At 42.5% G+C, this 72089-nt stretch overlaps 2 protein-coding genes across 4 annotated transcripts in view; one reads left to right on the top strand and one right to left on the bottom strand.

Annotated features, from left to right (window-relative positions):
* Positions 1 to 43019: 43019 nt before the first annotated feature.
* On the bottom strand, positions 43020 to 67411 carry lifra (LIF receptor subunit alpha a). Of its 3 annotated transcripts, none has more exons than XM_035525879.1 (19): positions 67230 to 67411; positions 62517 to 62670; positions 59611 to 59702; positions 59143 to 59276; positions 58345 to 58498; positions 57580 to 57858; positions 55456 to 55585; positions 55227 to 55357; positions 54363 to 54505; positions 54002 to 54155; positions 53761 to 53825; positions 53284 to 53506; positions 51562 to 51744; positions 49606 to 49707; positions 49177 to 49323; positions 48706 to 48843; positions 47594 to 47687; positions 47387 to 47453; positions 43020 to 46343 (listed from the first exon to the last, which is right to left on the bottom strand). In XM_035525879.1, exons 2-19 carry the CDS (start codon positions 62591 to 62593, stop codon positions 45756 to 45758), a joined length of 2901 nt encoding a protein of 966 aa, XP_035381772.1. In that variant the 5' UTR covers positions 62594 to 62670; positions 67230 to 67411; the 3' UTR covers positions 43020 to 45755. The 3 variants fall into 3 exon arrangements, with proteins under 3 accessions (XP_035381772.1, XP_035381773.1, XP_035381774.1); XM_035525880.1 differs by having other exon boundaries at positions 62517 to 62617; XM_035525881.1 differs by lacking the exon at positions 62517 to 62670.
* A 2546-nt stretch (positions 67412 to 69957) lies between these two features.
* The window catches only part of osmr (oncostatin M receptor), a 12240-nt gene continuing 10108 nt past the window's right edge, over positions 69958 to 72089 (top strand). The window contains exons 1-6 of the mRNA XM_035525903.1: positions 69958 to 70121; positions 70192 to 70346; positions 70429 to 70588; positions 70788 to 71057; positions 71310 to 71439; positions 71928 to 72085. Coding sequence (XP_035381796.1) covers positions 70076 to 70121; positions 70192 to 70346; positions 70429 to 70588; positions 70788 to 71057; positions 71310 to 71439; positions 71928 to 72085 — 919 coding nt within the window. The 5' untranslated portion in view covers positions 69958 to 70075. The remainder of the gene's footprint in view (positions 70122 to 70191; positions 70347 to 70428; positions 70589 to 70787; positions 71058 to 71309; positions 71440 to 71927; positions 72086 to 72089) is intronic.

Here is a 72089-nt window from a genome sequence, read left to right as displayed (position 1 = left end):
TATGTGTGTGTTTGTGTGTGTGTGTGTGCAGATGCTTCAAAGAAACATGCAGGATCTGCAAGTAAGAGGGTTTTTTTCTCTTCCTTTATCTCAGCTCACTCTTTAAACCACTTATTGCGTGCATATTTAGAACTTTTTGTATTTTGTCTCCCCCAGTATTAACTCACAGCACCAGCGTCAGATCTTCCGTCTGAGATCCAGTCTCCAGATAGCTTCGGAACGGTTAAAGGCATCACCTCCGCCCCTTGTCACAGAGCTGGCAGGCGACTACCCACAGAGTGTGTGTGTGAGTGCGTGTGTATGTGTGTGTGTGTGTGTGTGTGTATGTGTGTGTTGTGTGTGTGCATGTGTGTGTCATTCTGACTGTGTAACCACATTGTCTTCCTGCTTCTTCACGTCTGTGTCTGAGCTGCTGCAGTGTAAGCGCCTGTTCAACCACCACTTATTTCTCTTTTAGGAGTCCAAGAATAGTAAGGGCCTGTATGATATACACGACTGTGAGGCAAAATATATAGAGACAATATGTTAGTATAGGAGATATGGAATAGGGAATATGGAATATGTTAGTGTAGGAGGTAGGGTATAGGGGATATGTTGGTGTAGGAGGTAGGGTATAGGGGATATGTTGGTGTAGGAGGTAGAGTATAGGGGATATATTAGTTTAGGAGGTAGGGTATAGGGGATATGTTAGTGTAGGAGGTAGGGTATAGGGGATATGTTGGTGTAGGAGGTAGGGTATAGGTAATATGTTAGTGTAGGAGGTAGGGTATAGGGGATATGTTAGTGTAGGAGGTAGGGTATAGGGAGTATAGACAGTTAGACAGACAGTTAGACATATCAGCATATTAAACAGACTTTCTCATCATCATTATCACCTGTTTGAATGATGTATTGTTTGTTTGTTTGTTTATCTCATGCCTTTACAGTGCTCTACTTGTTGCTGTAAGGTTGAGGAGTAAGGAGGTGAATGCATGTGCGGAGAAGAGCAAGACTTATTAGGGGGAAATCCAGATTCAGGGTCATCAGAGCAGTCCAGGGTCATTGAGCCAATAAGGAGATAATGGGGATAGATTACAAACAAACACTCTAAGGCAAACAAGGGAAGCAGGCTATAACATAGGCTAGGAAACACGAAGGCTAGGACAACAAAGCAGGCTAACATAAATGCAAGCTTTGAAACACAGACACACTTTCATACATCCACCAAACACAAGGAACAGCACAAACACAGGGCATCAGACAGCGTTTCAATACATGAACTTAACAAGGTATAATGAGGGACAGGCGTGGGCAATCAAAAGAGGGGCGAAGAAAGCAAAACTACGGCATGGAACTAAAATACACAAGACAGGGAAAACGTGGAACATGGAAGCTGGGAGGGACTAACCGTGACAGTTTCTGGGAACAGCATGGTACAGTCTGACCTCTGCAATCTCTCTGCTTGATGTTTTTCTGCTCAGCAGGTAAATTTGTGTGTGGACATGCTTGTGTGTGCATGTGAACTTGTATATGTGTATATGTGTCTCTCCACATACTACTACTACTGTACTAGGATATATTCTGAGGAAATGACAAAGCACTTTTGTAAGTCACTCTAGATAAGAGTGTCTGCTAAATGCCAGAAATGTAAATGTAAATTTAAATGTAATTCTGTCAATATACACTCACCAGCCACTACATTAGGCACACCTGATCAACTGCTCATTAATGCAAATATCTAATTAGCCAATCAGATGACAGCAAATCAATGCATTTGGGCATGTACACATGACATGAAGTTCAAAACTGAGCATCAGGATGGGGAAGAAAAGTGATTTAAGTGTATTTGAACATGGCATGTTTATTTGTGTTAGACAGGCTGGTCTGTATATTTCAGAAACTGCTGATCTACTGGGATTTTCAACCATCTCCAGGCTTTACAGAGAATGGTCAGAAGAAGAGAAATTATCCAGTGAGCAACAGTTGAAACATAAAAGCATGGATCCTTCCTGCCCTATCAACAGTTCAGGCTGATAGTGGTGGTGTAATGGTGTGGGGGATATTTTCTTGGCACACTTTGGGCCCCTTAATACCAATTAAACATCCTTTAAACACCACAGCCTACCTGAGTATTGCTGCTGACCATGTCCATCCCTTTATGACCACAGTGTACCATCCACTCATGGATACTTCCAGTAGGATAAAGCACCGTGTCATAAAGCGCAAATCATCTCAGACTGCTTCTTGAACATTAGAGTGAGTTCCCTGTACTCAAATGTCCTCCTCAGATCTCAGTCCAACAGACACCATTAGGATGTAGTGAAACAGCAGACTCACATCATGGATGTCCAGCTGATACATTGGAATTAGAGGGTTTGGATGACCAAGGCGTCCATTTAACCCTCAGTTGCTTGAATTGTATTAGTCATAATTGTAAGCTGCTTAAAAGTACGGCATTTAGCAGACGCTCTTATCCAGATCGGACTTACAAAAGTGCTTTGTCATTTACTCATAGAATATATCCAAGTACAGTATAGTAGGTTAGAATTAAACATACCAATGAACTAGAATAGTGTACAATACAGGGATGAATGCTGATACCTAGAAGTGCAAAATACATAAGGTCTATCTTAAACAATGATAAGTGCTATAAACAATAAGTGCTAGAGTTTGTTAAAAAGCATAAATAATGCCCTACAATAAGTATTAAATTAGTCAGTCAATAAGGGAGCAGTGTCAGTTGTGCTTTAAATATTCTGCAAATAGATGGGTCTTTAGTCTGCGTTTGAAGACCGCAAAGGACAGAAAATAGTCTCAATGCTTGTCGTTCATGAGACCTGAAGCAAGGTATTTAAAGCCGAGCCGTACTTGAGGTTTGAAGTACTGGAGGTACGGATCGGGCTTTGACCTTTGACCTCATGTATGAAGGGGCTGGTCCATGTTTGGCTTTGTAGGCAAGCATCAAGGTTTTAAATCTGATGCGTGCAGCTACAGGGAGCCAATGAAGGGAGCGCAGCAGTCGAGTAACATGTGTGAACTTCGGAAGATTGAAGACCAGTCGTGCTGCTGCATTCTGGACAAGTTGTAGAGGTTTGATGGCTCTTAGAGGAAAGACCAGCAAGTAGCGAGTTGCAGTAGTCTAGCTTTGAGATCACAAGAGAATGCACAAGCACGTGGGTAGCTTCCTGTGATAGACAGGGTCGAATCTTTCGTATGTTACAGAGGAGGAATCTGCAAGAGCAGGTAAGATTAGAAACATGAGTTGAGAACGAAAACTGGTTGTCCAAAGTTACGCCCACGCTACAGGCAGCTTCAGATGGTGATACCAGCGAGTTCTCAAAGGAAACAGTGAGGTCATGGTAAGGGTTGGGAGTACCTGCAATGAACAGAAACTCGGTTTTACTGGTGTTGAGCTTCAAGTGGTGGGCTGTCATCCATGACGCGATGTCAGGAATAACAGATTTGGATTAGAATTCCATTGAAACAAGTACATGCAATTGCTAAGCATTGTTTATACCATCATAAATGTAAGAGTAGTATTTCTCATCATTTAGCACAAGGTTTCCTCAACTAAAATGTCCCATCACCTTAAATCAACAGGTTTGCAGATCTCACTAATGATTGTGTGAGACTGTCAAGTAAAGCATTTCTGCTCAATTAATCAGGGTGAAGCAGACAGAGATGTGGGTGTTACTTATATGCAATGTAAACAGGAGTTCCATCATTGTCATTATTCAGGTTTTTGGCCACAACATGGAACCCACTTTGTTTATAATAATTCAGAGTTTAATCTCCAACCAGGAGCACAAAGAACTATATGGCTGTAGATTCACCCTTCTTGTTCCACAGATACACAGCTTTGTTAAATTTTGCTTTCCTTGCCTGGCCTCATCATTGAGAGAAACGTCTAACTCAGTGACACCACGACCTGAAAAAATTGATGTTTTGTACCAGATAAACACTGCAAAACCTGGAGGTGTGGCTTCCCGGTTGGTGTTTTCATCCAAATGGATGTATCCCTGATCAAACAGCAGTGGAGGAGTTGATTGAAACATCAACATTCTGCATGTAAGTGGCTTCGTACCTCTTCACCCACATACGAACATGTGGATTCCCACCATTATTCAGGTTCAGGTCACAGCTCAGACACTCCCAGCCAGGCTGGGACTGCTGCACCTCTTCCTCCAAGTTGGTGGTGACCTTCAGGTCTATGATGGGGATCCCAGTATTTTCACACTTAAACCACAGGTAGATGTCATCACCTTTAATAGCTTCATTTATGTTCTTATCGACTTTAGTGAAGCCGGAACTACGAAGACTTGTAACCATCTGGTGGAGGAATGAAAACTGGATTCTGGTAACAGGTTTGTCACCATCCATCCTGTACCACAGGACCACTTGAGGCCCGCGCGTACCACTGTTGAGGTCACCAGGAACTCTGATCCAACCTTGTTGTTCGAGCTGGGTTTCTTCCTCTGGACTATTAACTATTATATTAACTTTGTTAAGTGTTCAAATACAAGTTTAACTCCATGTAAATTGTAAGTAAGAGGCAAAATCTCTGGTTCTGCCTCGCCATGAACTAACCAGTACAAACCCTGTGCAGCCAGACTCAGTGTGTCATATAGACAGTACAACCCTGTGCAGCACAGACTCAGTGTGTCATATAGACAGTACAACCCTGTGCATTACAGACTCAGTGTGTCATATAGACAGTACAACCCTGTGCAGCACAGAATCAGAGTGTCATATAGATAGTACAACCCTGTGCAGCACAGACTCAGTGTGTCATATAGACAGTACAACCCTGTGCAGCACAGACTCAGTGTGTCATATAGACAGTACAACCCTGTGCAGTACAGTCATATGGAAATGTAGCCGAACGTTCTACTGGCCTCGAAGCTGTCAGCATTATATAAACTATTATATATTTCATATTAAGAGTGTTATCTTATAGCATACGATGTCTTCTGTACAATCTTATGTAGACATTACAGCACAGAGCTGAACAGATTTCCCTCAAATCACCGTTTAAATTTATAATCAGTTTCAGTAAGTAAAGTACAGAACAGACTTCCTTATCTACCAGACATCATAGAAGATTAATGAGCTGCAGCCTATTAGACCAAGGGATTAAACACAAATTGTTCAGCACATACATTTCAGAGTAGAACTGAAAGATAACAGAGTCTGTTATTAAGGAATTATTTACACTGAGGGTCATTGTTGTTCATCAGCTTATCAGTTTACCAATTTATCTGTCATTTAAAAAGATACAGAAAACTAAACCATAATATCCATAACGTATCTGTCTGGGGGTTATCTCTCTCTCTCTCAGGTGATGGCCTGTTCAAGATTTCCTGAGAATTTCCTAAGAAACTGCTTTTGTCTATTTCACAATCATCTTTCACAGGTATTATAAAAGTGCCTGCACAAAAATATTTCAGGTGTGTTCTGGCAAAACTCTCCTAAGCTTATACACACCCGTGTGTGTACAGAGAGAGCAGTTATTGGAGATTATCCCTGAATAACTGAGACTGAATGTGGACATTATATGATGACTGCATTTAGTCTGGCTGTACTGTTAATATTTTTTAATATACTCTCCTAAATTCAAAATTATGTTCTACAATTTTCTTACAAATATATCATGAATGACCAGTTTAAAACATGTAAAGCTCCTGTAGAAGATTCAGAACGAGAATCACCTGCCCTGCAGCTTCTAACATTTACATAACCACAGACAACCACCGTAAGTATTCCACTTAAACAATTCTCTCTCTCTCTCGCTCTCTCTCTCTCTCTCTCTCTCTCTCTCTCTCTCTCTCTCTCGCACGCACACACACACACACACACACACACACACACACACACACACAAAATTACATTTCTTGTAAACACAGAACATACTTAGGTGAGATATTTCATTTCTGGGTTGGAAGAAAATGGTTTGTTGATCTCTGTTATATTGTGTTTACTTTGGATATTCTGTTATAAACCAGTATTGTTGTGTAATTGACCAGTGATACAAAACTATAAATAATTGGCTATAGAACAGTTTTGTACCACACTGGATATTGTGTTATAATACAGTTATATAACACTATCTGTGTAATATCACTCTAGGTATGTTCTAGTTATGCTTATTAGTACCGTGATGCTGTGGTCTCCTGAAATTATAAACCCTAAACCTTTCATAGCAAAATGAGTAAGAATTCCCTGTCAACCAACCAGGAGATGTTTAAAGGTGACTATCTCATCTCAATGATGGGAACTACAAAGCTATCTTCCAGGTACAGTAAACGTTCAAAATGCCTCAAACAGTCTGGAACTGTTATGACCATTGTGAGAACACACTGATATCTGTGTTTCCGTAGGACGACGGGAATTTTGTTGTTTATGGCTGGAAACCAATATGGGCTTCAGGGACAAATGGAAAACCAGGGTTTTTTCTCATCATGCAGTCAGATGGAAACCTCGTCATTTATGACACTAATAAACTAACCTTTATGGGCTAGTAATAGTTGGCACAAGGAAAGAACTGAAGACAACCGCCTGACTCTCAACAACGATGGCTGTCTCACGATCTATAGAGGATCTCAGCTAACGTGGAAATCTTCAAAATCTTCATAGAAAAGGTCACAAATGACGCTTGATTTTTATGCATATGATGTGTTTACTCTTTCAAAATACAAAATTGTGAGTAAACATTTACCTTAAAAAGGAGTTTAGTCGAAAATAAAACAATGCTCCTTCTTTAACACAAAGAGCTGTTTTCAATGTATATGGTTGTGTATAAATGTATGTACACAATGTACAGAATGTATAGATCCATCTTCTAAAATGACATACTTACAGTTTTTGTTACATGACCAGCCCTTAGATTTAAAGGCAAAATCCAAAATGTAAAGATGTTTTGAGCAAGTTTGAATGAGATGTAGAGAAACACAAATCTAGAAAGGGCAGTTACTGTATCAATTGAGTCTCTGTAAAGCTAGATCACAAAATGTTTATTACATTTTTACAGATAGTGCTGTAAACACGGTGTTCAAGTAATTTGCTTTGGATGCATTACTATATATATATATATATATATATATATATATATATAGCTGGTGAAATAAGTATTGAACACATCACCACTTTTCTAAGTACATATATTTCTAAAGGTGCTATTGACATGAAATTGTCACCAGATGTTGGTAGCAACCCATCCAATCCACACATGACACAGCAAAGGAATCACACCATAGATGTCCATAAATTATGTGTAATAATGAGAAATAACACAGGGAAAATGTATTGAACACATGAAGAAAGAGAGGTGCAAAAAGCCAAGGAAAGTCATGACACCAGCTGAACTCTATCAGTAATTAGAAAGCAATCCTGCCACTTAGTGCAAATTAATATCAGATGATTCAATTGATGGCCTATAAAAAGGTGTCTCATTACCAAGGTGCCACACAAGAAACACCTCATGATGGGTAAAACCATTGAGCTCTCTCAAGACCTACTCAACCTTATTGTTGCAAAACATACTGAAGGTATTGGTTACAGAAGAATTTCTAAACTACTGAAGGTTCCAGTGGTCACTGTTGGGGCCATAATCCGGAAGTGGAAAGAACATCATTTTACCATAAACCGGCCACGACCAGGTGCTCCCCGCAAGATTTCAGACAGAGGAGTGAAAAGAATTATCAGAAGAGTTGTCGAAGAGCCAAGGACCACCTGTGCAGAGCAGCAGAAATAGCTGGAATCAGCAGGTACAATTGTTTAATGAAAACAATAAGTAATGCATTCAACCTCCATGGCCTGTATGCAAGCTCACCATGCAAGACTCCATTACTGAAGAAAAAGCATGTTGAAGCACGTTTAAAGTTTGCTCAACAACATTTAGACAAGCCTGTGAAATACTGGGAGAATATAGCCTGGTCAGATGACACCAAAATTGAACTCTTTGGATGCCATAATACACACCATGTTTGGAGGTCAAAAGGCAGTGCATATCACTCCAAAAACATCATACCAACAGTGAAGTTTAGAGGTGGGAACATCATGGTGTGTGCTGTTTTTCAGCATATGGCACTGGCACGCTTCATATAATTGAAGGAAGGAAGAATGAACAAATGTAGCGAGCCATTCTTGATAAAAATCTGCTGCCATCTACCCGGATGATGATGATACGAGGGTGGACATTTCAGCAAGACAATGATCCCAAACACACAGCCAAGGAAACTCTCAATTGGGTTCAGAGAAAGAAAATAAAGCTGCTAGAATGGCCCAGCCAACCACCTGACCTGAACCCAACTGAACATCTATGGAAGGAACTAAAGCTCAGAGTTCCTAGAAGAAGCCCACAGAACCTTCAGGATTTGAAGAGTGTTTGTGTGGAAGAATGGGCCAGAAATCACACCTGAGCAATGCACACGACTAGTTACTCCATACAGGAGGTGTCTTGAAGCTGCCATCACCAACAAAGGCTTTAGTACGAAGTATTAATAAATTTCAGTAAGCGTGTTCAATACTTTTCCCCTGTGTCATTTCTCATTATTACACAACTTAATTTATGGACATCTATGGCTTAATTTATTTGGATGGGTTGTTAATGCCATCTGCTGAGAATTTCATGTCAATAGTACCTTTAGAAATATATTTACTTAACTAACTAACAGTAACACATCTTGTCTAACCAGAAATAGGCAGATATGCTAGATTAGTAGTCCCTCTGAAATGTGTTTAAGGTTTAAGACTATTTGTTTGACTACCAATGCACAGGTCATAGCCCACATACGGTCTTATTCTCTTATGGTAGATATGGTGACCACAGAGGCGTGTGCATTAGGGTGGGAGTGCCTCTACTGTCTTTCCTTGAGTCAGACAGGATGGGACTGCCTCCACTGTCTTTCCTTGAGTCAGATAGGGTAGGACTGCCTCCACTGTCTTCTCAGTGCACTGACTTTAATCTGAGGGCAGCACTCAACCATCCAATAGACACAGATGCGCAACACATGTCCAAGTAGAGTAACATCCCTTCATACATTCTTGTAAGCAGAGAATAAAACTTGTGAAGGGGTTCTGCTCCTTAGCCTGGATATTTGTCTCCAGGTAAATCAACACCAACCAGCCACTGGACAGAAATTGGGGAAGATTAGTGATGAGACATTTGATAGTGAGGCATTGTGTAATGGTGAGCGGTAAGGAGGCCGATGTATGTGTGGGGAAGAGCGAGATTTATTATGAGCACATCCAAAATCAGAGTCATTGTAGCAGTCCAAGGTCATAGAGCCAACACCGACAGCACGTGGATACATGACAAAACAAAAACACACAAAGGCAAACAGGGAAATCACGCTATGACAAAGACTAGGAAACACGAAGGCTAGGATAAACAAAAACAGGCTCACAAACGAAGGCTTTGAAACACAGATTTAAATAAACATGCACACACAGATTCAAGAAACAACCACAATGAACAGCCAAAAACTAAGGGAACAAGGCAGGGTTTAAATACAATCAACTCAATGAGGAACAGGTGTTGAAAATCAAACGAGTGGCGCACAAAACGAAACTATGGAAAGGAACTAAGAAACACAAGACAGAGAAAACACGGAACACGGAACTGGGAGGGACTGATCATGACACATTGAAGCTCGTATCACTATTGCAAAGCAAGCTGATTCAACCGAAGCTTGTATAAAGTTCCTATAACCTGGAAGCTATAAGATGGTGGAAAATCTTTTTACTGCAAAATTGGAAATGTGGAAAATATAGAAGAAACAAAGGGGAATAAACATACAAAAGTTTCAGAACCTCCACTCGTGGTCTTCCAGTATAGTTTACATTGTAGTGTACTACGTTTTCACATAAAAAGGAAAACAATCATTTTGAGCAAATTATTGCAGAAGGATAATGACTAAACATCATTACTGATCATCATCAAATAATTTTTTAATAAAATATGAAAACGCAGGAGTGTTGTATTGTTTGCCGTTTTGTGCAGTTTTGAAGCTATGTCTGCTATCATTTCTTCTTGGCCCCGGCTTTGAATCTTTTGTTTTGAATCTTTTACCAGTACAATAAGGAAGAAACTTCAAATGCTTCACAAGGCTTTGGCTGCCAAACACAGTCTATAAAGAGATGATGTTCCCCAGTTATGTTTTGAAGAGTATAGAATATAGTCCCCATACAAGGTCAAATATGTTTTAAATGAATACAAGAGCAACATGTAAATGTTCAGTTCTGTAATTAAATCCTGAGAAGTCATTACGGAGTTCGACGCGTTAAGCCATCAGCGGCTTTACAGAAATTTCTTCTTTTTGGGAACAAAATAATATCAGTTTCTGACAGATGCATCACGGTTAATAATTCTGAAGCGAAACAACCTTTAAGCATAATCTTTAAACAGTCTCATCTAGTACAAAGTTTGTTCAACTATCAAATATGAATAAATCGGAGAATAAATCAGTAGTTTTGCTAGTCGTTAATATCAGATTATGCAGAACCATCACTGGTGCTCATGACTCACAGATGTGTTTGAAGTACTGAGTCTATATAATCACATGGATTGGCTTGGGTTTGCTATTATACATGATCACCTGCCATTAATGCCAGTTGGGAACAACAAAGTTCTTTCTGTCTATCTAACTCAAGTTAACTTCTTCATAGCATCACCTGTTATTAATTGATAGTTAATTAAATGAGTAACTAAACAATCTGACACCTTTAATGATGGCCAGCTTTCTTGGTTGAAGCTGTTATGAGGGCTCTTGATCTAGGCACATACTCCGAGTGATGCAGCTGCCATAGGGAACACAGCACAGATGGCACCAAAGTAAAATAAAATCTCTGGCAATACAAAAGGCATAAAGGAGCATTAAGGAGCCTTTCCAAACAAGACACAGCTCACATCAGGCAGCAGGTAGCACCCTGCTTCTGTCCTCTACTGAACATACAGACTTTTAGAACCTCTGGATCTAACACAGTCTGTCCATCTCCTGTGTGTTCGCTCTGTGTGCTCTTAAGTCATGGAAAATTTTGGGGAGTTCTGGATGTAGTTCAGGGGAGGACTCTGTGGAGTCCTACAGGCCCCTGATGGACTATGAGAACTGGTACAAGGGAGACCAGTATCCAGGTCCGGACTCCACAGGCTCTCATTACTCCTACTGGGACTATCGGGAGAGCTACAGGGAGTATGAACAAAGTGGGGGCTATACGGACGTCAGCCTACAATCGGAATGCAACGACGTCAGCTTCCGATTGGACCCTGCTATCCATCAGCCGGAGAATCCGGCGGTGGAGGTGGAGGAGGCCTTCCATAGGGATTCTCTCTTGGAGATGGACACCGTATCGGCAGATTCTGAGAGCAAAGAGCCTCCGGTACCACCTAAGGCTCTGCCCAGGAGCGAATGTAAGAGATGCCCCCACAGTACCGTACACTACCACCCTCTCAGATGAAACGCTGGAACCTGCAGCAGAGATGAACACCTCTGGAAGAAACACAGAAGAGCATCAAGCATTATTAATCCAGTAATACAGAGATTAACACCTCTGAAAAGAGCAACACACTGTTATTAGATCAAGCATTGTTAATCCAGTAATACAGAGATTAACACCTCTGGAAAGAGAAACACACTGTTATTAGATCAAGCATTATTAATCCAGTAATAGATTATCGCCTCTGGAAAGAGAAACACACAGTTATTAGATGAGCTATTATTAATCTAATAATATTTATCAAGATAACACTACTATCACAACTACTACTAGTGCTCATCTTAATCCAGTAATACTTGCCAGGATAGCACTACTAGTATAATACTACTACTACTATACCACTACTACTATACTACTATTACTACTACTATACTACTACTACTATTATACTACCAGTACTACTACTATTGCTACTGCTATGCTACTGCTGCTATACTACTACTACTTTACTAATGCTACTATAATACTACTATACTACTATTACTACTACTATACTACTACTTTACTACTGCTACTATACCACTACTATACTACTATTATACTACTGCTACTATACTACTACTACTACTATACTACTATACTACTGCCACTATACTAATATTACTACCACTATACTACTACTATTACTACTACTATACTACTACTATTACTTCTAGTCCTCATGCTAATCCCAGTAACTGTTGTCCCCGTGGGACTAAATTACATATCTACTCATCAGTGAAGTGCTGAAGGAACATTTTATACAACACAACATAAAAAGACAACTGAAGCAGAATAAAGAATGTTTTATCTTGGAGCCAGGGTAGAGAATAGTCTTGGTGCTTGTCATCCATGAAACTTGAAGCATGGTTTCAAGCAGAGCTGTACTTGAGGTTCAAAGTACTCAATGTACGGATTACACATTTAAGGTACATAATCACAATCCACCCAAGGTTTGTTCTCTGAAATGGTTTTGTTTCATTTTCCTCCTAAATGATTCTATTGCTGTTGTACTATGGATATTTTTGCAACACTTCTTACCAGATTGTTCAATTATTTTTAAGATTTAATATTTTAGTAGTTGCTTGCTGTGAAGTGTAGACTGAAATTCAACCACTTCTAGAAGTGTGTAAATGATTCTTAGCCACTTCAAGGCAATCAATGGGATCCTTACACATAGGTCTACATACACACATAAGGACTTCTTTTATGGGGACAATAACAATAACACACTCTCTCTCCCCTTTTTTTCTCTCTTACACCAATGAGTGTACCTCTAAACTTATGAAGTTGGCAGATGACACTACTCTGGTTGGTCTCATGCAAAACGATGATGAGTCCGTGTGCCGGAAGGAAGCAACATGGCTGGTGTCATGATTAGGAGCTAATAACCTGAAGCTAAACACCCAAAAACTGGAGATGACCTTAGACTTCATAAACCCACCCCACTGCCTCCTCTGGAAATACACAGTTCAACAGTCAGCAGAGCAGAGTCCCACACATTTATGGGCACCACCATTCAGCAAGATCTCTAATGGGACAGAGACACCACTACCGTGGTGAAAAAGGCCCAGCAGTGGCTGTATTCTTGCATCAACCCCCAAAATTTGGGATGCCTTAGGCACTACTGGTCCAGCTTTACACTGCTATAATAGAGTCCTTCATCACATCCTCCATCTCCATCTGGTTTGACTCTACATCTTCTCACACAAAGCACAAGCTGCAGTGAACAGTACAAGGGGAAGACAAAAGTATTGCTTGTCAGATGCTCACCATCAAAGACCTCTACACAGCTAGAAAATGGAAGAGGGCAGGGTGGACCCTTCACACCCCGGTCAGTCTTACTTCCAGCAGTTTCCATCACAATGGAGACCAAGATTAGAGCCCTTAAAACTTAAAACATTGTCATTATATGCTGGTGGGGAGCCAAATGGCAGATCTGACAGACACATTTTCCTGTACCTTTTTATTTTCCTTTTGGACTTTTCTTTAAGATAATGATCCCATACAATTTTCATTTTAGTTCAACTTATTAAACACATCCATGTACTCTTAAAACCAATTTGGGTCTCCCTGACCATCCCTTATACAGGTCGTGGCCTGCCTCATGTGAGCTTCCTCAAAAGACCCCTCCTGTGGATAGCTTTGGCAAAAATAAGAGCTGGACCCCTTGGTCCAGATGCTGGGGCTGTTAGCAGGTACACTGCAGAAGCTGAGGCTGTTAGCAGGTACACTGCAGATGCTGGGACTGTTAGCAGGTACACTGCAGATGCTGGGGCTGTTAGCAGGTACACTGCAGATGCTGGGGCTGTTAGCAGGTACACTGCAGATGTTGGGACTGTTAGCAGGTACACTGCAGATGCTGGGACTGTTAGCAGGTACACTGCAGATGTTGGGACTGTTAGCAGGTACATTGCAGATGCTGGGACTGTTAGCAGGTACACTGCAGATGTTGGGACTGTTAGCAGGTACATTGCAGATACTAAGGCTGTTAGCAGGTACACTGCAGATGTTGGGACTGTTAGCAGGTACACTGAGGGTCTGGTGCTGAGAGACTTTGAATGTGTGAAAGGTAGCGGCGAAAACTGGATATAATAGACATTAATTACTTCTTTCTTTCTTTCTTTCTTTATTTTCTCTCAATATTTATTCTGCTGTTTATTATTTATATTGTTACTATGTAGTGTCCATTGTTGGCCAGAGGAGTATGGGCCCCCCTTTTCAGTCTTGGTTCCTCTCAAGGTTTCTTTTTCATGCGCTAGGGAGTTTTTCCTCACCACTGTCACCTTTGGCTTGCTCACTGGCGGCTTGGACTCAGGCAAGCGTAAAAATGGCTGTTGTGAAAATGGCTGTTGTAAAAAGTGCTATATAAATACATTTGACTTTGACTTTAGAGTGTCTGATAAAACACCCAAGTATGGGAGTTGAGGTTGCTGAGGTGAGTCACATGCTGTTGTGCCACTCCTTCCATAACTACAGGAAAGAGGTAAGGCTTCAGATGATTTTAATAGACAATTTGAGATTTATCAGACTGGTTCAACATATGTCACTCCAGGACTGACATTGTCAGAACCAAGGCATTCCAGTATTTCAAATAGACCTTTCCAGTGAGGAGCAAGCTCATGTCTAGCTGTGGTGGGGTCATTTAACCACACAAGGTCTCCAGGAAAATATGCTGTGTGACCTTAGAGCACACAGAGTGATAAGCTTGTATTGTCATTGTTGCTTGGTATGTGCATAGTCTCTGTTTTGTGCAGTAGTCTCAAAGATAATTGGAGTTTGCGGATCAGATGGGCAGCATAATTTGCTGGTTATTCTGGTGAAGAAACAGATGGCATATTGCTAGCTAATAGCAGTTTAGCAGGCATTCTTGCGTCATGTCTATGAGTGATGAAAAAGGGACCGAAGCCTGTTGTAGCATGAGAGCAGGTGTCATAGACCAGAACGACTTGGTTGAGACTTGGTTGGGAGAAGGTGGTGACATGCTCTATGGATCTGTAACAATCACATCGGGTAAAATATGTACACATGTATCGACCTTTTCCCCTTTTGTTGGATTTATACTTGTGTTGTTGATGAGCGCATACCCTGTAATGAGGTGTGCATGGTACATGAGTTCAGGGCTCATCCCTTTTTGGAGCTGATGGCTGTAGTTGGGTCTGATTGCTCAATTGGCAGGATGTTTACGGGGTTAACGATGAAATAGGGAATCCCACGATCCAGCAAAACTCACGGAACACAAGGAAGCATCAAGTCGTAGGACTTCACTTGGGGAAAGCTTGGGGAAATCTTCTCCCTCCACTTTCACACAGTGGATATACACTTGAAGGAGTAGGATATTTTTTCCTCTTACCCTGCGATATTATTGACTGTGGACAGAATTTTGCTGAGGGATTTAAAAACTTTGCTTTCCTGTCTACCAAAGATGATTGGTGGGGTGAGCTGCGAAGGGTAATGAGACTGCTGAATCTCCATCTTGTTTTATCCAGATGATGTAACAGAGCATCAGTATTACTGCGGCTTTGTCCTTCTCTGTAAAGTACAAACCATTTACATGAATCAAGTTTCAGGGCTCATGGTGAACATGGACCTGTTCTGTTACTATCCGATGGGATTTTCTGGAGGCAAACCGGTGGTCTGTGGTCAGTGACTATCACAAATGCTTGCTTGTAAAAGTAAGACCTGAAATGACTTACTACCAAGACTATGTCCCAGCATACACACACACACACACACACACACACACACACACACAGAGAGAGAGACAGACACACACATGCAAGGGAGACTGCAATTGAAAGGGACTGAAATGTAATGTGCATGTCAGGAAAGAATAAGACTACCCAGATTGTGGTAATTGTAGGGATTTCATCTGAGTGGGTTTTTTGGTGCAGATATGGTATAGATATGGTGCAGATATGGTGTAGATATGGTGCAGATATGGTGTAGATATGGTGTAGATATGGTGCAGATATGGTGTAGATATGGTGTAGATATGGTGCAGTAGCCACTGCCTGATTGAGATGGTCTTCACACTCCCACACCTTCTGTTGGCCACTGAATCACTTTTTAATTTACAAACTAGCTGTAATAAATACCAAAAAATACTAGGTATTTATTACTGGATTTTAATACCTCAAAATCCAGATCTTAGAGATCAAAAATATATTGTCAGATGCTGGAATTAGCCATATCTTGCTACACATATTGTGACAATTGCAAATTAATTTCAATATCTTTAATTTTTTCTATTAAGATTTTCAAGGCTTTTCAGTAACATAAGATCATGAAATTGCCTGTATGTTTATTTATTGCTCAAGATTTGCGTGTGTAATATCAGGTGGAAAATGGAAAAAAAGAGCTGGAATTTTAACTGGTTTTAATGGTCCTGAGTGCCACCCAGTGACTATTATGAGTTGTGCTATTCCATCAACTTTTGTGAAGCTTGGCCAGGGTGTTGAGTGACTGGTTGAACAGCCCGTAGAAGTTGACAAACCCCAGGAACCACTGCGCCATGTGATGTGTCTGGGGTTGTATGGGGTTAGGGTCAGCTAAATGGCATAAATGTAAATGTAAATGAGGTTGTGGCCAACCGGCCACCACCTGCAACCTTACCAGACTGCATCTGCAAGCAGGCCTTCCTGATGATGTTCAAGAATGATAGAATCATCTGAGTATTTTAGAGTCCCCTTCCTCCTGGGAGGCCAACGTTTCTGGGGGCTTCACCAGAGATACTTCCCTCCAGCCATCTCCACCTAATCCTGCAGCCACCTTCTAACCCACCAGCCATGGTCTCCTGGAGGGCTGTGCTATGCTGTGACATAGTTAAAATGTTAAGAAGCTGGTAGAAGATTCTTGCATTCCACTCTGTGAATTCACAGCATCTAGAATGTCCTGGTAAAGGAAAGGGTTAGGAAACATGCTGAGCAAGCAAGGTCTAAGTGTTATTTTATGGCTGTTGTTGTTATTAGTCATAACCCCTAATGCCACCACAACGATGGGAAAATAATTCAAATGTACGAAGAAAATACACAAATTTCACTAATAACAATATTTATCTTACCCTTAGAGGCATCGACTGTAAATAATTAATTAAATAAACAATAAAATGAGTCAAATTAAGCACTGGATAATAAATCTGCAACAAAAAAAAAACAAAAATGAAACTGAGCTTGCCGATGACCAGCTAAACATTTCGGTGTTCACAAGTGTTTGTATCATCACCCGTCCAAATCATTGGTGCACATTTGTAGAAGCTTGAATAGATGATATGTGAAGCACTGACTCACTGTCCAATACTCAAATCCTCAGTGCATATGGACATGCGCCGTAGCATCAGAGACAAGTGACTACTCACGTCTCCCCTCTATCCACACATGACACAAGTGTGATGATTTTGGACACCAGTTCACCAGTTTTACTTCATCCACAAGAACAGCAGTGAGGAGAATCAAATCCTCTTCACCACTAAGGAATATCAGGTGTTGCTTTATGTAGTAGCATGTCATTTTGTCTAGCTTTTCCCCTCAACGAGGCTAATTGGGGGGTGGACTCAACACTTATTGAACTGTTAAATTTGGGCAGACTCTACTATTGATGTATATGTGATCAACACCTGTAGAAGGCTCTGTTGTGCTTTTCATTTAGTTCCTCATCTACACTGAGACCAGACTTCTCAAACTCATCTAAATATATTTTTTTATCTCACACTATCTCAAACTTTCATCTCATACGTCCACAAAACTAGCAACTTTCTGAGATGTTTCTCACAGTTCCTGTCTACATATCCCACAGACCTCCTAGACATCATTGTATCATATCAGCAACAGATCATGGTGGCAGGACGACTCTGTAATTGCCAATCAGCTGTCCAGAAGACTGACATAATCTCAGCCCTAGTATCCCTTCACTCACTGTACTTCCTGGCTCTAACAGAGACCTGGATCACCCCTGAGAACCCAGTGACTCCGGCTGCCCTGTCCTCTGCTTTTTCATTCACACATACTCTGAGGCGTCTTGGCATGGTGGTGGCACAGGTTTACTATTGTCTCGAGAGTGCCGTTTCACTCCACTTTCCTTCTTTACTCTTTCCATCTCCTCTTTTGAATTTCATGCTATTACATGCTTATTTCGCTAGCAAACTTCACATCATTGTCATCTATTGCCTTCCAGGTTCCCTAGATAACTTCATTGACAAGATTAATGTTCTCCTGAGTCAATTACCCACTGAAAGAAATCCACTCATTCTCCTTGGTGACTTCAACCTTCCATTAGACAAGTTACATTCCTCCTGCCTCCTACCGCTGTTGATGTCATTTGACCTCACCCTCAACCAGTCTCCTCTGACTCATGGTGCGAGCAATGTTCTGGACCTGATTTTCACCTGGACCACCAAAACATCAGACATTGCAGTCCTTCCCTACCTCCAACTCTCAGACCATCATTTCTGTCCTTTTCTTTCTCCCTCCCTTCTCTTTCCATCCATACCTCCCCAACATATTCCTCCACCTTCCATTGCAATCTGCACTCCATCACTCCCTCTTCGCTTACTTCTATTATTTTGTCCACCCTTCCTCATCCTGACTCTCTTTTACTTACCCCATGGCTAACAGACACACTCCGCTGCCACAGGAAAGAACTAAGGACTACAGAGAGGTGGTGAAGGAAAGCTCACCTAGAATCAGACCTCAGATCATACCAATCTCTTCTTTCTAAGTTCTCTCTGGAAGTAACCTCTGCAAAGTCAACCTACTACAAAGGAAAATTTTAATCAGCATCAGATCCATGCAAGCTCTTGACTATTTTTTAATCTCTCCTTAATCCTGCCCCTGCCCCTCCTTCCTCAACTCTTACTCCTGAGGATTTCATCACCTTTTTTGAGGAGAAGGTTGCAGCAATTCACCAGTCCATTTCCTCTGTTCTCACTCTTCTGACCAGTGTTCATTCCCCTACATCCAACTCTTTGGCTTCTTTTTTGTCCTCTATTCTCAGACAGAATTCATTAACTCCTGATTTCCAGCAATTCAATCTACATTCCTTCAATTCTGTTCTGGACAATCTCAAGAGAGCTGCTTCCTTTCATTTCTGTCATCAATAAAAACTCCTTATCCTCTGGACATGTACCAATTGCATTCAAAACCACCAGGGTGGTACCAATCCTCAAGAAGGCCACACTTGATGGCTTCAACATAACCAATTACAGACCAATCACTTCTCTTTTTTCCTCTCAAAAATCCTTGAATGAGCAGTTTACAACCAATTATCTCTATTGCTCACCTAGAACCAGCTACATGATCTCAAACAGTTTGGCTAAAACCAGCACATTCAACAGAAACAGCCCTTATAGACCATTTGGCAGCCTTTGAAAGTAAACCAGAACATTCTTCTCTCTATTCTGGTGTGACTGACTCTGCATGGAAATGGTTTCAGTCCTATCTGAAGGGACTCTCCTATCAGGTAACATGGAGGAGATCCACATCTAAACTATGTAGACTCTCCATCGGTGCCCCCCAGGGCTCAATATTAGGCCCTCTTCTCTTCTTTTTGTATACTTCTTCTCTTGGTGATGTAATATATTCTCATGGCTTCTCCTACCACTGCTTTGCTGATGGCACCCAATTATTTCTTTCTCCGTCAAACAGGCCTCCAGAAGTATCTCAGCAACCTTGGTTGAAATTGGTTGAAAATATGAATGACAGCCCACCACTTGAAACCCAACCTCAGTAAAACCAAGCTTCTGTACATCTAAGGAATTCCCAGCTCTTACCATGACCTCACAGTTTCCTTTGGGAACTCCCTGGTATCACCATCGGAAGCTACTCGTAGCCTGGGCATTACTTTGGACAACCAGCTGTCGTTCTCAACTCATGTTTCAAATCTAACCTGGTCTTGCAGATTTCTCCTTTGTAGCATATGAAGGATTCGACCCTTTCTCTCACAGAAAGTTACCTAGGTGCTTGTGCAGTCTCTTGTGATCTCAAAACTAAACTACTGCAACTCGCTACTTGCAAGTGGGCCTGCGGTACAGGACGGATGGTGACAAACCTGTTACCAGAATCCAGTTTTCATTCCTCCACCAGATGGTTACAAGTCTTCATAGTTCCGGCTTCACTAAAGTCGATAAGAACATAAATGAAGCTATTAAAGGTGATGACATCTACCTGTGGTTTAAGTGTGAAAATACTGGGATCCCCATCATAGAGCTGAAGGTCACCACCAACTTGGAGGAAGAGGTGCAGCAGTCCCAGCCTGGCTGGGAGTGTCTGAGCTGTGACCTGAACCTGAATAATGGTGGGAATCCACAAGTTTGTATGTGGGTGAAGAGGTACGAAGCCATTTACAAGCAGAATGTGGATGTTTCAATCAACTCCTCCACTGCTGTTTGATCAGGGATACATCCATTTGGATGAAAACACCAACCGGGAAGCCACACCTCCAGGTTTTGCAGTGTTTATCTGGTACAAGACATCAACTTTTCCAGGTCGTGGGGTCACTGAGTTAGACGTTTCTCTCAATGATGAGGCCAGGCAAAGAAAGCAAAATTTAACAAAGCTGTGTATCTGTGGTACAAGAAGGGTGAATCTAGAGCCATACAGTTCTTTGTGCTGCTGGTTGGAGATGAAACTCTGAATTATTATAAACAAAGTGGGTTCCATGTTGTGGCCAAAAACCTGAATAATGACAATGGTGGAACTCCTCTTTACAAGTAACACTCACATATCTGTCTGCTTCACCCTGATTAATTGAGCAGAAATGCTTTATTTGACAGTCTCACACAATCATTAGTGAGATCTGCAAACCTGTTGATTTAAGGTGATGGGACATTTTAGTTGAGGAAACCTTGTGCTAAATGATGAGAAATACTACTCTTGCATTTATGATGGTATAAACAATGCTTAGCAATTGCATGTACTTGTTTCAATGGCATTCTAATCCAAATCTGTTATTCTTCACATCGCGTCATGGATGACAGCCCACCACTTGAAGCTCAACCCCAGTAAAACCGAGCTTCTGTTCATCGCAGGTACTCCCAACCCTTACCATGACCTCACTGTTTCCTTTGAGAACTCGCTGGTATCACTATCTGAAGCTGCCTGTAGCGTGGGCATAACTTTGGACAACCAGTTGTCGTTCTCAACTCATGTTTCTAATTTTACCTGGTCTTGCAGATTCCTCCTCTGTAACATATGAAAGATTCGACCCTGTCTATCACAGGAAGCTACTCACGTGCTTGTGCATTCTCTTGTGATCTGAAAGCTAGACTACTGCAACTCGCTACTTGTTGGTCTCTCCTCCAAGAGCCATCAGACCTCTACAACTTATCCAGAATGCAGCTGCACGACTGGTCTTCAGTCACAAGTTCACACGTTACTCCACTGTTGCGCTCCCTTTAATGGCTTCCAGTAGCTGCTTGCATTAGATTTAAAAACTTGATGTTTGCCAGCAAAGTCCAAAATGGACCAGCCCCTTGATACATGATGTTAATGGTCAAAGCCTGATCTGTACCTCGAGTACTTCGAACCTCAAGTATGGCTAGGACTAAAATTTCATGCTTCAAGTATCATGGAAGAGAAGCATTGAGACAATTCTCTGTCCTCACTCCTAGATGGTGGAACATACTCCTGCTTGCTATCCAAACAGCAGAGTTCCTTGCACTCTTAAAATGTAAACTGAAGACCCATCTATTTGTGGATTATTTGATTAGTTGACTAACTGAAACTAGTACTTATTGTAGGGTATTGTTTATTGTATTGATGTTGTCTGCTCCTTTGTTGACAAATTCTAGTACTTATAGTTTATTGCACTTATTGTTCTCTGAGATAGAGCTTATGTATTTTTGCACTTTTATATGTGGTGTTGTGTTGCCCATACCAAAACCACTGAAGTCCGAAGAGGCTTCTTTAATGTCTTCACCATCTCCTGAACTCATTTAAATACTTCACAAATTGGGTTGAAAGAAACTGCTTGTACCTTGAATCCAAAACAGAATAAATGTTAATCATTTATAAGTCTTCCTGCCAAATTTTGGCCAAAAGTCTTATAATGCAAGGGGTTATGGAGTGCAGTGACCCAAGGCAGTTACTTATTACTTCAGAACAAGAAGGCTGACTCTTCTGTGTATTTTGTGCATAAAATCTATCTATCTATCTATCTATCTATCTATCTATCTATCTATCTATCTATCTATCTATCTATCTATCTATATAACATATATAACAGAGCAAAGTTATAAATGCTTCTATTCACCTTGAGCTTGTACCACATATTATATTCCATATATAGAATATAGAATATTCCAACTTGTAATATTATAAACCTTAAACATTACAAACAGTAAAAATATTCTAAATCATGCAACCCTAAATAAACACTAACTTAAACTTACATGAAGCAGTTCTTAACAAGGAGATTTTCACCAAAGACAGATGTGCTGGATATATTTCTCCAAAATGTATTTCTACAAAATCTAGTTAGCAATTTAAAACAAATGAATGACTCCCCAATAAATCTGAATATAAATATAACGTGAAGGATTATATTGAGTTTACTGCTATTTAATATAATGTATCTATTCAGGTTTATCTTGGAATTTCCACTTTATACTTAATTTCATCACTTTTCATCTATTTGTATTTGCACACATCACTCTTAGCCATATTCATCATTGTCAAATATCCTACATTTCAACTACTGTCAGTGTCACATGCATTATAGACATTTTCCACCATCACAGTCCCTGTATTGCTAACTGAATCATCACTTGAACAGAAGTCTGCTCGGTTCTTATATACTTTAAAGGGCTTCAGTAGATTTAATTTTTACATTCTGCTTCTCAAAAACAGTTTTGGATCCATTTGTAGGACTTGGCTAGTTTGTGGATCACATATTATAATGTGGTCTGGGTGTGTTTGTTGTAGAGAGGTCCATTTATTTATTTTTGGAAAAAGGTTTGACTGGGCTTGGCTTGAACATTTGAAAGCAGTAAATGTGCAGACATGTATTGCTGCCTAACAACATATTTCATATTTCATACCTGTAACACCGGCTCTTGGTAATTCCGCCTCTGGCCTCTAGAGGTCAGTTTTAGCTCGTCTCTCTCTGTCTGTTACCTGACTGTCCTCACCTCTTCTTAGTTTGTCAATTAGTCCTTCTGTGTCTTTAAACTCTGTTATGTCCTAGTCTCAGTGTGATGTCTTGTCTCTATCTGTCAGTTGTGTGTGGTTTCTTTGTTTCTTATCTATACTGTCATGATGTTATATTTTGGATGATGTTTTCATGTTTTGCACTACAGTTTGGTTGATCTGCTTATCTTTCTGTTGCCTGATCTCTGCCTGTACTAAGACCTGATAACTGTGTGTATGTCTCTGCATCAGCCCATTCTAGTTTGACTGACTGAACCAAGTCATGAGTCTTGAATAATTTTCCCTAACAGTTTCAATCTCCTGTGCCTTTGGTAGATTATGCCACCCTGCTGAACTGCAAACGCCAATCAACTTTGAGTTTACTGCACAAAACAGAGATTATGTGCATACCAAGCAACAATGTCACTACAACAAGCTTACCCAACACATTCTGTCAGGGCACAGCCTTCTCCCCCGAGACTCCTCCCTATGTTTGTGTGATGTCGTGTGTATGTTTATGGCCACACCCCTCCCATGTATCACACCTGTTCCTCGTTTTATGTTGTTACCGTGTATGTATATAAGGTCCTGTTTAGCCATTGGTGTTTGTTGGTGTTTGACCCCGGGTATGCTGTGTATCAGCTGCTTCATTCTGCATTGTCTCGTTGTACATCTAGACTGCTTGTATGTGTTCCAAGTAGTGTTAGTGTTTAATGTTCTTCGTGTTCTGTTTTGTTTTGTTTTTATAAATGTCTTTGTGCGCAACACGGCTTGTCTGTGCATCCTGCCACACCTCCCGCGTCACACATAATCCAGGAGCCCTTGTGTGGTTAAATGACCCCACCACAGCTAGACATGAGCTTGCCCCTCATTGAGAAGGACCCTTTGAAATACAGGAGTGCCTTGGTTCTGACAATGTCAGTCCTGGAGTAACATACAGGACTAGTTATATGTTGATCCAGTCTGATTAATCTCAAGTTGTCTATAAAAATCAGCTGAAGCCTTACCTCTCCCCAGTACTTATGGAAGGAGTGACACATCAGCATGTGACTCACCTCAGCAACCTCAGCTCCCATACATGAGTGCTTTACCAGATGCTCTAAACTCAAATTTATTTAAATATCACTTTTAATGGCTGTTGGACTAGATTGTCTTATAGTTTTAAAAAATGTCATTTCTGTGAAAGGAATATAAAGACAGTCAACAATGAGACTGTGGGACTCAAGCAAATAAAGAATGCTGCTAGAGAAGATTCCATCTCCATGTGAGGTTTTACATGCATCTCCCTTTCTGCATTGTCAGAATTTCACTCAGTGTGCTTTGTGTGGTGAGGATCACTATGGATAAGGGTGTACATTGTGTAAATAAATGATATTATTGTGCTGTAACTAAGAGACTGCAAATCAGATTTATGTTATGTAGGCACTTTTTTGTACTATGAGGGGAGAATAGGTGTCTGGCTTAGTGTTTCCATTTATTTTTTACTCACACTGTTCCATCCATCCATCCATCCATCCCCCACTGGCTCTCTGGGCAGCCTTTCTCCTTCAACTTCAGGTCCACTACCAGAGACCTGAGAGCTTTTGTGTCCTGTGTAGTATCTTAGCTGTTCCCAGGACTGCAGCCTTCTGGATGGAGATCCCAGATGTTGTTCCTGGGATCTACTGGAGCCATTCTCCCAGTGTGGGGGTCACAGCCCCGAGTGCTCCGATTACTACGGGAACCACTGTTACCTTCACCTTCCACATCTTTTCTTGCCCTTCTTGTTTGGGGTCCCTGGAAGTTCCACAGGATCTTAGCACGGTTATGTTCCAACACCTTTGAGGGTATATCCCACTTATACTCTGGAACTTCCAGCCCATATTCGGCACAAATATTTCTGTATATCATGCCAGCCACTTGGTTATGGCGTTCCATGTATGCCCTGCCTGCTAGCATCTTGCATCCTACTGTTATGTGCTGGATTGTCTCAGGGGCAACTTTGTACAACCTGCATCTGGGGTCCTGCCTGGTGTGTTAGATCCCAGTGTAATGTTTCTGCTGGCCCGAGGGCCGCAGGGCGAGGGACAGGACACACAGACTCCCTTGACGCTGTATAACATTTAATGACATAAAACACATACAACAAGGGTGGCACTCACACTTTAAGCAAACACCCAACATGTAATTACGTGTGGAGAACACTGTTACATTCACAACATCTGTAAAATGTTTTTTGCCATATTTTCCAACTCTTCATGCATCTGTGTAAACAACTGAAACCCAGAAGTGTAAAGAGTTTTTGGGAGACAAGCTAAAATAGCTTTGGTACAGCACAGCAAAGGGTGTCATGTTAGATGTGGTTAGGGTTAAGGGTCAGGTTTAGGGTTAGGGTCAGGATCAGGGTTAGGGTTAGGTAGTGTTATACTGCTGTAGACCAGAGCTGGAAGACAGAACTGCTGGGAGGCAGATTATCAACATTAAATGAATGTCTGTGGGTGCCTGAGAAGGACTGAACATTAAACACTGTTATACTGCACCCTGGTGGCAGAATAAGAATAAAACAGAGAATAAAACCTGTTCCTCAGGGATGTATTTTTTGTCTCTCCCTGTTCCCATACTCCTAATCCAGTTATATGGGCATGTGGGACATGACAGTTTCATTCATGTAACAGCTGGAAAGACTCCTTAATGCTCTTTTATGCCTTTTGTATTGCCAGAGATTGTGTTTTACTTTGGTGCCATCTGTGCTGTGTTCCCTATGGCAGCTCCATCACTGGGAGTATGTATAAATGTGTACCACATTGTCCAGGGTATAACACACTTGAATGTTTACAATACAGATGTGGTCTGAACTCTTCCTTCTGCCTCATTACTGTCTGCTAATCTCACCACCTCATGTTTATGGTCCTCACAATGCTAGCCAGCCATCTTAGTGAGGGTTATAATAACATAAGAAGTCACAGGTTAATTAAAAATTAATTTAAACACACAGGTCTACTTAAAAGTGCCTAGATCAAGAGCCCTCATAACAGCTACAACCAAGAAAGCTGGCCATCATTAAAGATGTCAGATTGTTTAGTTGCTCATTTAATTAACTATTAATTATTAACAGGTGATGCTATGAAGAAGTTAACTTGAGTTAGATAGACAGAAAGAACTTTGTTGTTCCCAACTGGCATTAATGGCAGGTGATCATGTATAATAGCAAACCCAAGCCAATCCATGTGATTATATAGACTCAGTACTTCAAACACATCTGTGAGTCATGAGCACCAGTGATGGTTCTGCATAATCTGATATTAACGGCTAGCAAAACTACTGATTTATTCTCCGATTTATTCATATTTGATAGTTGAACATGACTTGAAAGATTGTTCATAGACACCTGTCTTTGTACTAGATGAGACTGTTTAAAGATTATGCTTAAAGGTTGTTTCACTTCAGAATTATTAACTGTGATGCATCTGTCAGAAACTGATATTATTTTGTTCCCAAAAAGAAGAAATTTCTGGAAAGCCGCTGATGGCTTAAGGCGTCGAACTCCGTAATGATTTCTCAGGATTTAATTACAGAACTGAACATTTACATATTGCTCTTGTATTCATTTAAAACATATTTGACCTTGTATGGGGACTATATTCTTTACTCTTCAAAACATACCTGGGCAACATCATCTCTTTATAGACTGTGTTTGGCAGCCGAAGCCTTGTGAAGCATTTGAGGTTTCTTCCTTATTGTACTGGTAAAAGATTCAAAACAAAAGATTCAAAGCTGGGGCCAAGAAGAAATGATAGCAGATATAACTTCAAAACTGCACAAAACGGCAAACAATACAACACTCCTGAGTTTTCATATTTTATTAAAAAAATTATTTGATGATGATCAGTAATGATGTTTAATCATTATCCTTCTGCAATAATTTGCTCAAAATTATTGCTTTCTTTTTTATGTGAAAACATAGTACACTACAATGTAAACTATACTGGAATACCACAAGTGGAGGTTCTGAAACTTTTGTATGTTTATTCCCCTTTGTTTCTTCTATATTTTCCACATTTCCAATTTTGCAGTAAAAAGATTTTCCACCATCTTATAGCTTTCAGGTTATAGGAACTTTATACAAGCTTCGGTTGAATCAGCTTGCCTTGCAATAGTGATACGAGCTTCAATGTGTCATGATCAGTCCCTCCCAGTTCCGTGTTCCGTGTTTTCTCTGTCTTGTGTTTCTTAGTTCCCTTCCATGGTTTCATTTTGTGCGCCCCTCGTTTGATTTTCAACACCTGTTCCTCGTTGAGTTGATTGTATTTAAACCTTGCCTTGTTCCCTTAGTTTTTGGCTGTTCATTGTGGTTGTTTCTTGAATCTGTGTGTGTATGTTTATTTAAATCTGTGTTTCAAAGCCTTCGTTTGTGAGCCTGTTTTTATTTATCCTAGCCTTCGTGTTTCCTAGTCTTTGTCATAGCGTGATTTCCCTGTTTGCCTTTGTGTGTTTTTGTTTTGTCATGTATCCACGTGCTGTCGGTGTTGGCTCTATGACCTTGGACTGTTACAACGACTCTGATTTTGAATGTGCTCTTAATAAATCTTGCTCTTCCCCACACATACATCGGCCTCCTTACCGCTCACCATTACACAATGCTTCAGTATCAAATGTCTCATCACTAATCTTCCCCAATTTCTGTCCAGTGGCTGGTTGGTGTTGATTTACCTGGAGACAAATATCCAGGCTAAGGAGCAGAGCCCCTTCACGATGGTTTTATTCTCTACTTTCAAGAATATATGAAGGGATGTTACTCTACTTGGACATGTGTTGCACATCTGTGTCTATTGGCTGGTTGAGTGCTGCCCTCAGATTACTGTCAGTGCACTGAGAAGACAGTGGAGGCAGTCCTACCCTATCTGACTCAAGGAAAGACAGTGGAGGCAGTCCCACCCTAATGCACACGCCTCTGTGGTCACCATATCTACCATAAGAGAAGAAGACGGTATGTGGGCTATGACCTGTGCATTGGTATTCAAACAAATAGTCTTAAATCTTAAACACATTTCAGAGGGACTACTAATTTAGCGTATCTGCGTGTTTCTGCTTAGACAAGATGTGTTACTGTTAGTTACTGTTAGTAGTAGTTTTTTTCTTGTTTATATATGTATGTGTAGATGTGTAGTGTTATAAGTGCTATATATATATATATATATATATATATATATATATATATATATATATATATATATATATATATACACACATACACACACACACACAATGGGTGAAATAAGCATTGCACGTGTCACCAATTTTCTAAGTAAATATATTTCTAAAGTTACTATTGACATGAAATTCTCACCAGATGGCGTTAACAACCCATCCAATCCACACATACAAGTAAATGAAGCCATAGATGTCCATAAATTAAGTTGTGTAATAATGAGAAATGACACAGGGAAAAAGTATTGAACACGCTTACTGAAATTTATTTAATACTTCGTACTAAAGCCTTTGTTGGTGATGGCAGGTTCAAGACACCTCCTGTATGGAGTAACTAGTCGTGTGCATTGCTCAGGTGTGATTTTTGGCCCATTCTTCCACACAAACACTCTTCAAATCCTGAAGGTTCTGTGGGCTCCTTCTAGGAACTCTGAGCTTTAGTTCCTTCCGTAGATGTTCAGTTGGGTTCAGGTCAGGTGGTTGGCTGGGTCATTCTAGCAGCTTTATTTTCTTTCTCTGAACCCAATTGAGAGTTTCCTTGGCTGTGTGTTTGGGACCATTGTCTTGCTGAAATGTCCACCCTCGTTTCATCATCATCCGGGTAGACGGCAGCAGATTTTTATCAAGAATGTCTCGCTACATTTGTTCATTCATCCTTCCTTCAATTATATGAAGCGTGCCAGTGCCATATACTGAAAAACAGCACACACCATGAAGTTCCCACCTCTAAACTTCACTGTTGGTATGATGTTTTTGGGGTGATATGCACTGCCTTTTGACCTCCAAACATGGTGTGTATTATGGCATCCAAAGAGTTCAATTTTGGTCTCATTTGACCAGACTATATTCTCCCAGTATTTCACAGGCTTGTCTAAATGTTGTTGAGCAAATTTTAAACACGCTTCAACATGCTTTTTCTTCAGTAATGGGGTCTTGCATGGTGAGCTTGCATACAGGCCATGGAGGTTGAGTGCATTACTTATTGTTTTCATTAAACAATTGTACCTGCTGATTCCAGCTATTTCTGTTGCTCTGCACAGGTGGTCCTTGGCTCTTCGACAACTCTTCTGATAATTCTTTTCACTCCTCTGTCTGAAATCTTGCGGGGAGCACCTGGTCGTGGCCGGTTTATGGTAAAATAATGTTCTTTCCACTTCCGGATTATGGCCCCAACAGTGATCACTGGAACCTTCAGTAGTTTAGAAATTCTTCTGTAACCAATACCATCAGTATGTTTTGCAACAATAAGGTTGCGTAGGTCTTGAGAGAGCTCACTGGTTTTACCCATCATGAGGTGTTTCTTGTGTGGCACCTTGGTAATGAGACATCTTTTTATAGGCCATCAATTGAACCATCTGATATTAATTTGCACTAAGTGGCAGGATTGCTTTCTAATTACTGATATAGTTCAGCTGGTGTCATGACTTTCCTTGGCTTTTTGCACCTCTCTTTCTTCATGTGTTCAATACTTTTTCCCTGTGTTATTTCTCATTATTACACATAATTTATGGACATCTATGGTGTGAGAATTTCATGTCAATAGCACCTTTAGAAATATATGTACTTAGAAAATTGGTGACGTGTTCAATACTTATTTCACCAGCTATATATATATATATATATATATATATATATATATATATATATATATATATATATATATATATATATATATATATATATATATATATATAGTAATCCATCCAAAGCAAATTACTTGAACACCGTGTTTACAGCACTATCTGTAAAAATGTAAAAAACATTTTGTGATCTATGTTTACAGAGACTCAATTGATACAGTAACTGCCCTTTCTAGATTTGTGTTTCTCTACATCTCATTCAAACTTGCTCAAAACATCTTTTCATTTTGGATTTTGCCTTTAAATCTAAGGGCTGGTCATGTAACAAAAACTGTAAATATGTCATTTTACAAGATGGATCTGCACATTGTGTACATTGTGTACATACATATATAAACAACCATATACATTGTACATTGTGTATATAAACATAATATACATATATTGTACATACATTGTTAATATATTTTTGTACATATATAGAATATATATTTCTCTATGCACCCCTGTTTTCTTTTTCCTCAGTTTGAACAGAGCACTCTCCACCATTTCACTGCGAGTTATACTGTGTATGACTATGTATGTGACAAATAAACCAAACTTGAAACTTGAAACTTACAGATACATATATAGAATGTCTGTTTCTTTACAGATTAATGAAAACAGCACTTTGTGTTAAAGAAGGAGAATTGTTTTATTTTCAACTAAACTTTTGCCAGGAACTTCTTTTTGAGGTAAATGTTTACTCACAATTTTGCATTTTGAAAGAGTAAACACATCATTTGCATAAAAATCAAGTTTCATTTGTGACCTTTTCTATGAAGATTTTGAAGATTTCCACATTAGTTGAGATCCTCTATAGATCGTGAGACAGCCATCGTTGTTGAGAGTCAGGCGGTTGTCTTCAGTTCTTTCCTTGTGCCAACTATTACTAGCCCATAAAGGTTGGTTATTAGTATCATAAATGACGAGGTTTCCATCTGACTGCATGATGAGAAAAAACCCTGGTTTTCCATCTGACCCCGAAGCCCATATTGGTTTCCAGCCATAAACAACAAAGTTCCCGTCGTCCTACGGAAACACAGATATCAGTGTGTTCTCACAATGGTCATAACAGTTCCAGACTGTTTGAGGCATTTTGAACGTTTACTGTACCTGGAAGATAGCTTTGTAGTTCCCATCATTTGAGATGAGATAGTCACCTTTAAACATCTCCTGGTTGGTCGACAGGGAATTCTTACTCATTTTCCTATGAAAGGTTTAGGGTTTATAATTTCAGGAGACCGCAGCATCACAGTACTAATAAACATAAATAGAACATAACTAGAGTGATATTACACAGAGAGTGCTATATAACTGTACTATAACACAATATCCAGTGTGGTACAAAACTGTTCTATAGCCAATTATTTATAGTTTTGTATCACTGGTCAATTACACAACAATACTGGTTCATAACAGAATATCCAAAGTAAACACAATATAACAGAGATCAACAAACCATTTTCTTCCAACCCAGAAATGAAATATCTCACCTAAGTATGTTCTGTGTTTACAAGAAATGTAATTTTGTGTGTGTGTGTGTGTGTGTGTGTGTGTGTGTGTGTGTGTGTGTGTGCGAGAGAGAGAGAGAAAGAGAGAGAGAGAGAGAGAGAGAGAGAGAGAGAGAATTGTTTAAGTGGAATACTTACGGTGGTTGTCTGTGGTTATGTAAGTGTTAGAAGCTGCAAGACAAGTGATTCTCATTCTGAATCTTCTACAGGAGCTAATGGCACATTTATACAGGTGGATCCACACTGCACATGTCAGAGGGGTGGAGCCTAAATGTCACACACACAGAACGGACATATGTAGCAGGCTGTAAAAACACAAGAGTATGTGAGTGGTTACTGGGCGTGTATATACTTCTAACTGCAGAGACACTTTACATGTTTTAAACTGGTCATTCATGATATATTTGTAAGAAAATTATAGAACATAATTTTGAATTTAGGAGAGTATATTAAAAAATATTAACAGTAGAGCCAGACTAAATGCAATCATCATATAATGTCCACATTCAGTCTCAGTTATTCAGGGCTAATCTCCAATAACTGCTCTCTCTGTACACACACGGGTGTGTATAAGCTTAGGAGAGTTTTGCCAGAACACACCTGAAATATTTTTGTGCAGGCACTTTTATAATACCTGTGAAAGAGGATTGTGAAATAGACAAAAGCAGTTTCTTAGGAAATTCTCAGGAAATCTTGAACAGGCCATCGCCTGAGAGAGAGAAAGATAACCCCCAGACAGATACGTTATGGATATTATGGTTTAGTTTTCTGTATCTTTTTAAATGACAGATAAATTGGTAAACTGATAAGCTCATGAACAACAATGACCCTCAGTGTAAATCATTCCTTAATAACAGACTCTGTTATCTTTCAGATCTACTCTGAAATGTATGTGGTGAACAATTTGTGTTTAATCCCTTGGTCTAATAGGCTGCAGCTCATTAATCTTCTACGATGTCTGGTAGATAAGGAAGTCTGCTCTGTACTTTACTTACTGAAACTGATTATAAATTTAAACGGTGATTTGAGGGAAATCTGTTCAGCTCTGTGCTGTAAGGTCTACATAAGATTGTACAGAAGACATCGTATGTTATAAGATAACACTCTTAATATGAAATATATAATAGTTTATATAATGCTGACAGCTTCGAGGCCAGTAGAACGTTCGGCTAAATTTCCATATGACTGTACTGCACAGGGTTGTACTGTCTATATGACACACTGAGTCTGTGCTGCACAGGGTTGTACTGTCTATATGACACACTGAGTCTGTGCTGCACAGGGTTGTACTGTCTATATGACACTCTGAGTCTGTGCTGCACAGGGTTGTACTGTCTATATGACACACTGAGTCTGTGCTGCACAGGGTTGTACTGTCTATATGACACACTGAGTCTGTGCTGCACAGGGTTGTACTGTCTATATGACACTCTGATTCTGTGCTGCACAGGGTTGTACTGTCTATATGACACACTAAGTCTGGCTGCACAGGGTTGTACTGTCTATATGACACACTGAGTCTGTGCTGCACAGGGTTGTACTGTCTATATGACACTCTGATTCTGTGCTGCACAGGGTTGTACTGTCTATATGACACACTAAGTCTGGCTGCACAGGGTTGTACTGTCTATATGACACACTGAGTCTGTGCTGCACAGGGTTGTACTGTCTATATGACACACTGAGTCTGTGCTGCACAGGGTTGTACTGTCTATATGATACACTGAGTCTGTGCTGCACAGGGTTGTACTGTCTATATGACACACTGAGTCTGGCTGCACAGGGTTTGTACTGGTTAGTTCATGGTGAGGCAGAACCAGAGATTTTGCCTCTTACTTACAATTTACATGGAGTTAAACTTGTATTTGAACACTTAACAAAGTTAATATAATAGTTAATAGTCCAGAGGAAGAAACCCAGCTCGAACAACAAGGTTGGATCAGAGTTCCTGGTGACCTCAACAGTGGTACGCGCGGGCCTCAAGTGCGCCTGTGGTACAGGACGGATGGTGACAAACCTGTTACCAGAATCCAGTTTTCATTCCTCCACCAGATGGTTACAAGTCTTCGTAGTTCCGGCTTCACTAAAGTCGATAAGAACATAAATGAAGCTATTAAAGGTGATGACATCTACCTGTGGTTTAAGTGTGAAAATACTGGGATCCCCATCATAGAGCTGAAGGTCACCATAAACTTGCGAGGAAGAGGTGCAGCAGTCCCAGCCTGGCTGGGAGTGTCTGAGCTGTGACCTGAACCTGAATAATGGTGGGAATCCACATGTTCGTATGTGGGTGAAGAGGTACGAAGCCACTTACATGCAGAATGTGGATGTTTCAATCAACTCCTCCACTGCTGTTTGATCAGGGATACATCCATTTGGATGAAAACACCAACCGGGAAGCCACACCTCCAGGTTTTGCAGTGTTTATCTGGTACAAGACAACAATTTTTTCAGGTCGTGGGGTCACTGAGTTAGACGTTTCTCTCAATGATGAGGCCAGGCAAAGAAAGCAAAATTTAACAAAGCTGTGTATCTGTGGTACAAGAAAGGTGAATCTACAGCCATATAGTTCTTTGTGCTCCTGGTTGGAGATTAAACTCTGAATTATTATAAACAAAGTGGGTTCCATGTTGTGGCCAAAAACCTGAATAATGACAATGATGGAACTCCTGTTTACATTGCATATAAGTAACACCCACATCTCTGTCTGCTTCACCCTGATTAAGTGAGCAGAAATGCTTTACTTGACAGTCTCACACAATCATTAGTGAGATCTGCAAACCTGTTGATTTAAGGTGATGGGACATTTTAGTTGAGGAAACCTTGTGCTAAATGATGAGAAATACTACTCTTACATTTATGATGGTATAAACAATGCTTAGCAATTGCATGTACTTGTTTTAATGGAATTCTAATCCAAATCTGTTATTCCTGACATCGCGTCATGGATGACAGCCCACCACTTGAAGCTCAACCCCAGTAAAACCGAGTTTCTGTTCATCCCAGGTACTCCCAACCCTTACCATGACCTCACTGTTTCCTTTGAGAACTCGCTGGTATCACCATCTGAAGCTGCCTGTAGCGTGGGCGTAACTTTGGACAACCAGTTGTCGTTCTCAACTCATGTTTCTAATCTTAGCTGGTCTTGCAGATTCCTCCTCTGTAACATACGAAAGATTCGACCCTGTCTATCACAAGAAGTTACCCACATGCTTGTGCATTCTCTTGTGATCTCAAAGCTAGACTTCTGCAACTCGCTACTTGCTGGTCTTTCCTCTAAGAGCCATCAAACCTCTACAACTTGTCCAGAATGCAGCAGCACGACTGGTCTTCAATCTTCCGAAGTTCACACGTTACTCGACTGCTGCGCTCCCTTCATTGGCTCCCTGTAGCTGCACGCATCAGATTTAAAACCTTGATGCTTGCCTACAAAGCCAAACATGGACCAGCCCCTTCATACATGAGGTCAAAGGTCAAAGCCCAATCCGTACCTCCAGTACTTCAAACCTCAAGTATGGCTCGGCTTTAAATACTTTGCTTCAGGTCTCATGAACGACAAGCATTGAGACTATTTTCTGTCCTTTGCGGTCTTCAAACACAGATTAAAGACCCATCTATTTGCAGAATATTTAAAGCACAACTGACACTGCTCCCTTATTGACTGACTAATTTAATACTTATTGTAGGGCATTATTTATGCTTTTTAACAAACTCTAGCACTTATTGTTTATAGCACTTATCATTGTTTAAGATAGACCTTATGTATTTTGCACTTCTAGCTATCAGCATTCATCCCTGTATTCTACACTATTCTAGTTCATTGGTATGTTTAATTGTAACCTACTATACTGTACTTGGATATATTCTATGAGTAAATGACAAAGCACTTTTGTAAGTCGATCTGGATAAGAGCGTCTGCTAAATGTCGTACTTTTAAGCAGCTTACAATTATGACTAATACAATTCAAGCAACTGAGGGTTAAATGGAGGCCTTGCTCATCCAAACCCTCCAATTCCAATGTATCAGTTGTACATCCATAATGTGAGTCTGCTGTTCCACGACATCCCAATGGTGTCTTTTGGACTGAGATCTGAGGATGACATTTGAATACAGGGAACTCACTCTAATGTTCAAGAAGCAGTCTGAGATGATTTGCGCTTTATGACACGGTGCTTTATTCTACTGGAAGTATCCATGAGTGGACGGTACACTGTGGTCATAAAGGGATGGACATGGTCAGCAGCAATACTCAGGTAGGCTGTGGTGTTTAAAGGATGTTTAATTGGTATTAAGGGGCCCAAAGTGTGCCAAGAAAATATCCCCCACACCATTACACCACCACTATCAGCCTGAACTGTTGATAGGGCAGGAAGGATCCATGCTTTTATGTTTCAACTGTTGCTCACTGGATAATTTCTCTTCTTCTGACCATTCTCTGTAAAGCCTGGAGATAGTTGAAAATCGCAGTAGATCAGCAGTTTCTGAAATACACAGATCAGCCTGTCTAACACAAATAAACATGCCATGTTCTAAGACACTTAAATCACTTTTCTTCCCCATCCTGATGCTCAGTTTGAACTTCATGTCATGTGTTCATGCCCAAATGCATTGATTTGCTGTCATCTGATTGGCTAATTAGATATTTGCATTAATGAGCAGTTGATCAGGTGTGCCTAATGTAGTGTCTGGTGAGTGTATATTGACAGAATTACATTTAAATTTACATTTACATTTATGGCATTTAGCAGACACTCTTATCTAGAGTGACTTACAAAAGTGTTTTGTCATTTCCTCAGAATATATCCTAGTACAGTAGTAGTATGTGGAGAGACACATATACACATATACACGTTCACATGCACACACAAGCATGTCCACACACAAATTTACCTGCTGAGCAGAAAAACATCAAGCAGAGAGATTGCAGAGGTCAGACTCTACCATGCTGTTCCCAGAAACTGTCACGGTTAGTCCCTCCCAGCTTCCATGTTCCATGTTTTCCCTGTCTTGTGTATTTTAGTTCCATGCCGTAGTTTTGTTTTCTCCGCCCCTCTTTTGATTGCTCACACCTGACCCTCATTATACCTTGTTAAGTTCATGTATTGAGACGCTGTCTGATGCCCTGTGTTTGTGCTGTTCCTTGTGTTTGGTGGATGTATGAAAGTGTGTCTGTGTTTCAAAGCTTGCATTTATGTGAGCCTGCTTTGTTGTCCTAGCCTTCGTGTTTCCTAGCCTATGTTATAGCCTGCTTCCCTTGTTTGCCTTAGAGTGTTTGTTTGTAATGTATCCCCATTATCTCCTTATTGGCTCAATGACCCTGGACTGCTCTGATGACTCTGAATCTGGATTTCCCCCTAATAAGTCTTGCTCTTCTCCGCACATGCATTCACCTCCTTACTCCTCACCCTTACAGCAACAAGTAGAGCACTGTAAAGGCATAAGATAAACAAACAAACAAACAATACATCATTCAAACAGGTGATAATGATGATGAGAAAGTCTGTTTAATATGCTGATATGTCTAACTGTCTGTCTAACTGTCTATACTCCCTATACCCTACCTCCTACACCAACATATCCCCTATACCCTACCTCCTACACTAACATATTACCTATACCCTACCTCCTACACCAACATATCCCCTATACCCTACCTCCTACACTAATATATTCCCTATACCCTACCTCCTACACTAACATATCCCCTATACCCTACCTCCTACACTAACATATCCCCTATACCCTACCTCCTACACTAACATATCCCCTATACCCTACCTCCTACACTAACATATCCCCTATACCCTACCTCCTACACCAACATATCCCCTATACCCTACCTCCTACACCAACATATCCACTATACCCTACCTCCTACACTAACATATCCCCTATACCCTACCTCCTACACTAACATATCCCCTATACCCTACCTCCTAAACTAATATATCCCCTATACCCTACCTCCTAAACTAATATATTACCTATACCCTACCTCCTACACCAACATATCCCCTATACCCTATCTCCTAAACTAATATATCCCCTATACCCTACCTCCTACACTAACATATTCCATATTCCCTATTCCATGTCTCCTATACTAACATATTGTCTCTATATATTTTGCCTCACAGTCGTGTATATCATACAGGCCCTTACTATTCTTGGACTCCCAAAAGAGAAATAAGTGGTGGTTGAACAGGCGCTTACACTGCAGCAGCTCAGACACAGACGTGAAGAAGCAGGAAGACAATGTGGTTACACAGTCAGAATGACTTGCACACACACAACACACACATACACACACACACACACGTACACACGCACTCACACACACACACATATACACACACACACACACACTGTGGGTAGTCGCCTGCCAGCTCTGTGACAAGGGGCGGAGGTGATGCCTTTAACCGTTCCGAAGCTATCTGGAGACTGGATCTCAGACGGAAGATCTGACGCTGGTGCTGTGAGTTAATACTGGGGGAGACAAAATACAAAAAGTTCTAAATATGCACGCAATAAGTGGTTTAAAGAGTGAGCTGAGATAAAGGAAGAGAAAAAAACCCTCTTACTTGGAGATCCTGCATGTTTCTTTGAAGCATCTGCACACACACACACACACACACATAAACACACACACACACACACACACACACACATAAACACAAATACATACACAGGCATGTCAGGGAACAGTTGCCACTGTTGGGCCCCTGAGCAAGACCCTTAACCCTCAATTGCTCAAGATGAACTCAGTTGTAATTGTAAGTTGCTTTGGATAAAAGCATCAGATAAATGTAAAATTTGACACAATTATCCATAACATACTTTGCCTACCTTTCAACCATTGGCATTACTAACATGGGTTCTTGTCCTATATTTCTAATAGAACACATTATGTTGTTTTAGGTAAACACAAATTGCATACTGCTACCATCATTCAAGGTGTTCCCCAGGGGTCTGTCCTTGGCCCTCTCCTGTTCTTTATCTATATGCTACCCCTTGGTGAGATGATCTGCGGGCATGGTCTTCATTTCCACTGTTATGCAGATGACACTCAGATCTATATTAACACCGAGGCCAACACTACCCTAGCACCTCCTCTTTTATTCTCCTTTATCCAAGATCTCAAGCAGTGGATGAGCATTAACAGAATTTCTACTTATTGGCCTGAAGTCCAAATTATAAAAATTCTCCAATCTTAAGTTAAATATGGACAGTATCTTGACCAGTTCCTCATCCACTGTTAGGAAAATTGGCGTACTCTTTGACTCCTCTCTCTTTTGAACCCCACATCAAGTGTTTGTTCAAAAATGCCCCTTTTAATAGACTTGAAAGCCTCTTTGAGAGGCAGGGTGATGCTGACCTGCAACTTTATCTTGCAGGTGTTTGGTGGTGGTGAGTTGAGTTTAGAAGAAGGAAACTCTTCCAATGGGATATACTGGTGTCAAGCTTCAACTTTTATAATGATAGGTAACCTGCACATTATTGGAACTCAATTTGCAAATACCAAATAATGTATAGTTTGGATATAATTGTGGAGATTTCAAATGTTAGTATGTAAAAAGGTGGGGTGATTACATAATTACTTCTGAAAACTGTATTAAAAATTGGGTTTTTTATGATTGTCAGACATTATCAGGGGGATTGGCTCAATAATACTTCTCAGTTTTGATCTTCAATAAAGGATGGGGCCAGCTATTCTTTTGAACTAATTATTGAGTCTGCATCTTTAGTTTGTATTTGAAAGTATAATTGAAATTAAATAACAGGGGGTTTAGGCACAATAATTGTCTAACTGTACACATACAACAGTTGCTCTACACATACAACTGCTGGGGTATTGTATATTTCTGCACCTACAATGTGGTTCTAAGAAATAAATGTTTCTATTAAGGTGTTGATGAGTGATGAATGTATTGGGCCAGCAGCTGCCACAACAATAATGGAAAAATAACTCCACCTTGTGGATAAGCCATTCATCAAAACTAATAACCCAATAACTTAATATCCCATTATATGTGTTGGCAAAAGAAACAGACAGATGCAGGTTTAAATATAGAGATCATGGAATATGTCATATGTCAAGAAACTCCCTCAAGCTGTGTGCTGTCCAGCTGTGTGCCCACTCATCCATCATCTACACTTGTTTATAAAAAGCCCCTGATGTGCTAACGTGGATGGCAAAGTCACACTAGTGTTTGTAGTTATAAGCTTAAAGAAGTTTTGAAGTATTCTTTCTGAGATCACCTGCATTTGCATTCTGCCTCTTGCCTGGTTCCTGCTGGAAACATTACAGGCACTCCGCAACACCTGGAGGAGTGCCCCTTCCAGACAGGATCCCCTCTCAAATGAGGCAAGCCTCCAACACTGACTTGATTTCCCTTTTGGAGTGAAACAAGACACATTCACAATATCCAATTTGTTGTTACCAATGGTAGCCAAAGGTTGTACCATAACAAATAGTCTAGTGTGATGTTTAGTGTAATAATAATATAATAAATATAATAATAATGTTTCAAAAACTGTCAATTACTCTCTTTCAGATCTAGACACATGGCTGAACCCTATAGCCTATAGGGTATGGATGTGGAAAAAGACGTAGGCTAAGAAGAAGTAGATCACAAACAAAAGAAAATGACCAGTTTCATGTGTCTACATTGGTGTTTTTATTTTCTTTGTTGGTGCCAATAAAAGGAATTTAAAAAATGTTGTGTGTTACCCATTCCCCATATTTTAAGCAAAATCAGAAATCGGATAACACGTAGTTTCACATTTTCCATGTTCCTATTTAGAAACACAAATTGTATAACAGACTGTTGTTTGTTTTCCATCTTCTTATTTTGAAATGTAGATCAAATGGCCAAAATGTACATGAACCAAGAAGAAACAGGCAAGCACACAAACAGGTAACACTGAATCTAAGTCAGTGTTGAATCTAAAGTCCGATATTATGAGGATTTAGCTGCACTTCAGTGAGGGACTTACGGGACCTAACTATTTCAATAAACTGAAAAAACACCCACAACATCCAGTAAAAGGGCCTACTCTTGTCTTTCACCTAGGGCCCCCAAATCAGTAAACCCATCCCTGACAATGACATTACACTGAGTACCGACATATTACAAATATTATGTACTATTTTGTAGTATTTTATGTACACTGTACTTAGAACAATGAATGCAGTAAGTGTACATGTTTTAGTGCCCCAATTTGAAATCACAATACTAAAGCCTAAAATACATTTATATTTACATTTATGGCATTTAGCAAATGCAAATTTAGCAAATTTACCAAATTAATGAGCTGTAGCCTATTGAACCAAGATATGAAACCCCAAATTATTCACCACATAAAATTTCAGAGTAGAACTGAATGATAACAGTTTCCACAGGAATTATTTACATTGTGGGTCATTGTTGTTTATCTGTCATTTAAATGTTCAAAGAAAACTAGAGCATATTTCACAACTTTTACAGTTACACATCCCACTCAGCTCTCTGAGGGTTGTGATGTCTATCATATATCTCTCTTGGGGTTTTCAGTGATAATATCCATAACATATCTCTCTGGGGGTTAGTTTACATATGCCTGATGCTTTTATCCAAAGCAACTTACAATTATGACTGAGTACACCTTGAGTAATGAGAGATAAGGGTCTTGCTCAGGGGTCCAACAGTGGCAACTTGAACCAGCAACCTCCCAGTGACAAGTTAAGTTAGCCAGTGAGCTACCACTACGCTACAACTTTGAGTTGTAATCACCATCGCATTTCTCTTACGGCTTTTTAGTGTGTTGTACAATGCAGAAGCAGGAGTCAGAGGACAATGCACACACTTGTCATTGAAAGAATAAGCCAAATTGCAAAACTAATTTCATATTTTCAAGAGTGAATCATAACTGTCTTCAAATTATAATTTTTGGGGGCATATCAATTTCATAATATTATAACATATAGTAAACGTGACTAGAACAACAGTGGGAATAAAAGTAATAACGTCACAGCCAAACCTTTGGAATTTCAAAGGAAAACTTTGTTCTTACAGCCTGTAAGTCTTTTTCACAGATATCGTTCCTGAAAACTCTTTCTGTTACAAGTTAATATGGTTATTTGCTCAGAGTTACCTGCCCTCTAAGACCTTTGCCAAGAGGGTGTCTACCTGTTCATGATTTCCTGAGACTTCCCTAAGAAACTGCTTGTTTGTTTATTTCACAGTCCTTTCCTCATGCTGAATTTATACATGACAGTTTCTCCTCTCTTGAGGTTCTGCGTGTGGTTTCTCAGTCACCTGCACCGTTAAGGACAAAAAGTAGTACATTTTGGGATGGATAGAATTGTTCTCCATGCGAGACCAAGAACATAAGTGCAGATCTCTAGGTGTAAACCACATCCAAATTAAATCACATTCAACCACCTAGACACTGTTATATATATTATTATATGATCCCGCACTAATTTCCCAGAGTAATACTTCATGAGGTAAGTGTCATAATGATGGGATGCCTCTTAACATACACACCTTGTCCTTAACAACCTGAACCAGCTGAGTGTCTCCTTTTCACACTGTTTTCTCACACTTCACTTTGCTCTGCTCTTAGTTTTCTCAGTATCACAACTGCACATTGATGTTGAGTCTGAAGGCCTCCACACAAAGGTGTCCTTTTCACTTTGGTGTGTGATAATCACAATATTTCACCACAACACAGACAAATCACTGTGAGAGGACAAACTCTAACCACCACAGTGAAACAGAGAGAGGAGTCACCATTAGCTTGGAGCAGTTTAGTCCAAATTTAGATCAAGAAATTAGAGTTGAGGGGTCAACTCAAGCAAATAAGAATTGTGGGTCAACTCAAGAAAAAAGAGTTGAGTTGGCCAACTCAAGCAAGTTGATGGCAGGCTTACAGAAAGCCTTTTTAAAGGACTTATTGTTGGCATACTGGGATTTCTTACAATCTCTGCATCACGAGCAGCACCAAAATAAAAAAAACACACCAAATAATAAAACGTCTATCACAACAAATGTAAAATGGTTTTAAATTGTATCAGTAAAGTACATTCCACCACAGGCTACTTTTAGACCTGTTCATATGATCACATGACAAGAAAATTCTTTAATCAGAGTAAGGATGGAAAAGCACAGGGCTGAAAACATACGGCCCAGTTATAGGTCTAATCCGGCCTGCCAGACAAATCTGGAATGGTTGTAATTAAAATGATTATAATTGACTTGATCCTGCATTACAAGTAGAATAAGAGCTAGTCTCTGTGACACCACTAGGGGGCAAAGTAGAGCAGTAAACACATGGCTAGGCTATAAGGTTATCTACTGACACAACAGTGATTAGCAAAGCCAGGAAACTGAACATGTACCTGTGTTTCTTTCCAAATTTAGGGGGTTTTTTTTGTTTGTTTGGGTTTGGTTGGTTTTCAATGTAAAGAATTGCAATCCATTCATGTCCTGTATATTATACAAGCTCAATATCTTGATTCAGTACGTTTTAGAAAAATGAGGATAACTGTGTAAAAACGCATGAGGAGCTGCTGATTTGTCCTCGATTCTAACTTAACTGCTTAGTGTGTGATGCAATCTAAACAGACTCTGACACCCTGAAATATGTGATCATCTCTGTTTATTGTTATCATACAGATTGTATGTCGGCCTGTTAGTGCAAGAGAGTACATGGAGATCAGGACATGGAAACATGAGTTTTGTCACACACCCAGTTTCACTCAGCTCCTCAGAGAAGTTTCCCTTCCTACAGTTACAGTCATGCACACAAAGGCAACGATGTTAGTGTCTGATTACAGGATCTCACATCACAACATACACCATCTGTCTCAGATCCTATTTGATGATATACATGCAAATCTAACATTGAGTAGATATTTACTGGCACCTGAATGCTTACACTTACTCTGCAGTTCAGCTCAGTCTGGTGTGTCAGTCAAAACCACCAGACCACAAATACAACATGAATGACAGACTTGTCTTCTGGTTAATGTGATTAAAGTGAGTCTTCAACATTAAAAGCTGCATTAAATGGCCACTGCCATATGGTGACTGCAACAGATTTTGTCCAAACACATCCAGACTGCGCGAGCACATGGTTATATCTACACGCATATCTGTATAAGTACATATCTATACGTGTATCTGTATAAGCACATGTATATCTATATGCTTCTCATCTGACTGTGTAATAAGGTTAGTAGGAGTTTAGCTGCAATATTGGGGAAGCCTGTCATCTTACTTGGGAGTTCTAGAACTCTGAGCTCATCATAAAGACTTGTCATCAGTTCCAAATCTGGAAGTCTGAGATTATTACTGGCTACAGGGTTTAGTCCCAGTTCTAGAACTATAAGCTACAGGGTTTAGTTCCAGTTCTAGAACTCTAAACTACAGGGTTTAGTTCCAGTTCTAGAACTCTAAGCTACAGGGTTTAGTTCCAGTTCTAGAACTCTGAGCTACAGGGTTTAGTTCCAGTTCTAGAAGTCTGCTCTGATTCAACCGGAACCCAACTGTAACTTCACAGCAAAGTCCCCCAGCTACACAAAAACAATTAGATTTAAAAGTTCATAAAAAACAAATACACATCTGTATGATACGCATAAAACATTGTGTTACGTCAAAATAAAATGTTATTAGTAATATTTAATCTCTCGCAGTAGTATTTAAAGCTTCAGTAACTAAGCAGAATGAGACTGAGAATGCCTACATTTCCCACATATCCCACTGTCATGTGCCACTGCTGTGGCTATAAGGGCAAAATTCAGGCTGGGTCAGTGAACACTATCACACATACAAAACCAGTCTCACAGTATCTCTCTCTCACAGTCTCTCTCTCTCACACTCATGCGTAATTGTACCTTGTCATGACACAGGGTCACACACACAACATGTATGAAACTAAGATTTTTTTAAAGACATTAATCTCACTTGTTAAAATGATTTAACCTGGTCAGGACCATTTCACTGGTGCGGACCACATAGCTTACTCCTGACCACGAAGGTCATGCCTGATTTCATCTAGATTTCCTAAGCAGTTGTAATATTTTGTTCCATAATATACAAAAACACACTCTGTCTTCCTCTGTCGTGTGTTTGTGTAATGGCAAGTCAGTATAACTTGAATTACCACACAGAAGGTTAAATATTTGAGATCTTTGGGAGAACTGGGTCAGTTACGAATATAAAACTGTAAAGGACTTATGCACCATAACATTCTGCTTCCCATAAAGAGTTCTGGACCAGTTCCGGGGCTTCTGGACAGTGCGGTAGCTGGTACTGACTGGGAGATGAAGTGCCGTTCCTACTGCTGGGTGAAGATGTTATAATACAGAGGTGTGTCTGGAGCTTCCTTGAAGGTTCGGTCTCTAAACATCTCCATGACAACACAATACACAACAGACTTCATACACGAGACATATATGCCTCAAACGCTTTCAAATGTCAGGATTTTTTAAACCACCCATAAGACAGAAAATGGCTTTGGAACTACAGGGGGATAAGCACACAGCAAATAATGAGTTCTCTTACAGAAAAACGTACTGGGCTTCTGACATCTGTTAGCAAAGTGTAGACAGGTGGCACTATGGGGTCTTAAGGTAACGGTGGTAGTAGGTGAGACCCCCGAATCCCCGTCAGTTACACCTGTAACTCTGTGAAAGTGCTTGGAGTACTGAACTTTATGGCTCTACAACATAACAGAGCTACAAAATATACACTGTAGTGTTTTAACACAGGCAGCGTCCACTGCCAGCAATCAGAGTACTGCAACCTGATTGGTTAAGAGACCTTTCACCAAGTTTTCCCATATTCATGTGACTGGCTTAGAGGCATTTCACAGAGCCCTCCCACATTTACATCTTCAGCTGAGCTGAGACCAGCGCTGCCTCAAAGCACCCTGGGAATCGTTTAGTGTTTTTGTTTTGTCTTTTTTCCACCAGACGTTGATAATGCCATAAGACCAGCGTTGGTGATCGCTGAGCTTATACAAACGCTAACGTGAGCTGTGCCTGAGTCCCACAGCTGAAGCGATAGTAACACAATACACAAATCTGGAGGGAAAGAGAGTCCCAGTGCTGTGGAGTACAGCGCCCTCTGCAGGTTACACGTGTCACTGTTCTGTTGGAGCTCAGACAGTTAACAGTAGTTCTTCAGTTCTTCAGCAGTGCTGCAACCCTGGGCAGTGACTCGGCATTGTGGCACACTGCAGCTTTTCTCTGAACAGCAGCAGCTGTCGTGAGCTTCATCAACATTGAGAATTCACAAAAAAAAAAAAACACACTCACAAGCTTAATGATAAAACTGCTCAAAGCAACGGTACACTGGCGAAATGACCCATGGTCTCAGAATTTGCCAGAGAGCAGGTTCTGGAACCAGCTGCCTGACGGTTCCAGATTCTCCTCCGAGGATTCCGGAATGAGGAACTGTGATGATGTCACAGAGGTGGGACTGCCCAGTGAGCCACTGAAGTTCTCGGCCTCTGGAGAGTCCACCTGCCAGGAGCACTGTGGTTTGTAGCCCACATTAGAGCTCTCTTCCTGGGGCTCGCTGTCTAGCCCAGCCCCAGGAATATCGGGGCCCACTGTAGGCTGCATCTGGGGCCTGTAAGCATAGGATGGTGTTCCCTGTGAGGGGGCGGGGCTCTGGATGCCTGTGTAGGTGACCTGTGTCTGTGCAGAGTCCTCAGAGCTGGTGGAGGCACCTGACGAATCTGAGGCATGGTTGCTGTGGGAACCATCGCTAACCAGCTGATTGTAGTATCTCAGATGGGCAGGTTCGTCTGAGTCTGTGTCCATATCGATGTTCTGGTTTGCGGAGTCGTCATCCTCCTCCTCAGGTGCGCTGACAAGACTTCCCTTTCTAGATTCCCACTCTGGACTCTCCACTATGTGGACCAAACTGTGGCGCGGCGGCTTTACATCCATAGGACCCTGAGGACATGTCAGCAACATTACACCTCATGTCAGCTACATTACACGTCACTACACCTCACGTCAGCTACATTGTGTGTGTGTGTGTGTGTGTGTGTGTGTGCTAGACACACAGACTGTTTGCAGGTGTTTGCAGTAGCTGCTCTGTGTGTGTGTGTGTGTGTGTAAGACACAGACTCTCAGGTGTTTGCAGTAACTTCTGTGTGTGCGTGTGTGTGTGTGTGTGTGTGTGTGTGTAAGACACACGTCAGTTACATTACACCTCACTAAACCTGCACTACACTTCACTACACCTCCCGTCAGCTACATTACACCACACTAAACCTCCCGTCAGCTACATACACCTCACTAAACCTCCCGTCAGCTACATTACGCCTCACTAAACCTCATGTCAGCTACATTACACCTCACTACACCTCCCTTCAGCTACATTACACCTCACTAAACCTCCCGTCAGCTATACACCTCACTAAACCTCCCGTCAGCTACATTACGCCTCACTAAACCTCATGTCAGCTACATTACACCTCACTACACCTCCCTTCAGCTACATTACACCTCACTAAACCTCCCGTCAGCTACATTACACCTCACTAAACCTCCCGTCAGCTACATTACACCTCACTAAACCTCACGTCAGCTACATTACATCTCACTAAACCTCCCGTCAGCTACATTACACCTCACTAAACCTCATGTCAGCTACATTACACCTCACTAAACCTCACGTCAGCTACATTACACCTCACTAAACCTCACTTCAGCTACATTACACCTCACTAAACCACACATCAGCTATATTACACCTCACTAAACCTCCCGTCAGCTACATTACACCTCACTAAACCTCACGTCAGCTACATTACACCTCACTAAACCTCCCGTCAGCTACATTACACCTCACCTTGTGCCATTAGGAGACAAATATATGTAGGAGACAAAGGCCACCTAACCGTAACTCAGCCTGAGGAGGGAGTGTGTGATTATACCATCTAACCGTAGCTTAACCAGTGGAGGACGTGTGTAAGAGAGGAAGGTTTTACCGCAGGAGTTATCCAGTCCCCAGTGAGTTTGGGTCCAGGAATCTCAGGGTAGAAAGCCTTCTTCACCCTGAAATAAACACACACCACTGTCATGACAAAGGGCATACACATCTGATGAACAGCATCACTAAACTACACACACACACACACACACACACACACACACACACACACACACACACACACACACACACACTGAACTCTTACCATTCTCTTTTCTTATAGCAGAAGATGCTGATGATGATGAGAATGCAAGACATAACGCCCAGCGCCACTAGAATCTCCACAACCAGCATGTCAGCTACACACACACACACACACACACACACACACAATCACACAACACAATGTCATAAAAAAATCGTCATTAAATCACTCTTCAACCAGTTGTTTCTTCAAGACACAAAATAAAAACACCCAATACAGATACATTGCCCATTGTCTAGTTACTGACATGACCTACATCAGATACATTGCCCATTGTCTAGTTACTGACATGACCTACATCAGATACATTGCCCATTGTCTAGTTACTGACATGACCTACATCAGATACATTGCCCATGGTCTAGTTACTGACATGACCTACATCAGATACACTGCCCATTGTCTAGTTACTGACATGACCTACATCAGATACACTGCCCATTGTCTAGTTACTGACATGACCTACATCAGATACATTGCCCATTGTCTAGTTACTGACATGACCTACATCAGATACATTGCCCATTGTCTAGTTACTGACATGACCTACATCAGATACACTGCCCATTCTCTAGTTAATGACATGACCTACATCAGACACATTGCCCATGGTCTTGTTACTGACATGACCTACATCAGATACATTGCCCATTGTCTAGTTACTGACATGACCTACATCAGATACATTGCCCATTGTCTAGTTACTGACATGACCTACATCAGATACACTGCCCATTGTCTAGTTACTGACATGACCTACATCAGATACACTGCCCATTCTCTAGTTACTGACATGACCTACATCAGATACACTGCCCATTGTCGAGCTACTGACATGACCTACATCAGATACATTGCCCATTGTCTAGTTACTGACATGACCTACATCAGATACACTGCCCATTGTCTAGTTACTGACATGACCTACATCAGATACACTGCCCATTCTCTAGTTACTGACATGACCTACATCAGATACATTGCCCATTCTCTAGTTACTGACATGACCTACATCAGATACACTGCCCCTTCTCTAGTTACTGACATGACCTACATCAGATACACTGCCCATTGTCGAGCTACTGACATATAGCACTGAGACTGAGTCTTACTGTCCGACTCCATTCTGATAGTGACGGTGGCACCGCTGCCTTCTCCTGCCGACGTGCACGCTTTCACCGTGAACTTGTAGGAGCCAGGGGCCACAGGCTCCATGGAGTAAGAGGTTAGTGCGGGGTCACTCAGCTGAGCTGTGGAATATGAGAGGCAGAGCCTTCCAGTGAGGGGTCACTACAGGAGTCTGATCATGAGGACAGTTATCTGAGGCACTATGGTAATATACCACCCCTGTTGTATGTTTCCCCAGTAGCAACACATAGTGAAGAAATTACTGCTAACCATGAGTGAGTGAGTGAGTGTGTGAATTAATTACAATCCAGTGTCATGAGGTTTTTCCCATCTTTAAAGAAAAGTAAAGTCTCAGTTGTATGCAGTAGCTGTGTGTGTGTGTGTGTGTGTGTGTGTGTGTGTGTGTGTGTGTGTGTGTGTGTGTGTGTGTGTGTGTGTGTGTGTGTGAGACGCACCGACTCTCAGGTTAGAAGCACTGGTCGGGTAGATTGTGTATCCGCGCACAAAGCCTGTCTGGTTACACATGGGGATGGGATCCCAGGACAGTAACACACTGGAGCCGGACTGCTGGGCAGACAGCGCCCCCACAGGCTGGGCAGGAACTGCAGGCCAGACAGCCAATCAGCACCCACACACAGCCATCACCACCCAATTAACTTTAACATCTCCATCCTCCAAGGCTCAACGACAGTAGACAAACATATAACAGAATACCACTCTAAAATGAAAAAAACACACTTCAGAATAATTATAAAATAAAACGCATATTTTGTCCATACTTGAGAGTGGACAGTGTTTTTAGCCAGCTCCTGCCTGTATGTATAAGAGTGGGCGGAGTCTTACCCAGTTCGTGCCTGTATGTGTGAGAGTGGGCAGAGTCTTACCCAGCTCCTCCCCATATCCATGTTGCCTCTGCAGTAGAACAGTAGCTCCATGAGACAGTGCAAATACAGAGAATGTGTACCTCACCCCCTCCACGAGAGAACCTATGTACACACACACACACACACACACACACACACACACACACACACACACACACACACAAATAATACTGTTTAAATAAAACATATAAAATAAGCTAGAAGTGAAACATGTAGTGAGTGTTTCATAAGCATGGACAGAGGAGTGAGTTATTCCATCTACATTTAAAACTCAGAGAACAAGATGAACTCTGACACATTTCCACTCAGATACTTCCTTCAGAAAGATGATGAGCTGAACCACACAGAGGACTAGTGGACCAGAGTACTAGGAACCAGAGGACCAGAGGACTATGGACCAGAGGACTAGGAACCAGAGGACCAGAGGACTATGCACCAGAGGACTAGGAACCAGAGGACCAGAGGACTAGGAACCAGAGGACTAGAGGACTAGGAACCGGAGGACCAGAGAACTATGAACCAGAGGACCAGAGAACTATGAACCAGAGGACCAGAGGACTATGGACCAGAGGACTAAGAACCAGAGGACCAGAGGACTAGGAACCAGAGGACCAGAGGACTATGGACCAGAGGACTAGGAACCAGAGGAAGCAGAGGACTAGGAACCAGAGGACTAGAGGACTAGGAACCAGAGGACCAGAGAACTATGAACCAGAGGACCAGAGAACTATGAACCAGAGGACCAGAGGACTAGGAACCAGAGGACCAGAGGACTATGAACTAGAGGACTAGAGGACTGTGAACCAAAGGACTATGAACTAGAGGACTAGAGGACTATGACCTAAAGGACTAGAGGACTGTGAACCAGAGGACTAGAGGACTATGACCTAAAGGACTAGAGGACTGTGAACCAGAGGACTAGAGGACTATGAACTAGAGGACTAGAGGACTGTGAACTAGAGGACCAGAGGACTAGGAACCAGAGGACCAGGGAACTATGAACCAGAGGACCAGAGGACCAGAGGACTGTGAACCAAAGGACTAGAGGACTGTGAACCAGAGGACTAGAGGACTATGAATCAGAGGACTAGAGGACTATGAACTAGAGGACTAGTTAATATGAACTAGAGGACTAGTTAATATGAACCAGAGGACTAGAGGACTGTGAATCAGAGGACTAGAGGACTATGAACTAGAGAACTAGAGGACTGTGAACCAGAGGACTAGAGGGATATGAACTAGAGGACTAGTTAATATGAACTAGAGGACTAGTTAATATGAACCAGAGGACTAGAGGACTATGAACTAGAGGACTAGTTAATATGAACCAGAGGACTAGTTAATATGAACCAGAGGACTAGAGGACTATGAACCAGAGGACTAGAGGACTGTGAACCAGAGGACTAGTTAATATGAACCAGAGGACTAGAGGACTGTGAGAACTGTGCTTTGTGTAGTGAAACATTAAGGAAGAGAAACTGAACAGTTTTGACTGTCCTCTCTTTCTGTCACTGCCTTATGTTAATGCTTCTTTCCATTCCTGAAGTGTGGACAACACCCTCACCTGATTGGACTATAGTTTAGACAACACTCACCTGATTGGACTATAGTTTGGACAACACCCTCACCTGATTGGACTATAGTTTGGACAACACCCTCACCTGATTGGACTATAGTTTAGACAACACTCACCTGATTGGACTATAGTTTGGACAACACCTTCACCTGATTGGACTATGGTCTGGACAACACTCTCACCTGATTGGACTATAGTTTAGACAACACTCTCACCTGATTGGACTATAGTTTGGACAACACCCTCACCGGATTGAACTATAGTTTAGACAACACTCTCACCTGATTGGACTATAGTTTGGACAACACCCTCACCTGATTGGATTATGGTCTGGACAACACCTTCACCTGATTGGACTATGGTCTGGACAACACTCTCACCTGATTGGACTATAGTGCTGGTGTTTGAATTCGGAACCTTCACCCACTGGACGGAGCAGAGGCCAGTACAGCAGGTGGGAGCCCACTCCAGCACATAGCCGTGGCTGGCGTTGGGCCATGGAGGCCAGCTCAGCTCAAGATCCACACCACCGCCCACCAGCTCAGACCCGTGCAACGGAAAGTCTGCAGGAGCAGGGATACATATCAGACTAACACATACCAACACACACACTAGACCAACAGACAGAAACACACTGAGCACACACATTAGATTAGCACAGACCAACACACTAGACACGCACAAACACAATGATTAGACATACAGGAATATACCCCCCCAAGACCAACACACACCAACACACTGATCACACACACTAGACCAACAAACTGAACACCCATACAGGGGTATCCCACTAGACCACACACTAGACCAACACACACCAAAAAAACTGAACACACATACAGGGGTATCCCACTAGACCATCACACACCAACACACGATCACACACACTAGACCAACAAACTGATCACACATACAAGGGTATTCCACTAGACCATCACACACCAACACACTGATCACACACACTAGACCAACACACTGAACACCCATACAGGGGTATCCCACTAGACCACCACACACCTACACACCCATCACACACACTAGACCATCACACACCAACACACCGATCACACACACTAGACCAACACACAGAACACATATACAGGGGTATCCCACTAGACCATCACACACCAACACACCAATCACACACACTAGACCAACACACTGAACACACATACAGGGTTATCCCACTAGACCATCACACACCAACACACCGATCACACACACTAGACCATCACACACCAACACACTGAACACCCATACAGGGGTATCCGACTAGACCATCACACACCAACACACCGATCACAAACACTAGACCATAACACACCAATACACCGATCACACACACTAGACCAAAACACTGAATTCACATACAGGGGTATCCCACTAGACCACCACACATCAACACACCGATCACACACACTAGACCAACACACACCAACACACTGAACACCCATAAGGGGTATTCCACTAGACCATCACATACCAACACACCGATCACACACACTAGACCAACACACTGAACACACATACAGGGGCATCCCACTAGACCAACACATAACAATACACCAATCACACACACTAGACCAACACACAACAATACACCAATCACGCACACTAGACCAACCAACAGAACACACTTACAGGGGTATCCCACTAGACCATCACACACCAAAACACCGATCACACACACTAGACCAACAAACACCAACACACTGAACACACATACTGGGGTATCACATTAGACCATCACACACCAACACACTGATCACGCACACAGATATACCACTAGACCAACACATCATGAAGGATGGGGAAATTGATGTGACAGAGTGCAGGTGTTCAGGTGTGTCAGGTGCTCAGGTGTGGCAGGTGATCAGGTTTGTTATGTGTGGCAGGTGCTCAGGTGTGGCAGATGCTCAGGTGTGGCAGGTGCTCAGGTTTGTTAGGTGTGGCAGGTGCTCAGGTGTGGCAGGTGCTCAGGTGTGGCAGGTGCTCAGGTGTGGCAGGTGTTCAGGTTTGTTAGGTGTGGCAGGTGCTCAGGTGTGGCAGATGCTCAGGTGTGGCAGGTGCTCAGGTGGAGGTCCCCTTTCTCAACATACCTGCTTGAAACTTGGGGATGGGTATAGCAGAGCGCTTGGAGAGCCCAACTGGGTTTCGTGCTGCCACGGCGACGATGACATTACGGCTGCTGTTGCTCAGGGAGATGAGTGAGCTGGATGCATTTGAAGAGAGAAAGAGACTCTTCCATCCAACCTCCTCCCCTGCCTTCAGATAGACCTCATACCCGAGAAGAGGACCGTGACTGGCACTCCCAGAGAGAGGCTAAAGAAAGAGGGAGGATGAGAGGGAGAGAGAGAGGGAGAGAGAGAGAGAGGGAGAGAGAGAGAGCATTATAGGAAACAGCAAAAAAGGCAAAGAGAGAAAAACGAGTTCCTGTACAGAGAGTGTGTCACCTGTTAAAGGTGGAATATGTTAAAGGTGGATTATGTTAAAGGTGCATTATGTTAAAGGTGGATTATGTTAAAGGTGCATTATGTTAAAGGTGGATTATGTTAAAGGTGGAATTGGGATCTTACTTTCCATAAGACTCGGCCAGTGTCTTCACTGTCCATCCTCACCCACACATCAGGAGCCTCAGGTCCTGACAACACACACACACACACACACACACACACACACCATCATTGAGTCACACTGGTTAAATCACAGCTGGACTGATATTCAGTGTAACAGCTCAACGTCTAGAGTCACACTGCAGATATTCTGCTTAATTGTGCAGGTGCAGAACACGGGTATGAAGCCAAGAGAAGAACTCACGGTCCATTTTGGTGCGTACGCTGTAGGGGCTGCTGAAGTCTCCCCATCGCCAGAAGTTGTGCAGGGAGGCACAGCACACAGAGACAGAGTACTGAGCATCTGGGATCAGTCCCTCCAGAATGACACTGGACAGTCCCACACCAGTGTAGTTATACTACACATACACACACACACACACACACACACACACACACACACACAGAGACAGAGTAATCAGCATCTGTAGTCAGTCCCTCCAGAATGACATTGGACAGTTACGCTACAAACACACATTCATCCTGAGAGCCCAGATTAAATACACAGAAGGGACACATGGACCATCATTCTAAAAACCCAGGAGCATTAAAGATCAGTAACTCACAGCATGGGTGCGCCCCCTGTTGGTGAGGTGCACCTGGCAGATCATGTCCAGAGTTTTATAGCGCTGTGCAGACCAGGTCCACTGCAGAGTGGCGTTCCTCATCTGGGGGACCGCCAAAATGTTCACAGGAGCCACGAGATGCACTGCAGCTCAAACAAAACAACAGGGTAGATCAGACAGACAAAAACAAAACAACTGTAGATCAGACACACACACACAAAACAGCTGTAGATCAGACACACACACACAAAACAGCTGTAGATCAGACACAGAGACAAACAAAACAGCTGTAGATCAAACATAGAGACAAACAAAACAACAGGGTAGATCAGACAGACAAAAACAAAACAACTGTAGATCAGACACACACACAAAACAGCTGTAGATCAGACAAAGAGACAAACAAAACAGCTGTAGATCAGACACAAAGACAAACAAAACAGGGTAGATCAGACAGACAAAAACAAAACAACTGTAGATCAGACACACACACAAAACAGCTGTAGATCAGACACAGAGACAAACAAAACAGCTGTAGATCAGACACAGAGACAAACAAAACAACAGGGTAGATCAGACAGACAAAAACAAAACAACTGTAGATCAGACACACACACACAAAACAGCTGTAGATCAGACACAGAGACAAACAAAACAGCTGTATATCAGACACACACAAAACAGCTGTAGATCAGACACAGAGACAAACAAAACAACTGTAGATCAGACAAAGACACAAAGAGATGTAGATCAAAACAGGTGTAGATCAGACACACACACACAAAACAGAAATGTAGAACAGACACAAACAACACAGATGACTAATGCTTTGGCTATCATGATGGTCTAGATGGTGGTAGTTACCCCGTTCAATAAGCTTGGCAGAGTCATTGAGCCAGACTGTTCCAAGAGGATTTACAGCCATAAGAGTCCATGTGTCCTGCCACTGGTCAAAACGACACTGCTTCCTGTCTCGACCTGCCTCCACACAGCGCCTAACACACAGACACACACACAAACAGGGTGTCAGTGGAGTCAGTGTGTGCAGGGTGTGTGTGTGTGTATATAGGATGTGTATGGGGTCGTTCTGTACCTGCCGTTCAGAGTGTACTGTGTTTGGTAGGAGGTCTTCCTCAGGTGTGTGTCTTGTCCTTTATTCCAGTAGCATTCTGCTGACACAAGGTCACGTGTCTCACACTGCAGACCCTCATCGCCTGGGGGATCTGAAACAACAGCTGAGTGTCAGAACCACAACCCAAAATACCACCCTAACCCATCAGAACCATGACCCAAAATACCACCCTAACCCATCAGAACCATGACCCAAAATACCACCCTAACCCATCAGAACCATGACCCAAAACACCACCCTAACCCATCAGAACCATGACCCAAAACACCACCCAAATCCCTCAAAACCACAACCCAAAACACCACTCAAGTGCCTCAAAACCACAACCCAAAACACCACTCAAATCATTCAGAACCACGACCCAAACACCACTCAAATCCCTCAAAACCACGACCTAAAAATAACACTCATCACTCATAACCTGACCCAAAACACCACTCTAGTTGGTCAGAACCAGGAAAGGTTGCTTCAACCCTCCACTTCCACACTAGGTGTAGTGTTCATGTAGTTTGGTTGCTGATGTACATGTAGTGTAGGTGTAGTGTAGTGCAGGTGTAGTGTTCATGTAGTGTAGTGTAGGTGTTGTGTAGTGTAGCTTTAGTGTTCATGATGTACTGTAGTGTAGGTATAGTGTAGTGTAGGTGTAGTGTAGGGTTCATGTGGTGTAGTGTAGGTGTAGTGTAGTGTTCATGTAGTGTAGGTGTAGTGTAGGGTTCATGTAATGTAGTGTAGGTGTAGTGTATGTGTAGTGTAGTGTGGGTTTAGTGTAATGTAGTGTATGTGTAGTGTAGGTGTAGTGTAATGTAGTGTAGGTGTAGTGTGGTGTATGTGTAGTGTAGGTTTAGTGTAATATAGTGTCGGTGTAGTGTAGTGTAGGTTTAGTGTAATGTAGTGTAGTTGTAGTGTGGTGTTTGTGTAGTGTAGGTGTAGTGTAATGTAGTGTAGGTGTAGTGTGGTGTATGTGTAGTGTAGGTTTAGTGTAATGTAGTGTAGGTGTAGTGTATGTGTAGTGTGGGTGTAGTGTGGTGTATGTGTAGTGTAGGTTTAGTGTAATGTAGTGTATGTGTAGTGTAGTGTAGGTGTAGTGTAATGTAGTGTAGGTGTAGTGTATGTGTAGTGTAGTGTGGGTGTAGTGTAATGTAGTGTAGGTGTAGTGTAGTGTAGGTTTAGTGTATGTGTAGTGTAGTGTAGGTGTAGTGTAATGTAGTGTAGGTGTAGTGTAATGTAGTGTAGTGTAGGTGTAGTGTATGTGTAGTGTGGGTGCAGTGTAATGTAGTGTAGGTATAGTGTAATGTAGTGTAGGTGTAGTGTATGTGTAGTGTAGGTGTACTGTAATGTAGTGTATGTGTAGTGTAGGTGTAGTGTAATGTAGTGTAGGTGTAGTGTGTGTGTAGTGTAATGTGGGCGTAGTGTAATGTAGTGTATGTGTAGTGTAGGTGTAGTGTAATGTAGTGTAGGTGTAGTGTGTGTGTAGTGTAGTGTGGGTGTAGTGTAATGTAGTGTATGTGTAGTGTAGGTGTAGTGTATGTGTAGTGTAGTGTGGGTGTAGTGTAATGTAGTGTAGGTGTAGTGTATGTGTAGTGTAGTGTGGGTGTAGTGTAATGTAGTGTAGGTGTAGTGTAGTGTAGGTTTAGTGTATGTGTAATGTAGTGTAGGTGTAGTGTAATGTAGTGTAGTGTAGGTGTAGTGTATGTGTAGTGTAGTGTGGGTGTAGTGTAATGTAGTGTAGGTATAGTGTAATGTAGTGTAGGTGTAGTGTATGTGTAGTGTAGGTGTACTGTAATGTAGTGTATGTGTAGTGTAGGTGTAGTGTAATGTAGTGTAGGTGTAGTGTGTGTGTAGTGTAGTGTGGGTGTAGTGTAATGTAGTGTATGTGTAGTGTAGGTGTAGTGTAATATAGTGTAGGTGTAGTGTGTGTGTAGTGTAGTGTGGGTGTAGTGTAATGTAGTGTATGTGTAGTGTAGGTGTAGTGTATGTGTAGTGTAGTGTGGGTGTAGTGTAATGTAGTGTAGGTGTAGTGTATGTGTAGTGTAGTGTAGGTTTAGTGTAATGTAGGTGTAGTGCTGTAGCAGGCAGAGCACTCACAGCCCACAAACACTACGGCTCCGGTCAGTACACTGTTCGCTGGCATGGAGCAGATGACGTTGGTTCCGGTGGGGTGGGATGCCGGTAGGTTGTCCACGGAGGTGGCGATGGTCCTATGGCTGAGCATGGTCACCTTCAGTTCCTTGTTCATGTAGCGGATGTGGCCTTCCCCCGCCTGGCCCTCGGGCAGGATACAGCAGAAGGTGACGTTACTGCCCACCGTGACCACCGTGTCCTGGGGATACATCTGGGCCTCTGCCTTCTCCGGCAGGTCCAAACCTGCAGCACATCACACGGGGCGAAGAGTTTTAGACGTTGCTACGACACTAACTGAACACTGACAATGGCAATACTGTGTGTCTATTCTTGCTTTAACTTTGTATTTGAAACAAAAGTTTCAGTTTCTTATCTTATATAAGACTGAGTTCTTGTGTTTCAGTATTGGTGGTTTCAGTACTGTGTTTCAGAGTTGGTGCTAGGGGATATGTGTGATAAACACATTTTTAACACAATAATGTCCAAACTACATAGGTTAAACCACAGGAAAAAGTACCCAAATGATCAGGTCAGCCAAGTGGTCCTGACTAGGTAAAACGCCTTTTTACGAAAACTGTTTCTTTTTTACAAATCCCATTCCATGAGGAACTTTACTCTGCAAAATTCGGTGCCACAAAATATAAGAGCTGCTTGTTGTTGACGGTTCTGCGTTGAGATATTGAGAAGTGCGCACCCTCCATGTCTGGAGTGCCCTGTAGACGTCAGTACCTGAGATAGTCAGCAGGCGGCTCCACTGGCTCACTGTATGCTGGTCTCGAGCTCTGATGTGTACAGAGTGGGAAGTGCACTGAAGAGGCACCTCTGACCGCCAACTCCAGCTCCACCTCCTTGTTCTGGCATACACTCGTGCCAACACAGTCTCCTACACAAGCACACATCACAGATCAGAGAACAGTTACTACATCAACCCTCTGTCTTGCCCTCTGGGGGCACACTGAGTGTACACTCTAGCTCCATGTGAACTGAGAGGAGTTCTGGGAGTTGGACAGACTGTCTACTGCATGTATCAGCACACAGGAGCTCATTGTGGGTGAAAACTACTATCTGCTGAACCATAATAAGGCCATTCCTGACCACGGGAACGCTCTCACGGCTGACCACGGGAACGCTGACCATGTGATTCTGTTGGACCAACTGCAATTGTCTTTTATCCGTTATGCTTATTTTAGTCCAACACGGTCCATAAATTACTCTCTGTGGACTGTAAAGACTCACTCTTTGTGGACTGTAAGGACTCTCTCTTTGTGGACTGTAAGGACTCTTTGTGGACTGTAAAGACTCACTTTTTGTGGACTGTAAGGACTGTTTGTGGACTGTAAGGACTCCGTGGACTGTAAGGACTCTCTCTTTGTGCACTGTAAGGGCTCTCTCTTTGTGGACTGTAAGGACTCTTTGTAGACCAGATTATCAGGTTTTCTTTTGGCTAATCTGACCATGTAACTCAGACCACTGCACACAGCAGGAGGTAAAACACAGCTGCAGTGAGACGGGTGTGTGAGGGCTTACATTCAGAACCAGCTCTCCAAGCTCAGTGCGAAAAATCTCAACGTCAAAAACTGAAGAGTCACTCTCCCATGTCAGAGACAGAGTCTGGGATACAAGGTCCTTCTCCAGCAATACATTCTGGGGCACAGAAAGCTCTGAGGATCAAACACACACACACACACACACACACACACATAGGTCCCCACACAAGTCCACACACATACACAGAGTGGAGTAGATAGTCAGGTTTGGCAGGTTATGGTGAATCACACGGCCTCACTAATCAAATCAAAACACACCAGTACTACCACACCACCACATGTCTGACCTGATCCTAACTGACATCACTGACTGCTGTTATAGAGCTAAAGCTATTCCACTAGAGCTAGAGCTGTCCGGGAGTGTGTGGACGTGTGAGGAGGTGTGTGTGAGGATGTGTGTGTGGGGGTGTGTGTGGAGGGGTGTGTAGAGATTGGAGAGAGGACTCACCAGTGTGGAGAAGGGAGACCTGCACTGGGAACAGAAACAGTAGCAGAGCACAGGCCTGCATCATGTCCAGAGTCACAGCACAACACACACTCCTGAAACACAACACACACACACACACACACACACACAAACACACACACTCCTGCCAATTAACATTGCAGCAGTGAGCCAGGAACATGTTCACACAGGTCTCCTCTATGTGCGCCTTTCCCTCTCTGTCTCTCACACACACACACACACACAAAGAAAACTTACTCCCACTCAAACCGAAACTCAAATGTTTCCAGGTGTCTCACCGTGAAACAGAAACTTGTTATACAGAACTTTGTAATAAAAAGTGCAAATTTGGCTGTTGAAAACAATTTATATCTGGATTCAGTTTCATTCTGAATCTATATGCTGGGCTGGTATTATAGTACTCAAAAATCAATTGATAGTTACTGTCAAAGCAAATTGTATGAAATGTTAAAATGCAAATTTTAAATGTTTAATGAATGGCAATACATGTTTAATAAATGCACAGTCACCCAATAAAGTGTAATAATCCACTGCCTCTGTAGTGGTATAGTCCACTGCCTCTATAGGGGTATAATCCACTGCCTCTATAGGGGTTTAATACACTGCCTCTATAAGGGTATAATACACTGCCTCTATAGGGGTATAATCTGTTGCCTCTCTAGTGGTATAATGCACTGCCTCTTTTAGTTGTAGCCCACTATTTTACAGACTGGCCAGTTTAGCAAAATCGTCACCAAATACAACTGGGTCCAGCACACAACAAGACATAAAACTGACCTCCAAGTCATGAACCAATAAAGGTGACATTACCTGTAAGATCAGTGGAGTCTTGTGAATACACCTGCATATACACCTGCATAGCGAGTGAGCTACTGCAGGGGTAAGAGACCATCTGCATGGGGACAGTTTTCTCCACTGGAAAGGACAGTGCGTGAGTCCAGTGCGTGAGTCCAGTGTAGGGGTCCAGTGTTCAAGTGAAGGAAGTCGGGCTATCGAGGCATCGTGAGGGTGTGTAAAGAGAAGACTGACCATCAAAACCCGCCAGAGCAGCTCAAACAGCCTTCTGAAGTTATAGCTACACTGGTGCTACTGGGCCCAGACCAGCAGGAGAGATATGGGCAATGTGTTTATTCCATCACAGGTGCTACTGGGCCCAGACCAGCAGGAGAGATATGGGCCACGTGTTTATTCCATCACAGGTGCTACTGGGCCCAGACCAGGAGAGATATGGGCCACGTGTTTATTCCATCACAGGTGCTACTGGGCCCAGACCAGCAGGAGAGATATGGGCCACGTGTTTATTCCATCACAGGTGATACTGGGCCCAGACCAGCAGGAGAGATATGGGCCACGTGTTTATTCCATCACAGGTGATACTGGGCCCAGACCAGGAGAGATATGGGCCAGGTGTTTAATCCATCACTGGTGATACTGGGCCCAGACCAGGAGAGATATGGGCCAGGTGTTTAATCCATCACAGGTGATACTGGGCCCAGACCAGGAGAGATATGGGCCAGGTGTTTAATCCATCACTGGTGATACTGGGCCCAGACCAGGAGAGATATGGGCCAGGTGTTTAATCCATCACTGGTGATACTGGGCCCAGACCAGGAGAGATATGGGCCAGGTGTTTAATCCATCACTGGTGATACTGGGCCCAGACCAGGAGAGATATGGGCCAGGTGTTTAATCCATCACTGGTGCAACTGGGCCCAGACCAGGAGAGATATGGGCCAGGTGTTTAATCCATCACTGGTGATACTGGGCCCAGACCAGGAGAGATATGGGCCAGGTGTTTAATCCATCACTGGTGATACTGGGCCCAGACCAGCAGGAGAGATATGGGCCAGGTGTTTAATCTATCACTGGTGCTACTGGGCCCAGATATTTTGCAAATATATTGGAATCAACCATTTCAAGGGGTCGGAAAATAATGAAAGCAAGTCACTCTTGTTCTGCACAATGCTATCAGTGGGTGGAGCCCTGCACGCATGCCACAGCACAGAGTCCGCTGCACGCCAGCGCACACACTAGGTTCCTTCGTCATTAAGGCACAGAGAACATAGATTACAGCCAACTCACCCCGGTTAAGATAACTCCTTAACTTGTGAGTGAGCTTGTTTCACCATGGCTCAAGACAGGAAGTGCACTGTTCCAGTGCACACACACATCCAATGGCAGCCAGGGGAGTTTAGAGTTCATGTTAAACTGCTGATGCTTATATACATGATGAAACCCTGAGAAGATTTGAAAGTCATAGTGTGAGGTCGCTTAGGGTGTCTGAGCCTCTCACGTGACAGAAGGCTTGTGTGTTTGTGGTGTGTAACGTGTGTGTTTGTGGTGAGTAACGTGCGTGTTTGTGGTGTGTAATGTGTGTGTTTGAGGTGCGTGACTTGTGTGTGAACAGTCTGGCCCTTCACATTAGATTGTTTGAACCAACAAAAATGCAGAAGTAATGTCCTAAGACCACTTGTATTATCATGCTTTCACTAGCTCTTGTTTATTTTTGGTTTTACTTGTATTTTTATGTTTCTATATATTTAATTTTCAGTGTTCTATCATGACACACTTTAAAAACAAGGTTTAGAAAAGTGCTAGACAGAAAGATTGCTAAATTCTCTCAAGGTTCAATATCACATTACAGGATCAGCAAACACACACAGTCCTTTCAAAACCCACACACTTTACTGTTAGCTCCCAGAGGACTCAACCTGGGGCAGAGAGGAGCGGAAGGAGGGGGAGGTGACCGAGAGTGTGTGTGTGTGTGTGTGTGTGTGTGTGTGTGTGTGTGTGTGAGTGTGTGTGTGTGTGTGTGTGTGTGTGTGTGTGTGTGTGAGAGAGAGAGGAAAGACAGACAACAAGGGAGAGGCATACATTCTTTCATTTACCGCAAGGCAAAGGAGCTGGAGAAAACAACCCTGTGCAACACTGGACCTGGTGCAGCTCGGATCGCCACCGTCACCATGTTACATCAACTCTGTCAGCTCCACTGAGCACAGAGACAACACAGTCTTCATGGGTCATCAGCAACAGAGCCCTGACCTGCTAACACAAGACAAAGTCGATCACGCTGCCTATGTGTAGCGAAGCGTTCGCTCCACCTTCCTCGTCTGGGGGTTACTGTTTCTATCAGCTCAAAGATTAATGAAGACGTGATCATGAGTTCATGAAAACCAGTTAGAGATTATTGTGTCAGGAGTTATACTGACTAAAAATATCTCCTAGCAGCTTAAACATCTAAGCAGTTCAAACCACCAAGCACACTTAGCAAAGTTTCTAAGAAACATGCTTTGAAAATAATTCGACACATAAATAATATAGAGAATAATATAGATCATATATTTTGGTGCATATACAGAATGATCCAGTAATCTGTAGCCAGCTGGAACAACGCTGTGTCCATCAGGGAAAAGGAAAACAGAAAGACATTCAGTCTCTAACCCTGTCGCACACATCATCACTTCTAAGCTTGCAGGACACCCATCTGAGCATGCTTTCGTTGTGTAACTCCACAGCACACCGCCCTCCAGACATAAAGTGTGCATGCTTTTAGCAGGCGTTCATCATTAACGCTCTTTGAGCAGTATTCTGCAAACATTGTTCACATATAATCAAGTCGCACTGCACTAAAATTCAAATGAGCCACAGCTTAAGAGAAGTTCCTGCTAAAAGTGTCCCTTCTGGTGGGCGCTGCCCTGGGCAGAGGGCCAGTACTCTCTGCCCAGTGTGGGTCTGCATACACACAGCCTGTCATTATACCCCGGCCTAAGACAGAGGCCTTTCTCTGGGTCTCTTAGAGGAGTCTGTAATCCTGAAGCCTGTAATGTACAGCTCCATGAAAAGCTATGTGAGGCGAAACCAGCAGTACATTATGTGGACTGAGTGTAGTAGAATGTCACATGCTGAGATGAGGCAAACTATCTGAAGGACGGAAGCACGTCACACAGGAAGCACCTCCCACAGAGCTGAGAGGAACCTTAGAATCCTGTGGACCCGGATTCTTTGATTCTATTACTTTGTTTTACTGGTTCTTTGTGAGGTCACAATAGACCTGGTCTCTCCTCTACAGACCAAATGACATTTATGCGCACTGAAAACAAAAGGACTCTGTATTCATTGGGGTCCTCTGAAAGCAGCGGCTTGAATATGTAATACTCCAAACCCTAAAAACTATACACACATTTCGGTTTATTTGCCAAGTGGAAACTCAAGGCCGGGGAGTTGGTCACAACACAAAGCTACGAGCTGTGTACAGACCTTCACCTGCATCTACACCAGCCAGCACTATGGAGAGAAGTAAAAAATTAGCTTCAGGTTCAAATATGAGTAACAGCAAAGGATAATGCAGAATGAAATAGGTCAGAGTCACATCACAAGTACCTAATGCGCACACACACACGCACATGCACACACACGCACACACACACATACACACACACACACACACGCACACTCACACACACACACACACACACACTCACTCACTCACACACGCACACACACACATACACACACACGCACACTCACACACACACACTCGCAGACACACACACTCGCAGACACACACTCACACATACACACACACACACACACACACACGCACGCACGCACGCAGACACACGCACACACACGCACGCAGACACACACACACACACACACATACACATGCACTCACACACACACACACACGCATGCAGACACACACACATGCACGCAGACACACACACGCACGCAGACACACATACACGCACACAGACACACACACACACGCAGACACACACACACACGCACACACACACACACACACACACACATGCACTCACACAATCACACACACACACAGACACACACACGCATGCAGACACACACACACGCACGCAGACACACATACACACGCACACAGACACACACACACACATGCACACTCACACACGCGCACACACACACACACACACCTTAGCAGCCCAAGCAGCTGAGAAGTGTTTGTTGTGTCTAATTCTGATCGTTAGTTTCTGCGTTGTTGTTATCTTCCACATTTATCAACAGATTCTGTTAATGATAAGCTCATGTAATCCAAAGCAGGTTAGAAAAGAACATAATGTGCTGGACTGTTTATCAGTTGTGATAAAAACAACACACAAGAAGCCTGTAACAACAGCTACCTCTAATGGCGTCCAATATCAACATCTCACTGTTACACAATAACTAACAAAGCCACGACTACTGTGGAGCACTGAATCATGACATCCACCAATAGCACAGCACAGCACTGTCACACACAATCGCCAATAGTATGTAGAGCACAGTAAGACTCTGTATTAGAACACAACAGCACAGAGTGCAGTAAGACTGTATTAGAATACAACAACACAGAGTGCAGTAAGACTGTATTAGAATACAACAGCACAGAGTGCAGTAAGACTATTAAAATACAACAGCACAGAGCGCAGTAAGACTGTATTAGAACACAACAGCACAGAGTGCAGTAAGACTGTATTAGAACACAACAGCACAGAGTGCAGTAAGACTGTATTAGAACACAACAGCACAGAGTGCAGTAAGACTGTATTAGAACACAACAGCACAGAGTGCAGTAAGACTGTATTAGAACACAACAGCACAGAGCCCAGTAAGACTGTATTAGAATACAACAGCACAGAGCCCAGTAAGACCGTGTATTAGAACACAACGTCACGGAGCACAGTAAGACTATGTATGCACTGCACTCTGCTCAGCCGTTTTCCTGTGGTGGAATTGTTTTCCCAGGGCTTCGTGTGTGCTCCTGCTCTCAGGTGCTTTTATTGGCACCACGTCTGTGCCATTTTTCCTTGGAACCACGGCTGCCAATGGGCTGACATGCATTTGTGCCAAAGTATGAAAAACCCACTGCCAGTAAACACTTCCCTGCAGAGTACAATAACAGCAACAATGGCAGAAAAGAGCACATAGAGAAAAGAGCTCCACTCTGCTTCACTGAGGTGTTCTCTCCACTCTGCTTCACTGAGGTGTTTTCTGCTTCACTGAGGTGTTCTCTGCTTCACTGAGGTGTTCTCTCCACTCTGCTTCACTGAGGTGTTCTCTGCTTCACTGAGGTGTTTTCTGCTTCACTGAGGTGTTCTCTCCACTCTGCTTCACTGAGGTGTTCTCTGCTTCACTGAGGTGTTCTCTGCTTCACTGAGGTGTTCTCTGCTTCACTGAGGTGTTCTCTCCACTCTGCTTCACTGAGGTGTTCTCTGCTTCACTGAGGTGTTCTCTCCACTCTGCTTCACTGAATGTACACCAAATGCAGTGCTCAACATCTACAGTCTCAGTTTAATTTTTGTTCCTCCAACCAAAGCAGCTTTGGCCACATTTCTGCTGGATCATTCAAGTACTTTCTTCTCATCTGCAGGCTCTCAGATGTTATACAATGCCTCTGATCAGTCTGACCATGAAGCTCATCTTTGTGCAATTTTCTGGAAACTGCTGACTGGTTTACTTTTCCTGTTTCGGTCGATGATGACTGTAAACCTTTCAGAGGTGCTCTTGACCTGACTGTGACATAATCCTTCACCAGCTTCCTACTGGCCTAGCAGCTCAGTATGGGACTTGGCCTGATCTAGACACTGTGTTAGTTGAATGACTCTTCTATCATTTATTTTATAGTTAACAAATTATTGGTCAGACTTCATATTTGTGGATACATGAACTAATATTAAACTACTGACTCTAGCATTTGAACTAATATTTACCTACTGACTCTACTAATACATGAACGAGTATTTAATTACTGACTCTACTAGTGATATGAACTAATACTGACTCTACTAATATATGAACTAATATTAAACTACTGACTCTAGTATTTGAACTAATATTTACCTACTGACTCTACTAATACATGAACTAGTATTTAATTACTGACTCTACTAGTGATATGAACTAATATTAAACTACTGACTCTAGTATTTAAACTAATATTTACCTACTGACTCTACTAATACATGAACTAGTATTTAATTACTAACTCTACTAGTGATATGAACTAATACTGACTCTACTAATATATGAACTAATATTACAACTACTGACTCTCCACGTACAGGCAGAGGGTACTTTGGTAAACTGGCCGGATTTTAAAGTACATCACAGGATAAGTCTCAGCCTCACTCCGTTCCTTCCGGACCCGAAGATCCGGTTTACATGGCGCATAACAAATTTACCCCAGTGTAAGGCAAGATCCCAAACAGAACAAACACCCCAAACACGGACATATTTTAACACCATTCACCCGACATTCACGGCAGTTGACGGGAGGTGGCAACTAAACATTGAAGACAAATTAATAGCGACGAATACACAGCCAAGAATACCATTATTATTATTATTATTATTATTATTATTATTATTATTATTATTATTAATAATAATAATAATTATTATTATTATTATTATTTATTTTTAGGGTATCTAGCTGTTCTAATTGTACCGATATAATGAATTTAAAATGTTTCTATTTGGTCTTGCCAAACAGAATACACAAAACGTGTATGCCCGTCCCAGAGCTGGCCCGGTCGGCTAGCGCTAGCCGCCGCCGCGGATCCTCGGGCTCGCATACCAACCTTTCCTGAAGAGCCTCCGCGAAATTCCCAAACTGAAATTCAGCTGAAATGATAACGACTAACAACTTCTTTTCTTTCACATGTACGTCTATATTAGTGCGTTGCCCGCCTGGACGGGAAGACCCGCGCGGAGTCGGAATTCCCAGAATCGCCAGCGGTCCCGCGACTCGGGAAAAACAAGGCGTGCGCAGTGCGCGCGAGGGAGGGGGCGGCTTCGTGACGTGTCCGAGCGCTGCACGGGCTGCCGTTGTTTATTACTGGGTCCCGTCGCGCACCCGTTATACGGAAATCTCGACGTGCGCCCCGGCGTGAGAGTAAAAACCCGAGAGGTCTCCAGACAGCCTGCGCGTATCACACATACGGGTCTACATTAAACACGTGTAACATGCAGCTCTATATTAAACACGTCTGGATCATCTGAGAGGTCTCCAGACAGCCTGCGCGTATCACACATACGGGTCTACATTAAACACGTGTAACATGCAGGTCTATATTAAACACGTCTGGATCATCTGAGAGGTCTCCAGACAGCCTGCGCGTATCACACATACGGGTCTACATTAAACACGTGTAACATGCAGGTCTATATTAAACACGTCTGGATCATCTGAGAGGTCTCCAGACAGCCTGCGCGTATCACACATACGGGTCTACATTAAACACGTGTAACATGCAGGTCTATATTAAACACGTCTGGATCATCTGAGAGGTCTCCAGACAGCCTGCGCGTATCACACATACGGGTCTACATTAAACACGTGTAACATGCAGGTCTATATTAAACATGTGTAGCATACAAGTCTACATTGAACACATATAACATACAGGTCTACATGAAACATGTAACATGCAGGTTTCAAGTTTGGTTTATTTGTCACATACATAGTCATACATGGTATAACTCGCAGTGAAATGGTTGAGAGTGCTCTGTCCAAACTGACGAAAAAGACAGGGGTGTATATATATATATAAAACAATGTATGTACTATATATATATATAATATGTATATATACACAATGTACAATGTATATATGGATGTATGTGTATGTACACAATGTACAATTCCAGTTTACAAATTTACAGATTTACAGATTTACAGTCACATGGTGGTGGTGGTCCCCACAGTTTATCAGTTGCCCTGATTCAGGGCCCAAATGGGGCCCTGTGGGAAGAAGCTCCTCTTCACTCTCTCTGTCTTGGTCTTCAGGGAGCGAAAGCGCATCCCTGACCTCAACAGAGAGAAGAGCTTATTTTTGGGATGGGTGGGGTCCTTCACAATCCCCCTGGCCTTGGTCTGGCACCGCTTTTAATAGATGGTCTACAGGTCAGGAAGTTCCGTATGAGTGATGTGCTCTGCTGAACGCACCACTCTCTGGAGTGCTTGTCTGTCCTGCTTGGTGCTGTTCCCAAACCAGACTGTGATGTTCCCCGTGAGGATGCTCTCGATAGTGCAGGTGTAGAAGTTCCGCAGTACCTTGGAGGGCAGTTTGAAGTCTCTTAGGCATCTGAGGTGGTAAAGACGCTGACGAGCCTTCTTTGCCAGGGAGTTGGTGTGGCGGGACCAGGACAGGACCTGCGAGATGTGAACTCCAAGGTACCTGAAACTGTCTACTCTCTCCACCGTTGATCCGTTGATCCTCACAGGTTGGACACAACCCTGAGGAGCTCCAGTGCTGAGGGTGAGGGTGGATGAGACACAGTTGCCCACCCGTACTGATTGTGGTCTGTCTGTTAGGAAGTTGGAGATCCAGTCGCACAGGGATGTATGCAGTCCTAGATCCTCCAACTTAGTAGTGAGTAGGGAGGGGATGATAGTGTTAAATGCTGAACTATAGTCGACAAACAGCATTTTAACATAATTTCCCCTCCCTTCGTCCAGGTGAGTCAGTGTAGTGTGGAGCAGCTGTGCAATCGCATCGTCAGTGGAGCGGTTCTGGCGGTATGCAAACTGCAGAGGGTCCATGGAGGCTGGCAGTGAAGATGTGATGAGGTCTCTGACTAGCTTTTCAAAGCACTTCATCACGACTGATGTGAGGGAAACAGGGCGGTAGTCACTGAGGCCGGAGGGTGGAGGTTTCTTTGGGACGGGGACGATGGTGGATCGCTTGAAGCCAGATGGGACGATACCGAGCGTCAGGGAGAGGTTGAAGATATCGGTGAATACCGGGGCTAGCTGGTCTGCGCAGGCTTTGAGGACCCTCCCGCAGATAGCACTTGGTCCCACCGCCTCTGCTCACGTCACTCTATGTGATGAAACTACATGAAACACATGTCTGGATAATCTGAGAGGTCTCCAGACAGCCTCTGCATATCAAACATACAGGTCTACAATAAGCACGTGTAACATACAGGTCTACATTAAACACATGTAGCATGCAGGTCTACATTAAACACATTTCTGGATAATCTGAGAGGTCTCCAGACAGCCTGTGTGTATTAAACATACAGGTCTACATTAAACACGTGTAACATACAGGTCTACATCAAACACGTGTAACATGCAGGTCTACATTAAACACGTGTGTGTATCGTTTCCGTTTGATCTGCATAGGGTGCATATGGTTGTCCACGTGTATGATGTGTGTTGGTATGAAACCAAGCGATATTTGACTAACTAAATAACAAATGGTTGGCAAATCGGTGATTCAAAAGGGGGGCCGTCGTGTCTGACCTAAGCTTATCAAGACGACCGTTTAATGACCTCTTCCACATGCCTACATAAACAGACCACAGCAGGTCGGGGAAAGCGGAAGATGTCTACACAGAGACACACGCCCTGCGCTCGCTTGGCTTCAGACGCGTGCATGGACCACGCGCCACAAACCGAGCCCGAGGGGTCAGCAGAATGTGGCTGCTTTGTCCAGTGACGGTTCTCTTTATCATCTCGGCAGGTTAGTAGAAGGTGCTTTTATGGGCGAGCGGGGTTCGTCCAGCGTTCATGGTGATGTTTGTGTGGCACAGGAAGCGGCGCCTCTCCGCCGACCTACGTGGACGTTCGCGCGAGGGATACGTGGAATTTAGAGGTGCGCTGGACGGCGGATGGCGAACGACGCCGCGGGGTGCAGGTTTATGAAATTCAAATTGGGCGCAACGAAAACTTTACCGTCGTCGACCAGGTACGCGATGCCCGATTGATTTTACTACTTCTGCTCTGTCATGAAGTATAATGCGAGTTGGGCTTTTGAAAAACGTTTTCAGAGAAACGTGAGTAAAGAGGCGCCGGGAGCAGGTGTTCTATTCCTCACGTGGGTCTGGACATCAGCACTGCCGCTCCAGTGCGCGGACCACTCCGTGCGTATCAGATGCGTCTTTAGTTCGTCGCTCACAAGCTCCTGGAGTGCATGGACAACTGCATACGGTAAGAAAGCGAGAGCCTTAGTCTTTCGGTCTTTGAGCTCTACTAAAACCTGACCTTTCACTGCGATCTGTCTCATGTGTGTACCGCACGAGCCGCACATGATAGTTTGGGAACAGTGTGTGTGGAGGAACATTCACACTGACGCTCCACACCGTGGCTCCAGTGTGACTGTAGAGCGTGCTCTGTGTTCTGGTCTCAGGGCAGCAGCACTCGCCCTCTGGACAGGTCCAGCTCTTCCCCGTGCAACAGGTGTTGCAGGAGGGCACCTCCACCATCTTCTGCTGCATCCCGGCTGACGGCGCAAACGTCACTGCCATGAAGCTGGGCAATGTTCTGTACACGCTCAGCCCGGTGGGCGGCCGCGTACAAGCCATCCGGGAGGAGCGGCTCGACTCCTCGCTGTTTGGCGTGAACCTAATCTGTCAGGACGACTCGGGCAGCAAGAACATAGTCTTAAACTACGTCACCTGTGAGTACTTAGGGAACGTGTGTTTACTCTTAAACTACGTCGCCTGTGAGTATCTGGTGAAAGAACGTGTGTTTACTCTTGGGCTTGTGTTGTTTGCAAGGAAACAGTCAAACTGTAATCACTTCACATGCCATTATATAATCTGACTGGCTATTGGTTATGTTTTTAAAGCACAAAACCTGTTACATCTTTTTAATCAGAAGGTTTGTTTTCCTAGAGGAAGTGAAGTGAGATGCCGTGTTTGTTCCTTAGTTCCTCCGCAGAGGCCACAGAACCTGAGCTGTGAGACCAGCGACCTGCGGAATATCGTCTGCTCCTGGATAGCCGGCAGGAAACCCAACCTGAGCAATAACCACCGTCGCCGCTATACTCTCCAATTCCAGTCAGTCCAATCCCAATATCAGCACTGCATCACTGGGACTAGGAATTGGCCGCTGTTAGATACAAAATACTGACAGATGATTTTTCATAGTGGAATCTTGAAAATGGTTAACAAAATAAATTCTAAATCATTATTTAGGGTCAAGTTATTCATTTCTTTTCTAAGGAGCTGTGTAATAAGGAGGCTGATGGACCAGAGATTTTGCTTTCTGCTTGGTAGGGTGTATGTTGTAATGGCTGGATGGCTGCATGTTAGCCCTTACTAAGGAACTGACACTAGATGCCGTATTGAGATTAGAATGTGGCTGTGCATCAACCGATAAAGCCCCAAAAGGAACTAACGCTGGATGTTCTTTCTGCGAGGCCGATCATATCTCTGGTTTATCTAGTTAGAATCAGGAGTGGCACTGGCAAGAAATGTTGCTTTGGTGACTCTGGGACTCGTGACGCACGACCGATATTTGACATCCTGTGCTCTTGTTCCGGCAGGCGCTCAGATGGAGTGAATGTGACAGATATTCCGTGTGACATCTCCAGATGCACGTTCAAGATGGTGGCAGAGCAGAGCTTCTACAACATCTCCGTCGTGGTGAGGAACGCCCTGGGAGAGGAGAGACAGAGCTACGCCTTCAACATCTCCGACAGAGGTGT

The sequence above is a fragment of the Electrophorus electricus genome, chromosome 5, assembly GCF_013358815.1.
Source record: "Electrophorus electricus isolate fEleEle1 chromosome 5, fEleEle1.pri, whole genome shotgun sequence".
NCBI lineage: Eukaryota > Metazoa > Chordata > Actinopteri > Gymnotiformes > Gymnotidae > Electrophorus > Electrophorus electricus.
The sequence above is the reverse complement of the archived record's forward strand: the minus strand, read 5'-3'. Positions and strand labels throughout refer to the sequence as shown.

Excerpts from the sequence above, each read along its gene's own strand:
- lifra (XM_035525879.1), bottom strand. The coding sequence starts at position 62,593 with ATGGTGACGGTGGCGATCCGAGCTGCACCAGGTCCAGTGTTGCACAGG. Across the intron at positions 47,688-48,705 it reads TATCAGAATGGAGTCGGACA|CTGACATGCTGGTTGTGGAG; the intron begins GTAAGACTCAGT and ends GTGTGTGTGTAG. Across the intron at positions 47,454-47,593 it reads TGCTATAAGAAAAGAGAATG|GGTGAAGAAGGCTTTCTACC; the intron begins GTAAGAGTTCAG and ends TGTTTATTTCAG.